This window comes from Suncus etruscus, chromosome 5 (genome assembly GCF_024139225.1).
Source record: "Suncus etruscus isolate mSunEtr1 chromosome 5, mSunEtr1.pri.cur, whole genome shotgun sequence".
Lineage (NCBI taxonomy): Eukaryota > Metazoa > Chordata > Mammalia > Eulipotyphla > Soricidae > Suncus > Suncus etruscus.
Genome location: NC_064852.1, coordinates 20,000,547 through 20,071,406, shown reverse-complemented (window position 1 = coordinate 20,071,406; position 70,860 = coordinate 20,000,547). Strand labels below are relative to the sequence as shown.

Genomic DNA, 70,860 nt, shown 5'->3' with positions numbered 1-70,860 from the left:
AATAGGAATGCTCTTGTGTGCCTGTGGGGGAAGACTATAAAAGAGAAAACTCTGAGGGTACCTGCAGGTGATGGTTCTGGAAGAAGAGAAAGCCTTAAAGGTGCCTGTGGTAAAGGTTCTGGAAGAAGAGAAAGCTCTGAGAGTTCCTGTCAGTGAAGGTTCTAAAGGAGAGAAAGCTCTGAGGATGCCTATGAGTGAAAGTTCTAAAAGGAAAGAAAGTTCTGAGGGTACCTAAGGTTGAAGATTCTGGAAGGAGAAAAAGATCTGAGGGTGACTCTGTGTGAAGTTTCTGGCAGAATTAAAGCTCTGAGCATTCTTGTAGGTGAAGGGTCTAGAAATGGAGAAATCTGAGAGAGCGACTTTGGGTGAAGGATCTGGAAAGTGAAAAAGCTCTGAGGGTAACTATGCATGATGGTTCTGAAGGAATTAAAGCTCTGAGGGTTTCTGGCATGAAGATTCAGAAAGAGAGAAAATTATCTGGGTGCCTGTAGGTAAAGTTTGGAAGGAGAGAAACCTTCGAGGGTACTGTAGGTTAAGGTACTGGAAGGAGAGAAATATCTAAGGTAGCATGTTGGTGAAAGTTCTGGAAAGTTCTGGAAACATCTGAAGGTGTTTGTGGGTGAAGATTTTGGAATAAAGAAAGCCCTGAAGGTGTCTGTGGGCTAAAGCTCTAGAAGGAGAGAAGCTCTAAGAGTGTTTGTGGGTGTAAGGTTTTGGAAGAACAGAAAGCTCCGAGGGTGTCTGTGGGTGAGGACTATAGGAGAGAGAACTCTGAGGGGGGGGCTGTGGATGAAGGTTCTGGAAGGAGAGAGCTCTGTGGGTGTCCAAGGGTGAAAGTTCTGGAAGTAGAGAAAGCGCTGAGGTTGTTTGTGGGTGAACGTTGTGAAGGAATGAAAACTGAGACTGCCTGTGGGTATGCCTCCTGGAAGGAGAGAGAGGGAGAGAGAGGGAGAGAGAGAGAGAGAGAGAGAGAGAGAGAGAGAGAGAGAGAGAGAGAGCACTCTAAAGGTATCTGTGAGTAAAGCATCTGGAAAGAGAGAAAGCTCTAAGGAGGCCTGTGGGTGAAGAAGGTTCTGGAAGGAGAGAAAGTTGTGAAGTGCTTGTGGGTGAATGTTTTGGAAGAATGAAAGTTCTTAGGGTACTTATTGGTGAAGGTTCTGGAAAGAAGAAAGCTCTGAGTGTGCCTGTGGGTGAAAGTTCCACAAGGACAGAAATCTCTGAGGTTGCCCATGGTGAAGACTTTAGAATGAGAGAAAGCAGTGAGGCTGTCTTCATGTGAAGGCTATAGAGAGAAAGCTCTGGGTGTGCCTGTGGGTGAAGACTATAGGAAAGAAACTGATTTCCTATGGGTGAAGGTTCTGGAAGGAGAAAAAGCTCTGAGTGTGCCACTGCATGAAGTCTACAGGAGAGAAAGCTCTGAGGGTGTCTGCAGGTGAAAGTTCTGGAAGGAGAGAAAGAGAGCCTGAGGATGCCAATGGGTAAAGGTTCTGGAAGGAGAACACACTCTGATGGTGCCTGTTGATGAAAGTTCTGAAGGAATTAAAGCTCTGATAGCACCTGTGAGTCAAGACTCTAGTGGAGAGAAAGCTCTCATGGTGCCTGCACTTGAAAGTTCTCAAAGGAATGAAAGCTTTGAGGGTGCCTGTGACTGCAAGTTCTATAAGGAGAGAGTGCTCTGCAGGTGCCTATGGGTGAAGCTTCTGGAAGAAGAAAAAGCTCTGAGGGTGCCTGTGGGTCCTGGTAGAAGAGAGGGTCTGAGGGTACCCATGGGTGGTATTCTGGAAGGAGAGTGATTTCTGAAGGTGCTTGTGGGTGAAGGTTCTGAAGGAATTGAAGCTCGGAGGGTGCCTGTGGTGAAACTTTACAATAAGAAAAAGTGCTGTGGGTGCCTTTGAGTGAAAGGAAGAGAATACCCTAATGGTGCCTGTGAGTGAAAGTTCTGGAAGCAGAGAAAGTTCTGAGGGAACCCGTAGTAAATGTTCTGGAAGCAAAAGCTCTGAGGGTGCTGGTGGGTGAAGGTTCTAGAAGAAAGCTCTAAGGTGCCTGTGGTGAAGGTTTTGAAGGAATGCAACCTTGAGGGTGTATGCATCTGGAATTAGAAAAAGTTCTGAAGAAACATGTGGGTGCAAGTTGTGGAAGGAGAAAAAAGCTTTGAAACTGCTGGTGGGTGGAGATTCTGAAATAATGAAAACTATGAAGCTCTAGGATAGAATGCTCTGAGGGTGTCTGTGCATGAAAGTTCTGGATGGAGAGAAAGCTTTGAAGGTACCTGGGGGTGAAAGTTGTGTAAGTAGTGATAGCTCTGAGGTGTCTATGGAGAAGGTTCTGGATTGAAAGCTCTAGACTGCATGTAGATTAAGGTTCTGGTAGGATATAAAACTCTGAAGGTGCTTGTGGGTGAAGTTTCAGAAGGATATAGTTCTGAGGGTGCCTGAGGTGAAGGTCCTAGGAGAAAAATCTCTGAAAATGCCTGTGGGTGAAGATTCTGAAGGAATGAAAACTCTAAGGGTGCCTGTGGTAAAGCTCTGGAAGGAGAGAAAACTCTAAGGGTCCGTGTGTAAAGGTTCTGGAGGGAGTGAAACCTCTGAGTGGCCAGTGCTTAAGTTCTAGAAGGAGAGAAAGTACAAACATCCAATGTGAGAATTCCGTAACTCCTCACGTGGGTATTTGGCCATATAAACTTCTCAATTGGGGTGCCCAGGGCACCAACACCATGCCTTTGTAGGTTGGAGCAAAGGATGAAGTCACTCGCCAGTGGTTCAGGGCCCTTTGAATCTTGTGAGGACTTGCGGGGGTTGTTTTCTCAAAGAGGAAGGAGCCAGCTAAGGATTCAGCACAGAGAGGATAGTCGCTACAGGCCAGACTCCCCCTCCCCCCAGTACATAGTTCCCCCAGGAGGATTTGGCCTCCTCTGGGACCCCCACCAAAATGAACCTGGTTTGGAAATTTTGGGGGAGTTTACAGCTAGTTCACACATCTGGGCTGTGCTGGGTCTGGGGTTCAGAGAAAGAACCTGTCAGAGATGGAGGCTCAGACTAGCACAGTGAGATCTGGGACAGAAGGGAAACACTGAAGGGCTGGGAGCTAGCATGGCAGGAAGCTCCCCTAGAACCCGAAACCCCCAAAATTCAGCCCACAGCAGGTGACTCCAGCCATGGACAGACTAGGGCCTGTCCAGGCATGGGCCTGGGTGAGTTCTAGCCCTCAAGAATCAATGCAGAGGACCCGAGAGAACCAGCATGGAGAGAAGGAAGGTTTTGGAAGGTTTATCATTTCCTCAGGGACACTTTGTTAGCTAATGTGTCATTTTGAAACTTCTGCAGGTTGTGCTTGATTGAAACACCATCGACTAAGACTTTTAATCAGCAGAAGGTTCTGGATGCTGTGCACAGGGAGGAAGAAGGCTCAGAGGAGGCCATCCCCACCTCACATTCAATTAGCCAAGCAGCCCCCCAACTTGGAGTGCCTGCAAGACAGGCTCATGATGAATTTTTCTATGGGGCTTTAGCTGTAAATGATTTTTCTATTTACTTATGTAACATCGTACATAAGAGATGACGGTTTTTAATCAAATACAGACCAACTGCAAATTATCTCTGGGTAAACAGAGTGAAAAATTCAATATGCTATTGACTCTACACAATACATATAATATTATTGATCACATTAAGAGCTGCTGTCTGGACTCTGGGAGCCCACCCAGTGGGAATCTATTCAAGTAGTGTTTTTAAAGTACCCACCCTGTGGTCAAGAACATTCTAAGATGCTTCCAGCAGGCAGATTCAAGGGCTTGAAAGAGATTTTTCTCCCTATCTTTTCCACCCTTGTGGATTTCTCTAAGCCCTTGCCCTCCCTCTCAGATACTGAGGGGTCAGCAATTGATTCTGGAGCCTTCTCTGCAGAGTTTCAGAGAACAGAGGGGCCTGACATAGGCATACATATCTGCTACCCTCATAGGGCCTGTGTGTGTGCCTCCACTTTGTACACTTCAGCAAACTTTTTTTTTGCAAGCATCCCAGTATCTCTGGAACAGACACCCTGATTTTGGTACAAGCTTGTTTGGGGCCAGCAGATGCTCCAAGATCAGCATGGAAACCCAGACCTCCAAAACCACCCCTCAAAGACCCCAACTAGGGTCCCAGAGGTTCTCACTTCTCTTCTAGCTCTGGTAAACTTCTTCCTACCCAGGTGTATTGGGCTCACATGGCATGGCCCAGGATTGGAGCTCCAAGAGGCCTAGAAGGCTGGGGGTGGATATTCCCAGGAATCTCTCAGGCCTCGGTGGGAACCAACTCAGGGCCTCACTCCCTGGTGGCTTTTAAGGGGAGGGCATGGGAAACCTGGTTGTCTGGAGTGATGGGGTTGCCAGATGCCAGACAGCATCTGAAAGGGTGTGGTGGCCCCTTGATTTTCTCTACCCAGAACCTAGATATGGTGCTATTTGAGTTCTAGTCAGCTCCGCTGTGAAGCAGGGATGGTGGGGCAGGAACTCTTGCTGCTTCTGTTGTCAACACCCCCACTTCATATTTGAGTTCCCAGGCAACTGGAAATCTTACTGGCTGAGAACCCCCAGTCCAGAACCCACACTGCTCCACATGCCCCCTCTCAAGCAGCCCTGAGCCCTTGTCCCAGCCCGGGCCTGAGTTGGTGTGAGCTGGGAGAAGTCAGGACAGACTTGAGGAGGGTGCTGTGGGGAGGCATTACGCAGCTCCCTACATTGTGGACACCCCATTCACTGCCTTAATGACTGTTACCCATGCACATGATGAGGGAGACTGTCTGCCAGGACATGCCTGTACTTCAGCAAAAGAAGCTCTGACACCTCACAAGGGGTGCTGGTCCCCTCTCCACACTCACGCTAATGTTCCCTGACTTACTTTGAAATAGCAAAAAGTCTGTCAAGTCCCCCAGATCAGTGGGTCCCACCATAGTCCTCATCACACACACCAACTAGGGGGTCTTTGAGGAGGAAGTCAAGTTCAAATCACAGGAGGAAAGACAAAACCCCAATAACACTAGTGCTGGGAGAGGACATGGGATGGCCAGTTGAGGTCCAGCCACTCCGGGAAGCCTAGCTTCCTGGTGGACAGTCAGTCTCTTCTCCCACCTGTCCACTTCTCGGAAAGTTTCCTGTTAGGGTGGGGTGGGAAGGGCATGGCCAGCTGTTGGGAACACTAGACAGGCAGCCACACACACACCCTGAAAGTGAGGTGACCAGTTTTAGACTGCCCTGTGCCTCTCCCCCCTCCATTCCCTGGCATTAGGAGTGCCTAGGAAATGCATGTTTAGAGAGACCAATAGTGTGTGGGGCCCCAGCAGAGGGAGCCCCTGTGAGTGGCTCTTCCTTCCCAGTGTCTCTTGCTCCCACTGCCAGTGCCTTATCTGTTCCCTGCACCCCAATTCCTCTCACTCTGGCATGGAGTTTCCTAGACTTCCCGGACAGGACAGGCAGGACATGGAGGGGCTGCCAGGCCAATGCAGTACAGACACTGCAGGAAGCTTCCTCACAGGTGGGCAGAGAAGGTTGCTGGGCCTAGGGGCTGGGCTGGTGGACTGCCTAATCTAATAGGCAGGGGGCTGTTTTGAGAAGCCCCAAGTTTCCAGACCCAAAACCAATCATATTAGGGGAACACTGTGGGACACACAGGGGCTGGTGAGGAGGAACTTCTTTCCCCACAGTAAAGTTCTGGAGACAGCCCCCTCAGGGGAGGCAATGACCTCCAAAGCCTGGCCCCCTTTGCCCCTTACTCAGAAAAGGACTTTGAAACTCACCTGCAGGCTATATCCATGTGTGACTGTATCAGCGTGTGTGTGTGTGTGTGTGTGTGTGTGTGAGAGAGAGAGAGAGAGAGAGAGAGAGAGAGAGAGAGAGAGAGAGAGAGAGAGAGAGAGAGAGTACTTGAGTGTGACTTTGTGTAAGTGTGAGAGTGTGTGAATGCAACTATAGGAGTGTGACTGAGTGGCTGGGACTCAGCTGGCCACCCCGTTTCTCTCCCAGTGCTGGGTGTTGGGATTTTGTCTCCTCTCCTGTGATTCGAACCTGACTTCCTTCTATATGAGTATGACTGAGTGTGTGTGTGACAGTGTGCGGGCATGTGATTGTGAGTTTGTGCCTTCGTGTGTGTGTGTGTGTGTGTGTATGAGAGTGTGTGTGTGACTATTTGTATGTATGAATGAGTGGGAATGGCTTGTGAATAAGAACGTGTGCATGAGTGTGTGTGACAATGTGTGATGGTGTGTGAGGAGCTATGGATGTATTGGTGACTGTATGAATGTAATTTTGTGAGTAGATGTGTATCTGTGAGAGTGTGTGAACATTTGTGAGTGTGTGTGATGATTGTGCGTGGGAGAGTGGCTTCGCATGACTATGTGTGGCGGTGTGAATGTGTGCATGTGATTGGGTTTGTGTTTGAGTATGGGTGTGACTTTGTGGGGGCGTGAATGTGGTTATTTTCGTGCAAGTGTGTGTGTGTGTGTGTATATGTGTGTGTGTACTTTTCTCTCTGACCCTACTTGTCTTTCCCTGCCTCAAATACATCTGAAGCTCTGTCCTCTGTTTCTTCTTTTCTCTGTCCAGAGAAGCTGCAGGGTCAGGGGACAGCAAGGGACAGCCTTGTGTCATAGCAGCTTGCCTAGCCTGGCAGTTCTCCTGCTGCTCTCTGTTGCGTGCATGGTTGCTGCGTGGTCACCGCCATCAGCACATTGTCAGGACTCAGTTGTGGTGTGTGTCCTGGGGCTTAAACAACCCATAGTTTAATAACTCCCCAGCTCAAGGAGTTAGAACTTGGTTGTGCCCAGGGTGGGCAGCCCTGGAGATGTGCAGGGGAGTCCCTAGGGCCGGGGCTGGGCTTGGGGCTTTCCTGGGCTTTTCCAGTTTTATGGTGGCCCCAGGGGGGGTCATACTGTGGTAGTGAAGTTGGGGACCTTGGGTGATCTCAGAGAGTTTTTTTTTTGTTTTGTTTTGTTTTTGGGTCACACTTGGCAGTGCTCAGGGATTACTCCTGGTTCTACACTCAGAAATCACTCCTGGAAGGCACCAGGGACCATATGGGAAGCCAGGATTCGAAATACCGTCCTTCTGCATACAATGCAAACTCCCTACCTCCATGCTATCTCTCCGCCCCGCAGAGAGACAATTTGCCCTGAGCAACTTCCTGCCAAACCCAGAATGTGGGCTCCCTCCCAATTCTGCCAGGGCACAATCTCCCCAGGACCCTGGGCTGGAGCTCAGAGAGGCATCTCTCCTCCTGGGTTAGGGGTGTCACTTTCATACGAGTGTCTTGAAGAATGAGTCTGAACCAGAGTCTGTGACACACCCCCCCTTGGGTTCTGATGGGCCCACAAATGGGCTGAGCAGAAACACAGAAATGTAGATCTCTAGGGTTATACATCCCCCGGGTCCATGATAATTTCACACCGGGCAAATGGATCCCTAGAATCCCCCCCTCCCTGAACTACTTCCAGCCTGTAGGAAAAGCCTTATGCAGGGTGGGGGCTCTCAGCTTTGGAGACTCAGGGAGATAGCAGATACCTAGGCACATGGCAGAGGCAGAATAAACTCCAACCTGCAAATCCTGGTCTCCCCAAAGAGCCCTGGGGTCAATCCACTGTTAGGACTGGGGGCCATGTTGGGGGCTTGTTTTAACTACTCTTTGAGGCAATGATCTTTGCAATCCTGTGGACAGCTTGGGACAATTCCTAACTCCATGCTCAGGTCACCCTGGGACCCCAGCAGACAACAGGCCTGGCCCAGCCATCCAGGGAGCTTGGCAGATGAGTCACACAGTCATGGGAGTACAAGGGGGAAATGCCCCGAGTGGAGTGACTCGGTGACATGACCATCTGGGGGCTTGAGCAAGCAAGTTGTCACCAGTGAGATGCTTTTCTGTGGGCCCCGCTGTCTCTAGCAGTGTTGCATATGCTCTCTGAGAGCCATGAACAAAGACAAATGTGGCAGGAAAGTTCCAAGAGGACAAACACCTCCTGTAAAATATCATCCAAGAAATTGAGCATCCGTGAAGGAGCAACAGATAAATACTGTCACCCAAATGGCCCAGTTCCTCCTGGCAGGGAGAACCTGAAGTTATATGGGAAGGGAGAACCTATCTTGAACAGGGGAGAGACTCGGGGCTCCTCAGCGACAGAAAGGGCGGCATCAGCAGCTGGACTGACAGACTCAGAGCATCTCCAGAGGGCTGACCCAAGTCCCAGGGTGAGGACTTCTTCTTGCTCTCACCCATGTGGACTCAGGTCACTTCGAGTTCCTACCTCAGCTGTGAAGAACAGCTGGTTCATCCCCGGGAGAGAAAACAGATGTTCCTATGGCTGCCTACTTAGCATGGGATGATGGGGGGACACTGTCAAGAGAAAGAACTGTAGCAAGGTAGCAATTGGCACACACGTGTAAGGTGGCACACATGTTCTACCTGAAGGAAGAGCATTTGCACATGTTTAGGCATACATCTGTGTACATGTGTGCAGTCATGAATTACAAATAGGTCCCGTGTGGGCAATCACTGTCTCTCTCATATGTACACGTATATCCACTTGCCCTCTGTGCAAGGAGGCATATATGCTCTCAGCTATGCCAAATATGAGTATGTTCATGTTTCACTCGTATGTTGTGTGTACAGGGATATACAGATATATGTGTGTCTGTGTGCTGTGGTTGTGCAGGTGTGCGCATGCTAGTGAAACCCAGGGACTCTAAAACAAGGATCTGGTGATACGCAGCTCTGGAAGCCAGACATTGACACAGGAGTCAGTCCACACGGTCAATCCACTCAAGCAAGGAATCCCACCACACAAGCTTTCTGTTCCTAAGAAGGGAATGCAGCCTAGTGGAGGGAGACCAAAGAACAAGCTCCTGCCTTCCTCATGACCCTGCTCTTAGTGACAAGAATCATGCCACATCCTAGAATGGGAGAGAAATACCAAGTAGGAATAATCTATTATTCCACCACCAGATCACACCCTAGGGGTGGAGCATGAATATTGATTAAGGTGGGACCAGAATCCAACATGTGCATATATATAGGTTTTGTGCATGCCAATATTCATTGTGCTACATGAGCACATGGCCTGTCGAATGTACATGAGTGCTTGTGTGTCTTCTTGTGAAACAAATTTATCAGCATTTGATGCATATGTTCAAATGCACATACATTGTGTATGTGTGTATCTATGCATCAGGGTTGGACAGAGCTTGCTCAAGGGGGGGGGCAGAGCTCATTCAAGGTAACAGATACTGATCAGAGGGCACAAGCCCATTCAGGGGGACAGAGCCCACTCATGGGCTCACATGAGGCCCATATGACTGACAGGTAACACAGGATAGACAGGTGACACACGACAGATGGATGACACATGACAGGTGAGTAACATGTGGCAATGGTGCCGAGTGCTAATGGAAACACATGCTGATGGGTAACACATGAGAAATGCACACAGGTACCATGTGACAGGTGTGTAACACATAGGGTTTTACATGGGTGAAACATAAGAAAAGTTGACCTTTGAGGGATGGGTGACCCATGGACTAAATGCATTTTCTGGCAGCTGAGAGTTAAGTCACCACCCAATGTCTGGGCACCCCTAAAACCACATGTGTCACTCAATAGCCCCTCTCTCTCTGGAAGGCCTCTGGGAACCAGGTGCTCCTACAAATAAATGAGACAGCATAGGCGGGGGGTGGGGGGTGGGCATAGCTCAGTCTGTGACTTGTGGAGACACACATGGTTGTAAATGGCGGTTATCAGAAACGATCAATAGGTCAAGGCTATGTGGGGAAAGAGTAAAGAGATTCTGAGTTAGTAGAAGGAGGAAAAGAACTAGGTAAGAAATCCAGAAAAGGTAAAATTAACTCAAACAGTGACTATTAACAGAAATGTTTCATGGGAGCAGTTAAAAACCCAAGGAGGGGGTATCCTACCTCAAGGAGAGGGGCCCAGATGTTCCAGAAGAAGAGGCCCAGATTACCTTCAGCAGATGGGCATGCTGTCCTCTGCCAGAGAAGAGACAGCAGCTGTCACAGCATCCATAAACAGAACCACATTAAAGTGAGGCAGGAAGGGCCAAGGAGGGACGCAGAGCCCGGAGTATGTATTGGGGCTGACAGTTGGTCCTTCCCTCCCCCCTGGGCCTCTGAGTACCACCAAGATACAGCCCTGGTGGTCTCAAAAGAAACAAAAAATAAGAAAACTGAAGAATACAAGAGCACATCATGGGGGGGGGCGTGATAGACAGCAGGGAGGGCATTTGCCTTGCATGTAGCCAACCTGGGTTCCATCCCTGGCATCCCATATGGTTCCCTGAGTCTGTCAGGAGTGATTATTGAGTGCTGAGCTAGGAGTAATCCCTGAATGCTTCCGCAGGATGTGATCAAAAACAAACAATAAACAAAAAGAATATAAAAGCACATCAGAGAAGCATTACACCAACAATGATAATCTTGATAAAGTAACTTTCTTGGATAAATATTCTTGGTTGGGGGTGTCCCAGTTGAAGCTAAACAAGTACTTGAACTTCAGATCTAGAGCCACAAAGGGGAACAAGGAGAGCAGGAATAGGAGGAAAGGGGGACTTGAGTGATACAGGCATTGTGGGGAAGGAGCTTCAGTATTTTGTGGTGGCAGAAGTACAATAACTCTGTACATCCCCAAAATTGACTATTAACACTAATGTTACCTGAATACAAAGTTTGTTTGTTTGACTTAGTTTGGCTTTGATTTTTGGGTCACATCTGGTGGTGCTCAGGTGTTACTCAAGGCTCTTTGCACAGAAATTACACTTGGCAGCTTTGGGGGACCATATGAGATGCTGGGGATTGTATCCGGGTCTGCCATGTGCAAGGCTAACACCCTCCCTGCTGTGCTATCACTCTGGCCCCCGCAATATGTTTCTTTTTAATAAAAAAGAGAAGGTAAAATGTTCCTAGGGGAGAAGAGCATTGGGACAGGAGGAAGGGCACTTGCCTTGCACACAGCTGACCTGGGTCCTTCCAAGAGTCCCTGAATCCCGCCAGAAATAATCACTGAGCTCAGAGCCAGGAGTCAACTATGACTAACCACCACCAATGGGCCCCCGCTCCCTAATAAAAAAAGAAGAGAAGGGAAAAATGTGTTATTTGCCAAAATTTACAAGAGAGGGAAGAAAAAATTTGAATATTACTGTCGTTAAACTGAAAAATAGGTTTTAAAAATAGAACCACATTTTCCTACGCCCAAGTCCCCTGTGACCCTTGTTGAAGTCTCACAAACAATGGAAGAAGCAGAGCAACTTTACAGCAACGCTTTGAGGTCACAGGCAGTGAGGAACATCGTGGAAGCAGGGCCACCACAAGTAGCCGAAGAAAAGCCCTGCTGGAGAGATAGTGCAGCAGGGAGGGCATTTGCCTTGCATGCAGCTGATCCAGGTTCGATCCCTGGCATTCCCTAATGTCCCCTGAGCCTGCCAGGAGTGCTCTGAGTACAGAGCTAGAAGTAAGCCATCAGGTGTGGCCCAAAACCCAAAATAAAATAAAAAGAAAGAAAAGAAAAAGATGGGTCCAGAGAGATAGCACAGTGGTAGGCTGCCTTGCACACAGCCAATCCAGGATGGACGGTGGTTTGAATCCCAGCATCCCATATGGTCTCTTATGCCTGCTAGGAGTGATTTCTGAGCACAGAGCCAGGAATAACCCCTGAGCGCTGCTGGGTGTGACCTAAAAACCGGAAAAAAAGAAAAAAAAAAGAAAAGAAAAGAAAAGAAAAGAAAAGGAAAGGAAAGCCTCGCTGTGACCCCAACTTCCTTCTCATCACCTCCCCTGCTGATAAACCTCCTAACAAGCAGGCAGTATGCAGGGAACCAGAACTCAAGGTCAATTTAGCTATTTTGGGAGGTTGGGCCACTCCAATGGTGCTGTTCTGTGTTCAGAGGTTGCTCCCAGCAGTGCTTGGTAGGGGTAAGGGGGGGTACGACCAGGCAATGCCAAGGCTGTGGAAGCAAGCAACTTAACCCATTTGCTATTTCTCTGCCTGCTCCCATTTGCACTTGGAAAAGCACCCACATCCCTCCCACGAGAAGACATGAAGGGGGTCACACCAGAGAGGAAGCAATGGATCCATGTGAGCATTACAGGCAGAATTCTCAGCAAACAGAAGGGCACGAACTAGAAGGGCACTACCCAAGGTGGCAGCCTGGCCCCCTGCCTGGCACCCAGGGTGGGCTCTCTAAGAGCAAAGGTCTGGGCACAGTCTCTATCTGGGGATCCTGCCTAAAGGGATATTCTTCCTCTGCAGGATGATGCATTGGGGGGGGGCGTGCAGTTGTGCTTTCACCCTGCCACAGTCACTGCACCTGGCCTGGCACCTTCCCTGTGGGGGACCCAAACAAAGGCTCCAGGACAGGTGCTCAGGCCATGGGCAGCGCTGCACTGAGCAGCCAGAGGGCTGGCAGATTCCTGGCTCTGTGGACTTGCAGACTCTCTTCAATTGGGGTTTTGAGGTGCAGCTGGCCAAACACTGGGGTGAGCAGCTGTGTGAGTAAATATCGGGCATCTCTGCTATTCTCTACAGCTGATCTTCTGCAAGTTTCTTTTCACTCCCCTATTGTGGGCCACTGGATGCCACCAGGAGAGTCTCCCAGCCTTCCTGGCCCAGAGCTTGGGAACCAAGGGGCCTGTTTGGAAGAGGGAGGAGCAGAAGGCAGGGATAGAGAGAGAAAGGGAGCTTTTAGGGCCTTAGTGTTGGGCCCTTGCAACCTCCACAGCACTCCTCCTGAAACTCAGGTACCTCTATTATTTATTGTTATTATTTTTTTGTTTTGGGGCCACACCTGGTGGTACTCAGTGGTCACTCCTGGCTCTGCACTTAGAGATCACTCCTGATGCTCCTCTGGGAACCATATGGGATGCCGAGGATCGAATCTGGGTCAGCCTCAGGCAAGGCAAATGCCCTCCTTGCTGTGCTCTTCCTCAGGCTGCCCCTCAGGTACCTCTTGAGTAAATGAGGCCTAAGCAGGAGAGGGGTGTAGGGGGCAGAACCTGACCCTGAGCTCCCTTTCCAGCCTTCAGTGCCCCAGGGAGCTGTGCCAGGGAGGGGTGCACGGAGAAGGGTTTCAGTGGGGGCAGAGGCCCCATCAGAGGTGAGTGGAACCCGAGCAAGACTATATAGGTCATGGAAACCAGGGCCCCTGGGCCACACAGAACTCGAGCGCTGCACCAAACCCTGTGCATGGCGCCCCACATTTCGGACATGATTTCCTCACCTTGAAAAAGGTGGAACCAAAGCACTTTATAAATAGAGATGCAGCGGGGGAGCCAAGTTCACATGCGCACTTGCTCGAAACCCCTCTGTAACGCCCCACCACCCCCACAAATCCAGATAGGGGCTGGAGCAGGACCACAAACCCAGCATATAGCCGCCAGGCCCTGGGTTTGACGATCCAGATGGGCAGGTGGGCAAGAGGCGGAAGGGACCGAAAGGGACTGGAACACACTGGGACCCACCCTCCATGGGCAGCACCCCTATTCCTCACAGATGCCAGGCTCCTCCCTGAGTATGAGGAGACTCCACAAAGGTGACTGTGACCTCCCAGAGTCCAGCACTGTCCTGCTGACTTGCCTAACCCCAACACTAGCACATGTACCCCACTTGCCTAAGGATCCTTCATGACACCCCACCTGTTAAAGGACCCCTCATGACACCTCACCTGTCCAGAATCCCCTCCATGATGCCCACCTGGCCCTGGATTTCCTCATTCTCCATGAAGAGCACAGGACCAGGATCCTTCCCTTCCTGAACCTCTGGGGTTGTCCATCACCAGGACAGAATCTCCTACCAGTGGCTGTGTTCCTTCTTTCCAAACCTCTCCCCACTCCTCTGGTCCTCCCTTCCTTGTTCTTCCATTCCCCCCAAAACAAACAAACAAACAAACAAACAAGTTTCTTTTGGAATAACCAGTCTTCACTCTATTCAGGATAATTCTTTCTGATGGTGCTTGTCACTCATTGGATGAAAGCACCTTTCGATTCAAGCATCTTTTGAATTAGTTCCTTACCCCTACCTGTTGTTCTGATTTTCCACTACAGAGCTATCTGCTTGTTGGTATTAGTACTAGGAGTGGAAGGCTCTCGTGCGGAAGTTCCTGAACCTGTTTTATCTCCTTAATCATGTGTGGATTATTTCTTGTGTTGGTGTTTGCTTCCAGACCAGCACCTCCTCAATCCCCTGGGATTGGGCCATGATGCTTCCACTTCAGCATGGCTCCACAGAGGACCCCGTCCCAGAATCTCTGGGGGCAACGCCACAGAAAGCCCTTACTTCAGCCAGTGCACTTTGGCTTCTCTTGGTCCTACTTAGGATCTGGATCTGTCTGAGGCACCCCCACATCAGCCCTCCGAAAGACTCCCCCATCCTAATCCAAGTTTCGGGGGTAGAGTCCCACAGAGGATGGGGTGATGAACCCACAGATGATGGGTGATGGGTCAGGGAATGGGATGGTGGGTCACGCAGACCTTGAGGAACAGACTAATGTAACCATTGCCAAGGAATATCATCACCCCAAGAAATAGGCTCCCAAATAGATGTGAGAGGATTCAGGTGAGCTGGGGTGGTGGTGGCAGCAAAATGTTGTGCACTGGTATTGACCGAGGGAACAACAGGCGGGAAAATGCCAGGGCTAGAAAGGGCTGGTCTGGCATGTGCCAGAAGTGGGGGACAGGGGCCAGAGCTGTGGTGTATTGGTAGGGCATTTGCATTGCCCAGGTTGACCTAGGACAGACCTTGGTTCGATCTCCCAGTGTTCCATATGGTCCCCCATGCCAGAAGCGACTTCTGAGTGCATAGCCAGGAGTAACCTCTGAGCATCACTGGGTGTGGCCCAAAATACAAACAACAACAACAAAAAAAAAACACAAGTGGGGGACAGTGCAGGTTTGTGAGGACACTTGAGACAAGAGCAAAACAGACATCAGTAGACATGTTGGGGGTGCTGTGTTTCTGGGAGTGTCATGAACAGGCAGGAACGAGGTGGGGGGACTGGTATCCAGCTGGGGGGGGGGCACCAGGCAGAGACTCATAGGAGCCTGGAGCTGAAGTGACCCACTTTTAGAAGGGAGCTCAAAGGGACTGGAGGAATATCCTTATTGTCTGCTCTCTTTATCAGGGACAGGAGGCAGTTTCAGACTAGGGGAGCTTGGTGAGAAGGGATGAGAGTAAGCAGAGAGGGGCTTGGTTACAAAGGCAACAGCTTCCAGGTGGTCCCCCAGGGGCAGAGCTGATCCCCTTCTGGGCTGGAGGAACCCCCCTTGGAGAAGCGGTGTCTTTTCATCATGGGCAACTCACCCCTCAGCCAGGGGCTGGGCTGTGGGACTAATCAGATCCTGGGATGAGTCTGTGATCATGCAATACCCCCCCCCCCGCAGCAGCAGCCCCCAACCCCTTCACAGAAGTCCCTGCCCAGCCCCCCACCCCCAGCCTGCCACAGGCTCTCTATCAACACACTGCCATTGATGAGACAATTTGGGGGGCCCTACCCCGGGGCAGGAGGATGTGTGGGGTTCTGGGCATAGTGCCTCAAGAAGGGGGTGCGAGCGGCTGGACACTTGCGTGGGTTCGGCTCCATTTGCTGGGAAATGTGCAGAGATAGGAGTTAGTGCCGTTGCCTTGGTGACCACAAGGCCCATACTAATGAGCTGGAGGAGGAGATCTGTCTTAAAGGAGCCAGGAACCCATCCACATGGCGCACACAGACTCAATCGGAGGGCAGGAGGAAAGAAGGGGGCCCTGCCAGGCTCACAGGGATCTGCTGTGACACAGGGTTTCACCTGCTCAGGGGCCCAGGGCTGGCTGCACCTCGCAGGCAGGCAAGACCCTCAGCCCAGTCCCCAAACTGAGAAGAAAGCCCAGTCTGAAGGGGCTAGCTAGACTGAGACCCGCATCACAGCACCAAAGGTCCTTTCCTTGCACCTGAACTTCAGCCTGTGCCAAAGCAGGCGAGAGTAGCAACCTCCAGGCCCCCAGAGTGACACAGGACAGACAGGCACACTCTGGCCTGTGGTTTCAGGAGTAAATGCAAATGGCACCAATGCTGAGCACTGCAAAGGGAGCAGGGAGAGGAAAGAAAAGGTCTTTACTAGGAGCAGGTATGTGGACGAGGTAAAGTTGGGGGCGTGTCCCACTTCAAACCATGAAGGGACTCAATGCTCCATTTCCAATGTGAGACTTCCAGAAGCACCTCCCTGTAGACAAACTGGCCTTTGCTCGGCACCTTCCGTTTTAATTGGCTTGCTGTGTGATTCAGTCTCAGGGGAGAGGTGCTGGGGACAGAGGGTGGGCAGAGGCCAGAGCCTCAGTCAACCACTCCTTACCAGTCTGCAGGACATCTACAAAGCACCAGTCAGCCACATGCACGCAATTCTGGGCCCTGTGCTTTACTCTCTTGATAGCTCATTTTCTTAAAGCAATACAATAATAGTGATAAATATATTTGTTTAAGAGAGCTTTATGAAGATAGAGCTCACATGGCACATAATTCAACCAAGGACAGGTAGGTGCAATTCGAAGCGTGTTGGCAAATATTATCACTCTCCAACTAGGTCAAGATTCTATGTATGTTATATATTACAATATTTGCCATCTTCAGTGTGCAGCTAATTGGCATTAATTACATTACATTCATCGCATTCAAACCAATGGCCACTATATTCTGAACCCCTGACTGCATCTAATGATCTATCTTTTTGTTGACTATTTCCAGAACTTTCTCAGGACTCCACATGTAAATTCACTCATCACCAAATTGTCAAACCTTCTCTCTCCCTCTTCCTTCTTCTGAGCCCCTAGGAACTACCTCCTTCTGTCTGCCTGACTCTCCTGGTTGGGGGGGGGTCCCTAAAAGCGGAGACGTGTTTGTCCTTCTATCTGGTCATTGAACTCACATCATATCCCCGAAAGCCATAACGTGGAAGCAACCGGGTCCAAATCTTTGCTTAGAAATTGAGTAACTTACAGTCTTGCAAGGAAGGAATGCTGTATAGAGACCACACCCACATCAAAGGAAGGACCCATGTCAAGGAAAGGCCATGCTCACACCATGAGAGACCATGTCCCCTTCCCATGTCCTTCAGGGACATGACCCTCCACTCTGGAATCTGGGTTGTGGGTGCCCAGCAGAGAGGAGCATTGTTATTTTGCATAAAACAACTACTTTTGTTTGTTTTTTGTTTTAGGGGCCACACCCAGCGATGCTCAGGAGTCATTCCTGGCTTTGCACTCAAGGATCATCCCTCCTGGCTGTGCATGGAGGACCCTGCTCCTCCCTCTCCTCTTCTGCATGGTCTAAATACATCAGCTTCCCATTCTACAAGAGTGGAAACTGAGGCCCAGGCTGCTCGCTGAAGAGTCAGGTCTGGTTCCAAGTGCTGGGGCCCGTTCTCCTTCACTGCTCCTCTCAGCCACAGAGACTCTGAGGTTTGCAAACCAATTCTGCTTCTTTCAGAAGGAAACACAAAAGCCGAGTGACACAGAAACCATAGCACTAGCTGTTTCACCATGGAACCGCCCCAGTGGACCTAAGCATCTCCAGGGCCTGCACATCAAGGGCCACTGAGCCCTGTGCCCCGCCCAACTGCATCCCTGCAGCCACTGGACCACCAGTCCTCCCCTTCCCTGCAGGGGGAGGTTTCTGAAACACCCAAGGAGCACAAGTTTCTCCTCCAGGGCACAGCAGGTGCAGAAACTTCTGGAAGCCCAAGGGCTGGCCTGTCTGTGGGCTCCTCTAGCAGGCTCCATTTTAAGCAGGCAAGCAGGCAGGGTATCCTGGGTGGGCAGAGCTGTACTCTGTACCCACCGTGCATCACCCAACCAACCTCCTTGGGGGCACCTACTAGGTAGGTGCCCAGTGGCTGGCAAGGACCTGCTTTGGGCTATTTCATATCCCTGCAAAAAATAATAATAATCCTTGCTGGAGGAGCCTCAAATGCCACTCAGCTTGGATGGATTTGTTTGTGCCCCTGGCAGGGTGTCTGTCGAGCACCTCCCTGCAGCCCCCAGATGTGCCCTCCTCACATCCCCACTGCACAGGGATGGACAGATAACGGAACCCACAATTGCAGTTCAATTTCCCCCGCCAGCCTGATGTCACATCCTGTGCCAACCCTCCTCGGTCGCAGGCCACCTCCCAGCACCCCCGCGAACTTCGGGAGCCCCCCACCGTCCCCCCCAGGCCCGCCTCCCCGGAGGAGGGGCCGCCCAGCCCCGCCCAGCCCCGCCGCCCAAGCCCTGCCCGCCTGGCAGCGCCCGATCGGCGGGACTCGGCTCGATCAATATGCAGAGCGGAGGCTCCACGCAGCAGACCCCGCACGCCGCCGCCTGCTCCGGGTGCTGAGGGCGCGGGGACTCGGCGTCCGCGTCCGTCCACGCAGCCGCCGGCCGGCAGCGCCCAGGGCTCGCTCCCCTGCACGCCTGGACCGACCGTCCGTCCGTCCGTCCGTCCGAGGTGGCCGCGAGACATGCCACCGGCCCGGAAGCTCCTGAGCCTCCTCTTTCTCATCCTGATGGGCACCGAACTCACCCAAGTACGTGCAGCCATTTTCGTCCTTGCGTGCCCAGGCGCCCGCCCCTTGGCTTTGCACCCCGCAAAGTCTCCATGGAGTGGCCCCCTCCAGCCCTGGTCTGGGGAAGGGGGACAGGGCCAGGGGCTGGCTGCACTCCTGTGCAGAGGGAGGAAGGGGAAAGAGGGGTGCAGGCCTTGGCCCCTTCCAAATCCTTAGCCTTTGAGGGCTCTGTTGAGTACCCCCCACTAGACACCCCAGCCCACCCCTCAATGCCTGCTGAGAAGTTCCTAGGCTGGCTGGAGCGGATCTTCCCACTGCCTTGGTCATGGGGGGCAAAGAGGGAGCAGATGTGAGGTCTCCCCAGCTTTTCCAGGGATCCCTACCCCACCCCCTCTCTGGTGCTTTCTGCACCCCAACCCCCCACTCTGGCTTCCAGGGCGGGCATTCTTGCAGGCTGGCAAGGGCAGGGGGCAGTGTGAGGGGGCTTGGCATGTTTGAGGGGGGTTCTGGTCACGTGCCTGGGGTGAAGTGTGAGTGGTACAGGGTTGTGTGTGCATGCGTGGGGGGCCACCAGGGCAGCTCAGCCCCGGTTCAGCACCAGGAACAGCAGAGACCACAGCCGGGGCTCCAGCTGAGTGGGTCCCCACTTTCCTGTGCATTAGGAGATGTCAGGTGGGGGAGGAGAAGGGCTCTGGATGGGGACCAGGCTGGGGTGCTGCTTCCATACCGGCTCCTTGAGAGTGACATTAAAATGCCCTTTCATGGGGTCCGGTGCCACCCTCCGGGCTCTGAGTCCTCCCTTGGAGCTGGGAGGGAGCAGGCAGCCAGCCCATGGCCCAAGCCCCTCCCTCCACCAGGCTTGTCCTCCCTCTCATAACCCGAGAGGAAACAAAAGGAAAAGGCACTCGAAGAGGTGGGGGGGGGGGAAGCTGGTAGGAGGGTAGGCTTGGGAATGAACCTGGTTTGCCTGCTTCTAAGGGGTCTGGTGGGGTCTGTCTTCCAACACCCCTATTCCAACGCACCATCCAGCCTTCACAGCCAGGTCCCGGAACTAGTCTGCATGGCGTCCCTGAGAGAAGTTTTCTGGGCAGCTCACAGAGCCTGGTTGAGGGGGTTGGGGGGAGGCAGTGAATTGTGGTGTAGACACAGATACACAGATACACTCAGACGCTGTCACATAGACACACATAGGCACACTCAGATAGTCACACAATCACAAAGACATTCATAGTCATGCAATCACAGAGAAACACTCATGGCTCACACCCTATCACATGGACACATATTCACACACAATGACATAGAACACACATATACGCATCCTCACACAAAGGCACACTCATACACACACACACACAATGACATACAAACACCCGTATAGGGACCCGGAGAGATAGCACAGCGGCGTTTGCCTTGCAAGCAGCTGACCCAGGACCAAAGGTGGTTGGTTCGAATCCCGGTGTCCCATATGGTCCCCCGTGCCTGCCTGCCAGGAGCTATTTCTGAGCAGACAGCCAGGAGTAACCTCTGAGCACTGCTGGGTGTGGCCCAAAAACAAAAACCAAAAAACAACAAAAAAAAAGAAACACATGTATACACAGTTACGTCCTGTCACACAGGCAACACTCAAACAGACACACTAGCACAAAGACACAAAAGTCACATAGAAGCACATATACAGACACACTAATCACACAAATACACATGTTTACACATATTGTCACATAGATATATACTCATATATATCGACACATTAACACATAGCTACAAAGACACATAGATGCGTATTCAGAGTCACAGTCACATAGACACACACAGGCACACAATCATGTAGATACACCAACACAATATATATATACATATATACACACAACATGCACAGTCACATAGAAACCCAGACACACGTTCACGAAGTTGCACATTCACACACTGAGGCTGTCACTTTGACAGACACATGATCACATCCACAGACACACAATTTACTCACTGAGTCACAGAGCTATCCACAGTTACTCACATAGACTCAAAGCACACGTTATTATGAGGTTCACAGACACACACAGACACACAGGATCACAGAGATAGATACTCCGAGACACACAGGTGCACAGTGACACACAATCATAGAAACATATCCCACGAAGACACAGATACAGTGACAGACACGCTCAGGAACACAGAGACACTCAGAGACGGTCACGCACGTGCACTCTCAGTGATCAGCACACGCAGAGGAGTCTTCGCACCTGCGTGCTTACATGCTCCCACAGACCCCTAGCAACAACCCAGAATGCAGACCCAATGAATCTCGGGCCAGTCGCTGTTGCGTGTCCACTCTGCCCGCATCTCCCCGGCTTGCCCTGGAACTTACAGACCTTGTCCTGGAAGAAACCTTGGTTCCTCTTGGTGGGAGCCTGCTTGTGTGTGTGGGGGGGGGCAGGGGACAGCCAGGCCAGAACATGCTTCCCACTGGCCACTTATAGCCCCTATTCACCAGGCAGAGCCCCAGCAGCTCCTGGGCCTGGCCCAGGAGGGCCATTTCTTGAGGGACCTTCCTCTTTCTGAAGCTAAGCCAGGGATCCCCAGAGGCACCTGTCCAGCCCCAGGGCCCTCCAGGATCAGCTTTCAGAGGTTCCTCTGAGCATCCGAGAACAACAGCTCTGGGCAGACCTTGTTCCCCATTTCCAGGTTCCAGGGACACACAGGCTCTCCATTTCCTGTGACCCAACTACCTGCTCCCATCCTGGGTCCCCATGGGTAGGCTGGTGCCCCTCTCCTGCAGTGGGGACCTCTGGTTAGCAGGGTAGGGGCAGGGCTGTGAGTCTCAGCTACTTGGGGCACCAGATTGCAGCCCTGCAGGCCCGTGGGGATGGGAGTGGCCAGAGCAGGACCACTGACCATCAACACCGACCAAGCTAGAAAAAAACCTGAACTTGAGCAGCTTGGGGACTGCTCTTGGGGACCCCAGCATGACCCTCCCCCTTAACCTCTGAGGGCCCAGCCCAGGTTTTTGGAGCCATACAGGTGTACATATATGAAAACACATACATATAAAGCATACATGCATAGGCTTGTGCATATGTGCCTGTATGAGATGCATTCATGTGCCTCTTGCTTTGTGCACCTGTGCCCACATGTACCCGTGTGTATGAAGATGTGTTATGTGTGCCTGTGTGTGCTGAGTGCCCATGTGCTACATCTGTGCATTTATCTTGTTGCATATATGACTTGTGTGTTTGTGTGTAGTGTGTCATGTATCTGTGTGTGTGCTGTGTATGCATATGTGCCTGTGGGCATGTGTGCTGTGTATGCTCATGTGAGTGTGTGACATAAAGGGGTCACTGTGTGCAGGCCTGAAGCTGTCCACCTGCACAGCCCACTCTAGCTTACGGGTGCCTATGCAGGGGAGGGCAGCACATGGCAGCCCATCTGTCCCCATGAGCCCTGACTGGGCCCCTCCATCTGATGCTAATGATGAGGGGCAGGCTGCGGGCTCTCTGTGCCAGGCTGGGGCATGGTGAACTCTGTCCCAGTGGGCACAAGGCTCCCTGTGGTTCCTGTCAGGTTTCTCCTTGAGTTGCTGTGAGCATTTCCAGCTTCTTGCTGGCAGACAGGCAGGGCAGTGGCAGTGACATGTACAGGGGCACCAAGCTGGGGCTGGGCTCTGCCTGCGAGGCCCCTTCCCTGCTGCCTTTTGCCCTGACCCCGCCATGCATCTGGGTAACCTGAAGAGGCCCCCAGGAGAGCCCAACCTGTGCCCCACCATGTGGGGACAGTGTGTGGGGGCTGCTCTGTGGGCCCATCCTTCCTACATGCCATCAACGCTTTCCTTTCTTCACTTCCCTGTGTCTGAGAGCTCAGACCCAGGCCTATATGAATACCTACAGACCCCATGGGGGTTGGTTCCACTCAAGGCATGGTGTGTGCTAGAGCTTGTTCATGTTGAGAAACTAGATCATGTTTGGGACTGGATTGTACAGGCGTTGGGTCATGTGTGTGGGCTGGATTTTGTGGGAGCTGGATTATTGGGGAGCTGGATTGTGTGAGGGTAATAGATTATGTTGTGGAGCTGTTTTCCATATAGAACTGAATTACATGGGGGGGGCTGGTTTATGTGAAACTGGATTGTTCGGGGAAGCCAGATTACATGCATGATCTGGATAATGTGGAGGTGCTAGATTCAGTGGGGAGCTGGTTTACATGTGGGGTCCTGTCTATGTTTCGAGGGATGCTGGGGCTCCATCTGGTCTGCAATAGGCTGGTGTTCAGATGGGAGTCTGGGAGCCATGTTTGTACCCAGCAGTGTTGAGGTGCAGGATGGTGGGGAGAGGAGGTGGGCAGTGGGCAGTCTCTGGGCTGGCTCCCTCAGCACCAGGGTGCAGTGTCCAGTGGGGAGAGGAACAAGGTTCCTGCAGCCTGAGCAGAGGCCTCCTTTGGTACATTCCTGCCTGGCTTGGCCTGGTACCCCAAGTCAGGCTGGTCTCTCTACCAGCTCCCACCCCCCACCTCTCTGCCAGCCCCTCCCCAGTTTTTCTACCAACCTGGTTCTCTGCCAGCTCCTTTCTCTGCCAACCTCCTTCCTGCCAGCCTCCTTCCTGCCAGCCCCCCTCTCTGCCAGCCCGTCTTTCTGCCTTGCTTCTCATCAGACCTAATGTCCTGTTTGGTGCTGAATAGAGGTGGGAGTGACCTCTGGGACCTTCTGTGGAGGGAAGCTGTGGTGGGGGGAATGGGAGCCCACCCAGACCCTTCCTTCCAGATTGTTCTCTCACCTCTGTTTTCCGCCCCACATGTTCCCTGAGCAGATTTCGAGGACAGAGGGCCCTCCTTGGGGCATGAGCCCACCCACAGCCTCACCCCTTCTTGGCCCCCCTCATTTCCTTCAGGGTCAGGGCTGAGGTTGTGTTTCTAGTCCTCTCCTAGATGATTCCCACAGGGCTGATTCTGGCTTTGGGCTGAGTGCCGTCAAATTTGGGGGTTGTGGGGGGTAACCTGGACTGCCCCTACTGCTGGTCGTGTCTCCTGGGGAAGGGCTGGGCTCCTCAGCCTTGGTGTGTGTTAATTTCTGAGCTCGTCAGTAATTTCCAACTCCAAGCGAAGCAACAGGATGCAGCAGAGCCAGGCATGGTGTGGCCAGGGGAAAAGAATCGATTCTCATCTGAGAAAGATGCTCTCCCTGATAATGTTGGTGGTGGTGGTGGGGGGTTAGGTCTCCTTATCTCACTGGGAGGATCAAGACTGGAGAAGGTACGGAGAGATAGCACAGCGGTGTTTGCCTTGCAAGCAGCCAATCCAGGACCAAAGGTGGTTGGTTCGAATCCCAGCATCCCATATGGTCCCCCGTGCCTGCCAGGAGCTATTTCTGAGCAGACAGACAGGAGTAACCCCTGAGCAACGCCGGGTGTGGCCCAAAAACCAAAAAAAAAAAAAAAAAAAAAAGGCTGGAGAAGGTTTTGGTTGTGTGACCCAGACCTTGCAGCTGTGGCTGGAATCATGCTGTTTTCATGTCCCCAGGTCTCCTGTATTGCCCACAGCCTGCTATTCATGACCTGGTACTCATAGCCCAGTGCTCACAACTTGATGCTCATGGCCTTGTGCTTATGGCCTAGTGCTCACAGCAGCCCCCACTGCTCAGTGGCTGTGGAACAGGGCAGCTATGGGGCTCAAGGTTTTTTGTGGGGGGTTACACCCGGAAGTGCTCAGGGGTTACTCCTGGCTCCATGCTCAGAAATCGCTCCTGGCAGGCTCAGGGGACCATATGGGATGCCGGGATTCGAACCACCGACCTTCTGCATGAAGGCAAACACCTTACCTCCATGCTATCTCTCCGGCCCCAAGTTTTTGAGGTTCCTGACTGATGGTCACTCAAGAAGTGACAGTCCCAGGGGCTGAAGTGATAGCACAGCAGTAGGATATTCACCTTGCATGTGGCCTGCCGATGTTTGATCCCTTACATCCCATATGGTCCCTTGAGCCTGCCAGGAGTAATTTCTGAGCGCAAAGCCAGGAGTAACCCCTAAGCTCCTCTGGGTATGGTCCAAAAAAAATGGTGCAGGGGCCCCCAACTTGGGGGCCTCTAATTGTGCTGCAGACGTACGCCCCAAGAAAACCTCTGATTGAGCCAAGACTGGGAACCTGTGAGTCCAAAAGGAAGGACCGAGTTTCCATCCCAGCTCTGCTAGATACTCCAACAGCCCAATACCCAGCATTTGTGGGAATAGCTCTGGGGAAGGGGCCACATTTGAACCTTCTCTATGCCCATTGCCCTTACCAAAGACTACATCCAGGCTGCCAGAATGTGGAGCAGCTTGGGGGCTGGAGGGTTGTCCCTCCTGAGGCAATGCGACAAGCCCTAAAGGATGCGGGGATTCTGGGTGGAACTGCCCTGGCCTCACTGCAGGGAAAATGGTTTTGCCCCTTCTCCCTTTCCTCCTTCCCCCTTCTACTTTCTCCCCTCCTTCCTCTCCCCTCTTCCCTCCCTCCCCTATCTCCCTTCTTTTCCTCCCCTCTTCTCCTTCCTCCCATCCTAGCCCCTTCTTCCCCTCCCTTTCCCTCTCACCTCCTCTCCTTTTCTCTCCCCTCGCCTCCCCATCACCTCCTCCTCTCCCCGCTTTCTCCCTCCCCTTCTCCCTGCCCACCTCCCATCCCTTTTCTCCCCAACCCTTTTCTGCTGACCCCTACCTCTGTCTTCCCCATCCCTCTTCTTCTTTCTCCTGCTTTCTCCCCCTCCTTTCTCTCCCTCTCCCTGCCCTCCTCCAGTCCTGGACAAGTGACACAAGCAAAATTTGTGTATTTCCAACAGCCAAAGGACACACGAACGAACCGTGTCATTAGTGAGTACAGAGATTAGGGCAGCCTTCAGCATCCAGGCTGGCAGGGAATGACGGCAGTGCAAGGGGTGGTCAACACTTTGCAAGGCATGTGGTGCCCCTGCCCTGTGTGCTGGCAGGAGACGGAGCATTGGTGCGGGGACAGGGTTCGGTTACATAACACCTGCTCGGCCGAATCCCTGAATGCCTCTTGGAGGCCCTGATCCAGGCTGGTTCAGGAGGGAAGGGACAGGTGACCCTGGCAGGCCTGAGTGCAGCCTGGAACTGGGGAACCGGGGGCCACTGAGTCTGTGCAAAGCTCGAAGTCTGTGCTGGACCTGTGTAGGTGTGGGTATGGGTGTCTGTGCCAACTGCCACCACCCCTGAACCCCTGAGGTTTAGAGTGATCCTGTGTGCCCTAAATTTATATGTAGAAACTCTTGGTCCTCAAAGATGAGGGTGTTAGAAATGCCGCCCTGTGTCATTCTGAAACGGGTCAGTGATTGTCAGCAGCTGCTGGGTCCCCCAGCAACTCCCATTAGGGGGCTTCCATGGCCACAGCCAGTCTTTGCCCCCTCAGTGGCTCACAGAGCAGTTGGGGGCTACAGTGGTATGGTATGCTAGGGCTAGGGGTACTGAGGACTTGAGGAACAGCGGGTTTCCACATGACCTTGGACCATGACCTTTGTGGAAACTTGATGTATCAGGGACTACAGGTGTTGATGTGCTATGTGGTGACCCCTCCCTACCATTTCCCATCCCTGTGTGCAGGGGGGCAGGAAGGTTTTCCTCCAGGAGCTGTGGGCTCTTGGGTCCCACATTCCATCCGCTGCCCTCAATTCAGCCTGCTACCCCCTCCCCACCCTCCATCCTGACCCCCATTCCTGTTTGTTTGTTTTTTTTTTTTTGGTTTTTGGGCCACACCCGGTAACGCTCAGGGATTACTCCTGGCTATATGCTCAGAAGTTGCTCCTAGCTTGGGGGACCATATGGGACGCCGGGGGATCGAACCTCGGTCCGTCCAAGGCTAGCGCAGGCAAGGCAGGCACCTTACCTCTAGCACCACCACCCGGCCCCCCCATTCCTGTTTTTTATCCTGACCCATCACCCTCGCCTTCCATTGTGACACCCTTTTTGCTGAGTTTTTTGCTGATCCTCTCAGAGAGAAAAATGAGGGTGCTTCATATGAGCTCAGACTGAGCCTGGGAGTTAATGAGTTGGATTTGATGGAACTGGCACCTCCCAGCCAGTAAGGTTCAGGGGCTCAGGGAAGGGGCACAGGGCAGAACCAAAGATGTGGGGCCCCCGCTGGGCATATGGGGGTGGAGAGGTCTGAGGATTGTATCTGCAGAGACAGAGAGAAGGGAAAGGGGGCTTGGCCTCTCCTGCCCTCACCTCAGATTCTCCTACCCCCATGGCTCAGTGCAAAAGATAGAGGAACCCCCAGGCGTAACAGACCAGCCTGGTGTGAAAGCCTTATTCTTAGTGAGGTAGTGGGGGCCCCAATCCGTCCTGGCATCCCTCAGCACTGCAAGTCCAGGGGAAAACTGGTTAAGGGCCTGTGAAGTCAAGTCAGAGGTGAAACAGCTGTTGGACAGCACTGGGCCACGACTCTTAGACAGAAATTTGGCTTGTGCTGTTTGCCCAGACCTGGAGGACCAACTGTGAACACTCCCAGCCCTCCAGGGCCTTTCACTCACACCTGCGTTGCCAACCAAAGGCATGCCCAGTACCTGGCACTGTCCATTCTCCTCATGGTGGTCACCACAGAAGCTACCTCAGCTTGAGGTCCCTGCATACCACGCCTTTGGCCACTCTCCTCTCACTCTGACAAATGCCTGCCCAGAGTGCTTTGTTGTGCCAAGCCAGGGATGGAGGGTGGGGGGGACCAGGTCTGTTCTGTGCTGCTTTGTCACATCCTTCTGGGATCCCAAACACCCACTTTACAGATGTGGAAACCAAGGCATATAAAGATTCATTCAGGGGCCGGAGCAATAGCACAGTAGGTAGGGTGTTTATCTTATGCCGCCCTGGGTTTGATGTCTGGCATCCCATATGATCCTGACAGGAGTGATTTTTGAGTGCAGCCAAAAGTGCAGTTTCCCCCTGCCCCCCCTCAAAAAACAAAACAAAACAAAACAAAAAGATTCTTCCAGGGTCTCCATGAGAAGTGGTCAGGCCTGGTTGAGACCCAGGCGACCTGCTCCACATCTAATGTGCATCCTGGAATGCCCTGGGCAGGGCCAAGACTTTGCCAAGTGACAGTTAGTGTTCAACTGGGCACAGCCCCGAGTGCCCGCTACTGTGTTCTTGACGTTAGTTTTGGCTTCCTGGAGCTTGTTTGCTGCATGCAAGGGGTCCCTGCATGGTTTTAAACTAGGGTGCGCAGTGCACTAGACCTCTCCATTCAGTAGCGTTGGCTTTCCTGTTGGCCTGAATGGGCCCGTGAGACCCGTCGCGAGACGGAGCGTGACTGCAAGAGGCTTGGGTCAACGTAGGCGGAGGCAGCCCTGTTTCTCTCCCCCACCTTCCCCCCAGCAAGCCTGTGAGCCCAGAGCTGCCAAGCTTGTGAGCACAAGGGACCGTGTGCCTCCCGCCCCGGCCCAGCCTGCAGTACCGGAGCTCACTAGGAGATGGCGCCCTTCCCCAACTGTTGAGTGGGGCGGTGTCTTGCCGCCCCCCCCCCCCATCACCCCTACCCTATCTACCCAAAAAACAACCCGAGGCTCCCGTGTAGTCTCCGCAGTTCGACTGTAGGAACTGGAAAGAGGCCCAAGACGGGGAGATCATGGGGAGGACAGGGAGACCAACCCCTGCAAACACCCCCCACCCACCCACCCAAAGAATCTACACCTGGACAGAACCCCTGCCCTGAGTGCCCCAGGGGCTTCCAGATGCGTTCTGGCAGGCAGGCTAGGAAGGATGTCGCCTCCAGTTGTTAGGGTCACCGCAGATTCAGGACACACGCGGTCCCCGCCCTGCATACCCCTAACAGGGCAAGCAGACACTCCATGGTCTGGGGAAGGGGGTTCCTGTTTGCACCCCGGGACAGGTCCACTAAGTACAGGGAAGGTGCGTGGACCCACACCCCACCCCACCCCATGCCACAACGCACCTCTCCTGGGTGTGGCCCCTTCAGTTCCTAACAAGGCTTATTTATCCCCCAGTCCCCGCATGGTGGTGCGCCCAGGGCGCAATGGGTGGGGAGGAGTGAGGCCACACTGCAGGGCCACCCCTTCGTGCCAAAGGCCATCGAGCACCCTGCCCCTCAATCTCCGGAGACTAGGAAAGCGCGGGGCGAGCCCTCTCCAGGGGATCCTAGTTCCTAGGGCTAAGCAGGTCCCCAAGCTGGGGACAGGAGAGTGGGTGGGTGTTCGGAGAGAAGGGGTGATCCAGGGAGACTTCCCCCCAGGGCTGCTGGTGGACTTTGCAGAACTGGGTGGGGGGGGGGGGTGGTGGGAGGCGGGCTTCCCGGATCCACCCCGCAGCAGCAGCAGCGCATCCCCGCATCCTTCCCCGCATCCTCCCCGTCTCCATCTGGGGCGCGCGTGGACCGTTGCTCACAGCCAGGGGGCGGCCGGGAGCCGGAGAGGAGAGGAAAAATCCACCCATCGCCTGGGCAGATTGCGTCGGCCGCCGCCCGGCCGTGTCCCCGCCTCCCTTCCCTTCCCTTCCCGGCCGCGGCCCCCGCGCGCAGCCCGCGCCGGGCACAGAGCCGGGTGGCCCTTCCCGGCGGCGGGCGCGGACAAGTAGCGGGACGCGAGGCGGGCACTTCGGCCATGGCCCGGGCGAGCTGGGCGGCGGCGATGGAGGCGGAGGGTGGGCGGCGGCGGGCAGACGGGGCGCGGGGACACGGCCGGGCGCCCCTGCCCGCCGCGGTGCCCGCCGCCTGAAGGCTGCCCAGGAGGGCGCGCGAAGCCCCGGGCGGGCGCCTGCTGGGCGCGGGGTGGCGCGATGTCGGTGCCGCTGCTCAAGATCGGGGTAGTGCTGAGCACCATGGCCATGATCACCAACTGGATGTCCCAGACGCTGCCCTCCCTGGTGGGCCTCAACACCACCAAGCTGTCGGCGGCCAGCGGCGGGACGCTGGACCGCAGCACCGGCGTAAGTGCGCGCGCCCTCCTCCACCACCCGACACCCGTGCGCCCGTCTGGGTCTGGCTCTGGCTCTGGCTCTGGCTCTGGCTCTGGGTCTCACCAGCCCCGGTCCCCACACCCCCAGGCGACGCTTGCTTGCTAGCTTCCATCCTTGGCCGGATCAGCTCCCTTTCGCGCGCGCAGGGCCTGGGTGCCAGGGAGGGGACCCGCGGCTTGGCCACCAACTCGTCGCCAAGTCCCCCCACTTGCTGAGATGGGGAAGGCAAGGCTGGGGTGGGAACTCGGGGAACTGTCCAAGGTCACTCCGCGAGTCAGGGGTGGAGGCCCCAGCACGTTGCCCCTACTGGGTCGCAGCCAGCCAGGAGCCAACCTGGAGAGAGAGAGGGACTGCTGGAGCTGTGTCGTCCCCGTCCCCCCCCCCCCCAGCCCCATCTCTGTTCTGCCCGCTGCAGAGCCCCTGCGCTCTCCCGCCTTTCCTCCTGATTCCCTACACCGAGAACCCTATCATGCTGCGGAGGGGGTAGGACGGGCGCGCCTCCCATCAGAGCCAGGCGGTTTGCCCCCTCCCCACCTCCCCAATCACCTTTGGGGGTTAGACTGACTTGTGTAGGGCGGAGGCAGAGACTAAGGGTCACACCAGCAGGGTTGAGTGGGACTCTAGGAACAGACAGGCTGGCCTTTTCTCTCCAGCCAAGAGGGGGTGAAGGACACCAGCCCCTCCCCTGCTTCTCTTTTGTAGCCAAGGACACAGAACCAGGGAGGGGGGGTCCCCAGTCAGAGACCCTCAGATGAGGGTCTTTGCAGCAGCTCCAGGTGTAGACTAAACTGAAAGAAAAGGAAATGGGCAGGCTAGACCCCCCACTCCAGTCTCCTGCTCCCCTTGGCTTCAAGGGGAGATGGCCTGGGTAAAGGGCTGCAGGGGTGGTGGGGCGGGTAGGTCTCATGGCCTAGCTGCCAGGTGGCTGGGTGGGTGCAGGGCGGCTCTGGCTTGTGGCACTGTGGTGGGGTGTGACCCAGCACGTGTCCCCAGCCCTCAGAGGACAGTGCTCCGTTCTTTGAGAGGGCGGCTTTGGCCAGGGCCCCCCACCTTGCACTCCCAGGTGGGAATCTGGTCCCTGGACCCTACATTCCAGGCATCAGCAGCCCCCACCTTCTCCCACCCAGCCTCACTCCCGGCCCAGCTGCGGTGCCCCTGGACCTCGCTGGGGTTCAGGGATTGCACCAGGGTCCCTGGAGGAGACTGCGGTGCGAGCCCCTTGCCTCGCCCATGTGCCTGGCCCTGGGGGCCCCTGACGGCCGCCCGTCTGTCCGTCTGCAGGTGCTGCCCACCAACCCCGAGGAGAGCTGGCAGGTGTACAGCTCGGCCCAGGACAGCGAGGGCCGCTGCATCTGTACTGTGGTGGCACCTCAGCAGACCATGTGCTCCCGGGACGCTCGCACCAAGCAGCTCCGGCAGCTCCTGGAGAAGGTGAGTGTGAGTCCCGCGGTGGGCAGGCATGTGACTGGGAGTGTGGGGGTCTGGGGACACGTGCATGTGTGACCGAGAGTGTGGGCGTGAGTGTGAGGTGCATGGCACATGTGAGCATCTTGTGAATGTGTGCGGCTGAGAGCGTGGGCCTGTGCATGCATGAACATGTGTGGGTGTGAGTGTGGGTGTGAGTCTGTGCATGTATGAGCATGGGTGAGTGCGTGTTGTTGGAAAATGTGTGGAATGTGTGTCTGTGAGTGGGAGTCTACCGGGCAATGTGTGCATGGCTCGAGCGTGCGAGAGAGAGAGAGAGAGAGAGAGAGAGAGAGAGAGAGAGAGAGAGAGAGAGAGAGAGAGAGAGAGAGAGAGAGAGAGAGAGAGAGAGAGAGACTGGGCTGGGCTGGGCTGGGCTGGGCTGGGCTGGGCTGGGCTGGGCTGGGCTGCAGGTCTGGCCACACTCAGATCACGTTTCCTGGCTTGTCCCCTCTCAGTATTTGTGAATGGTGGCTAGGCGGATGAAGGGGTGCCTGGTTGAGTGTGGGAGATGGTTAGGGGGTGCCTGGTTGGAAAGGGTGGCAGGTGGGGGATGATGACATGAGGGGATGGTAGGTGGGTGGAAGGGGAAACATTAGGTGGGTAGAAGGAAAAATGGATGTTTTGGGGTAGCAGATTAGAAACCCCGTGGCCGTGGAGGGGCCAAAAGGCTTCCTGGTCCCTACAGGCCCCTCCAGTGAACCTAACCCAAGGTCCAGAGCTGAGACAGAGCCTTTGTCTATGTTGCTTTTGGGGATCTCTGCCCTGTGTGGCCACTGCCCTTCCCCTGCCCACCGGCAGAGAGGATATCTGCTCTCCCCAGAGGGGGTTGGGGTGCCAGTCTCCCCTAGCCAGGTTTCTCCACCACCCTGACCCAAGAAAGGGGATATTTGATGTGGGGGGCTGCACACACAGACCCACCACAGACACACAATCACACGCAGGCACCACACATTACAGTTACACACAGATACACCACATAGAGACCATGTAGTTACAGACAGCACAGACACCACAGAGACCACACATTTATACAGACATCGCAAACACACTATTAAATACACACACCACGCAGACCACACAGACACCATAGATACAAACAATTGCTACAAATACCACAAAGACACAACACATTCGTTTAATACATAGACATATTACACAAAGACTGCACAGTTACATAGTCACACACAGACACCACAAATACCAAACAGAGATCACACAGTTACTCAGACACCACAGACAAACACAATTACACACGGAAATATCACAAGTACCACACAGAGACTGCACAGTACATGGATACCACAGACACACAGTTACACAATCATGTCACAAACACTCGGAGACCACAGACACCACAGTCACACATAGAGACGCATATGCAAATACACAAACTCCACAGAGACATATCATTACAGGCATCACAAATAACCTCACAAGATCATGCAGTGACACACAGGCAGACACATATTTCTCACACTGACATGTTACACCAGAGACACCAGAAAAATAATACAGAAGCCTCACAATTACACAGACACACGGTTGCGCACGTGGGCATCACAGATAACCCACAAAATCAACTCAGCTACACCTTCGGACATACTGTTCCACAGAGATCCCACAATAGAACATATTCCATGGTCGCACACAGAGTTACACACCCACAGACACTGCAGACAGACACACAGTTACATTCAACCCCATATAAACATGCACCATAACACATGAGTGATTACAGGCACAGCCATACACAGGTTCCACACGCAGACATCAGAACAAGTACAGTGCACTTGCCATTGTTACATGCACAGATATGTGGAACATATGTGTACACAGATACACACATACAAACACTCATATGCTGCTCCAGGCCACCCACAGTCACACATTGAAGACACAACACACACAACTACAGACACACACGAACACAGAACACATACTTGCCACAACAACACTGCACACACATGCCAGTACTGAGGCATACAAACCACACACCATCTGTGCACCCCCGCACAAGCCTTTTGGTGCGTGGAGGGAAGACTGTGGCCCTTTGTGGGGGCAGCCCATGCTGCAAGGAACCCCAAGGAGGGTCCTCAGCAATGTTCCACCTGCCCTGACCACCCACTGCTGATACCACCACCCCCAGTCTCATCAAAGCATCCCCTCCTTCCTGACCTGTTTCCCAAACCATCCAAGAAAGGGGTGAGCCTACCCTGGACCCAGCCTGTTCTGTTCCACCACCACCACCCCCATGCCACCCCAAAGAATCTAAGGGATCTGGCTTTGTTCTGCCACCTCCGGTTGCCTGTGAAATCGCTTGACAAGAATCAAGTCAAATGCATTCACCAATCACACAACATTTATTAGCACGAAATGAGGCGAAGCCTAATTGGAACTTTAATTATTCAGAATTGTGGAAAAGGAGGGGGGCTTGCAGCTTGCAGGGCTCTTGGTACAGGAGATCAGGACCCCTAGGCTCTAAGGACCAGCCATCTGAGTCCCATCAGAGTCCTAGCACCAGTTCTAGAAAGCTCTACAAACCCCTGGAGAATGTGCTAGAAGTGATGTTGGGGCCTGTTTGCAGGCTGCAGATCTCTGGCTGGTGACTTAGGGCTGGGGAGCAGCCTGCCCCAGTGGGGAAAATCACCCAGGGGGACAGACCTGTGACTTCAGGGTGGGCTGGAGGAACAGAAATCCCATAACCTGTTGTGATGCCCCGCCCAAAGGTGGCTGGGTGCTGTGTGGCTTTCGATAAGGGGCTTTACTTTTCGGAGCCTTTGTCTGTGCAAGGTGGGACAGTCATTGGAGCTGCCAGACACCTGCTGTCTTTTTGGGTCCTGTCCTACAGATGTGAACCAGAGGCACCCTCAGTGGGCCCCCAGTGATCTCAGAGGGTCTGAGATAGCCGCTTAGGCTGAGACTCCATCTACCATCTGCTTTTGGGTTGGCCAGAAAGAGAGGAATTTGGGGGTCAAGTGCTGCTGCTGTTGTTTAAGGCAGACAAATAGTTTCACTTCTTTGAATCGTGCTTTGTTTCAAAACTTCACATTATTTTTTGTTTTTGTTTTTGGGTCACACCCGGCAGTGCTCAGTGGTTACTCCTGGCTCTCTGCTCAGAAATCGCTCCTGGCAGGCTCAGGGGACCATATGGGATGCCGGGATTCGAACTACCGTTCTTCTGCAAGCAAGGCAAACGCCTTACCTCTATGCTATCTCTCCGGCCCAAAAACTTCACATTTTGATCTTTAAAACTATTTCACTTGGAACTAGAGCAATAGTACAGTGAGGAGGGTGCTGGCCTTGCATGCAGCCGACCCGGATTCCATTCTGGCATCCCCATAGAATCCCCTGAGCCCCATCAGGAGTGGCAGAGCCAGGAATCAGCCCTGTGCATTATAGGGAGTGGCCCCCCAATCAAAATCAACAAATCCAAAATCTTCCTTTGGTAAAAAAAAAAAAAAAAAAAAAAAAAAAAAAAAAAAGGCTCCTCTGCCGGCCCTGGTCCCTCCTCACATTCCCAGCTGAAACAAACCTGGGAGTTACTGTGAGGCAGATTTTAGGCTACCACTTCCACCAAATCCAGCACTGCATAATCCCTGAGCACCAAGCCACCCCCCAAAATAACAAAAGGTGCTGTATTAGTCTCCATCCAAATGGCAGGATAAACCCAGAGGGTATGGGGTGTCGCCAGGCAGTAGAGGGAAAGGAAATTCCCTCCAAAGACCTGGGGAGCCCTGGTGTCCCCTAACTGGGCTTGACAGACTTGAGTATTGGGGGGGGGGTGTTTGCTGTATTTTTTTAGCTTTTGGCCCACACCTGGCAACACTCAAAGGTAACTTCTGGCAGACTTGGGGGACCCTATGGGATGCCAGTGATCAAACCCAAATCGGCTACATGCAAGGCAAAGGTCCTCCCCTCTGTGCTATCACTCCAGCCCTCAAATTTGTTTTGTGTATGTGTGTGCATTTGTGTATGAGAGATGAAACCCAGCTACTTTCCTCGTGCTCCCCCTTTTACTGGCTGGTGGTGTCTGTGGGGGGCTGGATGGCTTTCGGCATAAGGACCCCTTCGTCCCTCTTTTCCTGACCTGGCAGAGCTTCACACCCAGCTGATTCCATTCCTGGGCGGGAGGCAGCGTCTATTTTCGAGTTCAGCAAAAATGCAGAGAGAGCGTGGCTGCGAGATGGAGGTTTCTCCCCTGGGCTGGTAATTGGATTCTGTGCTGAGCAAATGACCCAATGCTGGGGCTGCTAAGCCACCTCCCCCGTCCGCCTGCCTGCCCCCCAAACCCCAGCCAACTCCTCGCAGCGTGCCCAGCCTCTTCCCAGAAAACTCAGATGCCCTAGCAGGTGGCTGCCGTAAAACTGGTTTTCTTTCAAGCTCCCTGGAACCCTGTTGAATATTAAAGTTCCGTCTCTCGGCAAACCTCGGTTCAGCGCGCCTTGTAAAGATGTGCAATACAATTCCTCAATTTGTTGTGATTGATCTCATGTTTTCCTGGTTCTGAATGGGCGGGTTTGCGGGGTGCTGGCGCAGGGGAGGGACAGTGGGTAATATAGAGGGTGATTCCCCCAGCTCCTGCCCTCTGCAGGAACCCCCATACCTTCCTCGGCCTTGCACCCTGCCAGGTCTGGCTGGAGCAGAGCCTCTCCCTGGACTGGCAACTGTCCAACTACACTCCTTACTCCCCCAGTTCTTCCCTCCAAGCATCACTGTTGGCATCTAAGCCGCCTAACCGACTTCATTCTGCCAGAGACCAGAAACCATCCGCCCTCTCCTCAGGAAAGAGCAAAGAATATTGCTCCAGCCAGCCACACAGCGAGAGCTGTGGCCAGTAGGGGAGGGGAGGGCTGTCCCCACCACACCCCAGCTCTGGCAGACAGCAGAGACTGTTTACTAAACCCATTTGTCGCGTTTGGGGAATTCTTGGCGCTCACAGCCCTGGAGCTGGTGATTAACTAGTAAATAATGCATGGTCGGAGCCTGGCTCCCCAGGGCTGCAGCCTATAGGGGAAAAGGGCAGTGTGGCCATTAGGAAGCAAATGAACCCCCGGGTCTCTCCCCAGCACCCCATCCTCAGCTTGAGCCCGATGTCGCCCTTTTGACAGGTGCAAAACATGTCACAGTCCATTGAGGTGCTGGATAGGCGGACCCAGAGGGACCTTCAGTATGTGGAGAAGATGGAGAACCAGATGAAGGGCCTGGAATCCAAGTTCAAGCAGGTGGAAGAGAGCCACAAACAGCACCTGGCCAGGCAGTTCAAGGTAGGCCCACCCCTCCCATTTACTCCCCCAACCTCCCAGCCCACAGGGGCCCCTGTTCCCAAGGCACCTGTGTCCCTGCTGCCCTTGGGAAGCATCAGCTAAGACAGCTGGAGGGTGGCGGGCAGAGCATCTGGAGCAGCTGTAGGAGCACTGAGAAATGTCTGCCAGAGCACAGCTCAGACATAAGGGGCAGGGGAGATCCTTGTGGCTTCCCCCAGACTGCAGGTGAAGGACAATTGCTAAGAGTGAGCTGATCTCTAAGTGTGGGGGCGGGCATCCAGGGCCATTGCTCACCTGTGCCCCTGGCTTAGCTGGGGAGGAGGCACCTCAGGCCAGCAGGCAGAGAGACACCAACCTTTGCCACTTGGGGTAAGTGTGGCTTTAACGGCAGCCACTGGCCGTTAAAGCCCATGCCTGGGACAGCCGGTGATAGATATATATGCATGCGGCCTCGTATACATATATGCACCCGGAGGGTCCTCAGTGCATCCCTGACAAAATTGAGCCATTCTATGCACCTTCATTAAGGTCTACATGCGTGTTCCTGAGAATTCGAGCCCAGAAGTGAATGAACAGTTAAGCTGCACAACTGGGCTTGATGGGAAAGCCCTGATGCTGCTCAGACCCCTTTGATGTTGAGGCTTCTCTCTTTGATGTGCTCAGGGCAAGGGGGGCCCTGAGCTGGGAGAAACCGGAGTTACATACACGTAAAATACACGCATTGACAAGCTAATGAAGTTACAAATCTTTGTCATCAATAAAAGACGAGAGCTGAGTTGCTCCTCTTGAGAGAAATGATCCCTCTGCTTGGAGGCAGGTGTGGAGATTGAGGGGTCCCTTACTCGGCCCCCACCCCCCTCTTCTCTTGCTTTCTCTTGGAAAGAGCTTTTAGCTACCTCCCCACATCATCACCACCGCCACCAAAAAAAAAGTGTTTGTGTCTCTCCTGGAATGTGGGGTTCTGCTTTCTGGGTACACTCAGATCTTTCCGGAGCTCTGCAAGTAAAAGTTCACCCCTGTTGGCACCTTACCCAGTTCCAGAGGTGCTATGGGGCTGGGGGAGGCGCCCATAATCCTTGCCTTTGACCATGCTTCATTGCATCTGGCCATTCATTCTGGAGTCTGAGGGGAGATTAGCCATGCAGAACAGGGGAATCGATACTCATTCTCACTGTAAAGGGTGCCTGTTTTATTTTTGTTTTGTTTTGTTTTGTTTTTTTGAAGGGACCATGAGGTTGATTTGTCTGTGAATGGCTGTTTAAGGCAGGCTAGTGAGCTAGCTCTTCAATGGTCTTTCGTTTTCTTACTTGCAGGGCTAACTTAAGAGTTTTTCAGTGTCGCAGTGATGAAGAAGCAGTGCACTCCCATGTAGCCCTGACAGAGGGGCCCGAGACCTTTTGGCCGCAGTCATTTTCATTCTTATTTTCCAACCCTTAGCACCATGTCCCTAAGGAACCTTGGCTACCACCAGGACCCTCTTTTGCATGTGACTGTAGACGCATCTCATGGATAGTTTGCACCCTTGTCAATGCATTTTTTGAAAAGGAAAACAAACAAACAAACAAACAAAAACAAAGAAAGAACTTCGTGTATGTGACTTTCAAGCATGTAACCTTAAGATGTTGCATTCTAAACTGACAATAAAGACCTTTCCCAAAGATGTTGTTGTTCTGAAGACTGTTTAATATTTTTTTCCTGACTCATGGGACCAGAAATAAATAAATCGGTGATGGAGGAGGCGGGAAATACAACTAGCCCCCTACCCCACCCCCACTTCCTAGGAGCAGCCTGGCCCAGGCGGGGGTAACGAGTTTTTGCACGCATCGCTCTGAACCCAGCTTATTTTGACCTTGCAGGCGATAAAAGCGAAAATGGATGAACTTAGGCCTTTGATTCCTGTGTTGGAAGAATACAAGGCCGATGCCAAATTGGTATTGCAGTTTAAAGAGGAGGCCCAGAATCTGACGACTGTGCTTAACGAGCTGCAAGAGGAGATTGGCGCCTATGACTACGATGAACTGCAGAGCAGAGTGGCCAATCTTGAAGAGAGGCTCCGTGCGTGCATGCAAAAACTAGGTAGGCCTGGCACCTCACGGGGAGCCCTGATCACGGCCGCCTCCGTGCACACACAGGCTATGGGGATGCTGAAGTGGACAGCGCCCACCTTGCCCCGGCTTAGGGGATCAGGGCTGCGGGGTGCTGAAGTGGACAGTACCCACTGGCCTTAGGGAAACAGGACTACTGTAGGGCCCCTCCCCCCAAGCAGGAGAGTGGAGGGCACAGCAGCGCCTCAGGTCTTGTTCATTCCCCTGCATGGCCAGGCCAAGGCCCAGGCCTCCCTACCTGACACATTGAGAGCAGAGCAGAACAGGACAAAACAACACTCCCAGCTGGTCTTTCCCATCCCACAAGTGTGTGTGTGTGTGTGTGTGTGTGTGTGTGTGTGTGTGTGTGTGCGCAAGTGTGTGTGTCTATGTGCAGGTGTGGGTATATGTAGGAGTGTGATTGTGTACATGAGCACATATGGCGGTGTTTGTATGAGTGTGCAATTGTATGAATGTTTATGTGTGAATTGCAAATGTGGGTATGTATGTATTGCAGGCAGATTGCTTCTGTGCATGTGTGTTCATATATGTGGAGGTGTAAGTGTATTTGTAGGCATGTGTTTGCAGGTGTGTATGCGCATGTCACTGGACATGAGTGCATGTATGTTGGGCTGTGTGCATGTTTGCACAAGCATATATGTACACTTTGTGTGTGTTGTGTACATATATGTTCAGGTGTGTTTTCATGAGTGTGCTTGCGTGAAGATGTGCATGTATGTGGATGTTTAAGTGTATAGGCATGTTGTGGGTATGTGGTTTGTGTACAGGCATGTGTGAGTGTTTACACATGTATATGAAGGCATGCATGTGCATGCACAAACTTGTGTGTGAACATGTGGAGGGCAGAGTTATGTTATCTTTTTTTGGTTTTTGGGCCACACCCGGCAGTGCTCAGGGGTTACTCCTGGCTGTCTGCTCAGAAATAGCTCCTGGGAGGCATGGGGGACCATATGGGACACGGGGATTCGAACCAACCACCTTAGGTCCTGGATCAGCTGCTTGCAAGGCATATGCCACTGTGCTATCTCTCCGGGCCCAGAGTTCTTTTTTTTTTTTTCTTTTTTCTTTTTAAAGGACTGGAAAGCACCCATGGGATTCGAACCACCAGAGGTGATGCAAAGCTTTGTGGAGGGCAGAGTTCTTGGCATACGTTTAACAGGGCAGAATCCTCTGCCTTGGGCTTCAGACAGGGGAGAGTCAGTGTTAAGAAGGGTTTTCAAGGGACAGATTCACCTGCTGTCTAATCAAAAGGGAAGGCAGGAAAGCCAGTATGTGGGGGAGGAGCTGGCCTCACACTGAATAGGGCCCCCTGCTCATTGCCAGGTGTGAAGGTGTGACTACTGAGAACAGAGCCAGGAGGAAGCCCTGAGCATTGTCAGCTGTGTCTCTCAACCCCTCCACCCCACATTAGAAAAGGATAAAGGTCAGGCACGTAGCTGTGGATCAGCCATTCAGAGAATGAGGAGCACATCTTGGCATCAGGTGGGGAGGGCCTGATTCTCCCAGCGGGATTTGGTGTCAGGACCAGGGGGCCCTTAGATTCCCTCTCATGCTCAAAACCCACTTGGGGGTGAGAGTGCTTCAGATGCCTTCATGTCACTGCTTGTGATACTGTAGAGGTAGGCCTTGAAGCTGCACTCCTGAACCCTGGCTCCATCTTTACACTTTTGCTCATCACCCCAGGGTGCGTCATCTTCCTGCTGGACATTTGAGAGGAACGAGGGAGATGTAATGGAGGAGGGAGTCCTTCAGTTGGACCAGAAGTGCCCTGCAATTCCTTTTGTGTTCCAGCCTGCTAATCACACTGCAGACCCCCCAAGACCCCCAGAAAGCAAACACTTGAAGTCAGTTTTCCTTGCAGGTGTATGGAACCTCTGGTTCCCCTCTGGAACCCCACAGAAACTCAGAGTCCTGCTGCCACTTGAGGACTGTCTATGGATGTGGCTTTCAGGGGTCCTGGCATGGCAGGGCTGGGGCCACAGCAAGTGTTAGGGCTCTGGGCATGGAGGTTTGGAGGTTTGGAAAGGGAGTGATTATAGGGCCATAGGGCCACTTTCAAAAGCACTGCTGTGGCTCTCTGTCCTTCCTACAGGCACACCTCCAAGGGGGCCCATGTGGCCTTTCTGAATCTGGGAGAATCCAAGAGAAAACACAGCCACATTTTCCATGCCAGGGCATATGACTGCAAAGTGGAAAATCAGAGCAGGAAGTTCCCAAGGTGCCACTCAGGGGAGCCTCGCCCTGGGAGACCCAATCCTCCCCTCTGTGTTGCTATGTTTAGAAACTGGCTTTATGCCGTTACCCTTAGGGGAAGTGATAGTTGTGGGGGAGTAGGAAGAGGAGGACCAGTGAGGAGTAGGGAGATGCACAGAGCCTCTAGGGAGAGGCTGTGCCTGGGCTGCTGCAGGTTCACTATTTTGTCCAGTTTTTCCTTGAAATATGGGGACATCATGTTCCTACACAGACCCCAGACCAGACAGGGATCCCCACTGGCCCTCAGGCATAAAGAACCACTAGGGTGGACCTATTCTGCTGCAGTTCTCTATAGCGTTATCTGCACTCCCAGTCTCTGTTGTGGCTGAGTGAGGGTTGGCCTGTGCTCACATCATCACTCCAGTAGGATCTGGGAAGGAGAGATGGATGGATGGATGGATGGATGGATGGATGGATGGATGGATGGATGGGTGGATGAATGGTGGATGGATGGATGAATGGATGGATTGATGGGTGGATGGATAGATGGATGAGTGGGTGGGTGGATGGTGGATGGATGGTGGATGGATGATGGATGCCCATGTGGGTGGGTGGGTAGAAGGATGGATGAATGATGGGTGAATAGAAGGTAGATGGTAGATGATAATAGATTATGGATGGTGGATGGATGGATGAATCAATGAGTAGATGAATAAATGGATGTGTGGATGTTGAGTAGGTAGTTGGGTAGATGGTTGGTGGATGAATGATAGGTGGATAGATGAATGTGTGACTAGATTGATAGGTGGATGTATAGATGTATGGGTGAATGGATAGATAGACTGGTCAGTGGATGCATGAAAGCATGGATGAATGGTGGATGAATGGGTGGTAATGGTGGATGGATGGTGGGTAGATGAATGGATGAGTAGGTGAATATGAATGGGTGAATGGATGAATTGGTGAGTGGATGTTAGATGAATATGTAGGCATTGAGTGGGCAGTTGGGTATCTTGTTGATGGATGAGTGGGTGGGTGGATAGATGAATGTGTGATTGGATGGATAGGTGGATGTGTAGATGTATGGATGGGCTTGTGGGTGGATGGATGAATGAATGGGTGCATGGGTGAATGGGTGCATGGATGTATTGATATATAGATGGGTGGATGGGTATAGGTAGGTGGATGATGGATGTGTGGATGGATGGAGGGTTAGTTGTAAGGGTGGGTGAATGGGTGAATGGATGAATGAATGGATGGGTGGATGAATGGGTGCATGGATGGATGGACATATGGATGGGTGGATGGATGGGTGGGTGAGTGGGTGTGCAGGTGGATGGATGGGTGGAGGATGGAGGGTTGGTTGGATGGGTTAGGGGGTGAATGGGTAGAGGGATGGATGAATAGGAGATGTTGAGTGGGTGGATGTATAGATGGATTAGTGAATAATGAATGGGTGAATGGGTGGATGTATGAATGGATGAATGGGTGGCCAAGTGATGGATGGATGGATGGATAGATGAATGGGTGAATGGATGAGTAAGTGGATGGATAAATAGATAGGTGGGTACATGTATAGATAAGTGAGTGGGTGATAGGCAGCTAGATAGATGGGTGAATGAGTAAGGGATGATGAGTGTATGGATGAAAGTTTGAGCAGGTGGATGAATGGATGGGAAAGCAGGTGTGTGAATAAATAGAACTTGTCTAGTGGGTGTGGGCGGATGGATAGGCAGATAATGGAAAGATGACTGGGTAAATAACTGGTGGAAGGGAAGGATCAGTAGGCAGGAAAGAGACAAATGGCAAATAACCAATGGCAGACCTGAGCATTGGTAGATCGCTAGGGAGGCTGGTCTCGATGCGCTGAGCAGGGAGGCAGATGGCAGGGTTCTCATCTGGCTGCCTGGGTTCTATATGGAGCCAATATGCATCCTTGACCTGGTGATGGGGTGCTGGACTCTTTCTGGCATCACAACAGAGAAGGTCTTTGGGGGTGTTCTTCAGATTCTCTTCAAGCCCACATGGCTAATGGTTCCTGAGAACAACAAACAGATCCCACAACCCCTGCCAGCAGCTTCCATTCTAACACCCCTGCTCCAGGGCCTTGCCTAGGATCCCACACACCTGCTACTGCCAACCAGCCTTTCTGCTGGAGCCCCACGTCTGGAACACTGTCTTGGAGGGGCTGGGCAGAGCTCCATTCCCTTTCCCTCCAGGAAGACTTGCAGGGACCCAAGTCCTGCCCACTGAGACCCCCCTGCCCAGGAACCCCTGTGGTCTCCCTTCTCTGTCTCCCAAATGGGGCAGCAGCCTTGGACCACATTGGAGTAGGACATGTCCACTTAAGGAGGCCCCTCAGGGGTCCACCCTCTGTGCCTCTGCGGCTCCCTTCAGAGTTCAGAGTTCACACCTTCATGCCATGGGTCTTCTGTTAGGGACCAAGGGGGTGTCTCGAGGAGTGGGGAGAGGGGGGAGGGGCAGGGAGGACACCCAGGGAGGATGGGATCAAGGGGGGTCCAGCCTGACTGAAGGTGCTACAAAGCACTTAGCCCTGAAGCAGACCCACCCTGGTGTTTGGGGTTTCCCATTGATGTCTCCCCAGAGACCTCCTTCTCCCTTCCCCCTCTTCCCACCTCTTTCCTCCCTGGTCTCCTTCCTTACCTCTCTCCCTCTTCCCTTTCCCTCCCTTCCCCTTTCCCCTCCCCTCTTTTAGCACCCTCTCCAGGGTTTCTCCAGGTCCCAAACTGGAGAACTTTCCGAGCTGAGAACACTGAGGCAATGCCCTGGGCTTTTTTAGCTCCTGTCAGTTCAGTCCTCAGGTCTTGGCAGCACCGTCTGGACCAAGAACCAAAAATAGCTCCTGACTCAAGCAGGGCAGGCGCCCAGCTAGAGCAGCCCTGCGACCTACTCTGCCTCGGCCCAGTGACAGTGACAGTGACCTCCCTCCCTAGGCCCATGCCCGTCCTGCCTTCCCTGAGCTGCAAATCTGAAGGGCAGCCTGGTGGAGAAGGCACCGGCCCCGGAGAGTTTGGCCCAGGCTGTGTGGCTCCTGCAGGCTTCTCAGCACCAGCCCTGGTGTTGGCTCCACCCTTGCTGCATCTGGCACTGCTGGGATAACTGGACACTAGGATAGGGTCCAGCAGAGTCTGAGGGCTCTACTGTCTGAGCACAAACTATTCACTCGTTCACTCCTGGACAGTACAGGAACCTCAGTTTCCTGGAGCCATTTCTGTGTCCTGGAAGTATGTGACCCCAGGGCATCAGGGACGAGAGATGGGGCACAAGACAGAAGGTGGGACACTGAGGTGGGTAAGGAGGGACAGTCTCTAGGGCAGCTTCTGGAAGACAAAAGCCAGAGGAGGTGCTGGGCCTGTCTGGGAGAGGAGCTCTGTCTGGTCCTTGGGGAGGTGGCCTGCAGGGGGCTTTGCCCAGCCTTTGGCTGAGCCCACAGATTGCACCCAGGTGCTCTGCTGTGACACCTTGGGCTGTGTTCTGGACTTTTTTAGGACCTGCCTCAAGATCCCCTTTGGTGAGGCAGGACCCTGGAAGATCACAGGACCCAGGTTGTACCCCTTACCACCGACCTCAGGTGCCCCAGTTCACAGGAAGCAGCTGAACCTCCCCCCATGCCCACCCTAGTTAAGGACGATCCCCACCTTGCTGTCATTATTGGTCCTGTTTCTCTTGGCCAGGCCCTCACCAAGTCCACCCACACCCGTGAGGCATAGTGTAGAGAGCAGGAGGGCCTTTATATTAGAGCCTCATCTCCTTCCACATAGGAGAGACTGTAGGTACAATAAGGCTTCTTTCTCTCTCTCTCTCTCTCTCTCTCTCTCTCTCTCTCTCTCTCTCTCTCTCACACACACACACACACACACACACACACACACACACACACACACACACGCACGCACGCACACGCACACTGTTCTGTAGCAGCTGGGGAGCAGGCCCAGGTAGCCTGCAGAGCTGTGACTGCAGAGAAAGCACCTGTGCCCCCGGGAAGGCCCCAGGGCCCAGAGTTGGGCAGGTGTGGGTGAGGACAGACAGGAGCAAGGACATGTGTGGAGACACGTTGAGGACAGACAGGTGCAGCCGTCTGAACCATGGTGGAACACAGGCCAGAGGCAGCCATGGGCATATTTTATGGGATATAGTGGGGAGAGGAGGTCCTGGCTGGACACTTCCTGTTTCCTACTCTGCTCTGCTATCAGGTGGTCCCTGGACCTTCTTAATACCTTAGAATCTCCCATCTGGGGGAGGGAGCTGTGCTGGGGCATCTTCCTTGTGGGAGCTAATAGCAGACTCAACCCAGTTCCAATTTGGAGAGGGGGCACCCTAGTTCATGGGGTCGGAGGGACTGGGCCCTATCCCTACACTTTAATTGAGGGCACCTGTCTTATACCACGACCCTTTAGTCCCTGCCAGTTTCAGTCTGGCCTGGACAGGAAGGACGGGCAGTCCTGAAGGCTCAAAGCCAGGGGTTTCTGTCCACCCTCTGGTATCCCTTCAGATGGGAATGTATGTCTATGAGGTGTCGAGAGCTGTAATGGAACGAGGTATGGTGGGTGCAGCACAAAGGGAGACAGTACCTCTGGCCATGTGTCTGAGTCACTCAGGATCTCCACACCTTGTCATGTTGTGTGTATTGAGGCCACCCCAGCATTCCACATACACAACATCCCATCCCTCGACCATCTTCAGAATGCCACTCTGTACAGCTGGGTCAACACCAGGCCCCCACAGGAGGTAGATCCCAAACCCCTGGGCTCAGCTCCCAGCCCCCATTGGACCACATCCTGTCCGGTCTGAGCACGAGGGGACGCAAGACTATCGGTGGAGACCCCTGCCCTGTGGAGGGGTCAAAATCGCCTCATGCTCCATGCCCTGGACTCAGGCCTGCTCACATGTGCCCCGGACATTCTCTTCCAGCCTGTGGCAAGCTGACAGGCATAAGCGACCCTGTGACCATCAAGACGTCAGGATCGAGGTTCGGGTCCTGGATGACGGACCCTCTGGCTCCAGAAGGCGATAATAGGGTGAGTGTCTCAACGTTTGGGACTGGGCCTGGCTTCTGAGCACGGGAGGAACATAGTGGCCACTTTCTTGCAGTACACAGCTATCTGTAGTTGGGAGGATTGGGGTGCTAATGCTGGGGCGGGGGACCCTGTTGTGCCCCGTGGGGCATGCGTGGTGGCCCCTGCTTCAGGGAGAGAGAAGCTGACTTGCCCTTTCTTTGCTTCTTCCTGGCTAATGAAACCCTCAATCCGTTGGTTTAGGCAAGAGCCTGACTACAAGGAGATTGCCAGGGAGAGAGCATTAAAGGGGTGAGGAGAGCGGAGGTGGGGGGAACAAAGGAAAGCTGAGGTCTGGCTGTGCCTGGGAGGCACACCTGTCTTATGTGCAGATGAGCAGCATGGCACCTGCTTATGAAGCAGGAAGGGCATGTGCCTTTTACCTCTTGATGACAGAGCTTTCTAGATGCTTTTCTGGATCTCAGGACTTCAGGTTTTTGCCATCCTAAGCTATAGAACAGGCTTTCTTAGCCCTTCCTCCCAGAGTAGATGAGGGGCATAGAAGAGACCCCTGGAAACCAAGGAGGTGGGGGTCTGGGGGTGTGACCTGGGTGGACGGGTCACCTTGAGACAGGTCATAGGTGTGGTCTCCAGGGGTGGACCTTTGGTGGGCGTGGTCATCATAAAATTATGTTGTGGGTGTGGCATTGGGGCGGGGCCTGGTGGGCAGGGCTCAGCGGGCCTAATGGAATTTGTCTGACCCATTCTGTTGGCTGGCATTTCGGGTGTTTGGGCTTTCTGTCCTGTGTGGTGACAGCAAATTTCTTGACAACCAGTCAGTCACTCTCCGTGTTGTCCTCCAGAACGCCCTCCTCAGTTCCCAGTTTGGGTTGTCTCGTGCTCCCCACAGATGTTGTGCCAACATTGCAGAAATCAAACCTGGCAGCGAAGTCCCAGGCAGAGCCGGCTCAGGCCCTGAGGGACGGTGGACATCCTGGGCACTCCCATTCACTTTCATAGCATCAGGGGATTGATGAAAGGGTCCCTGTTTTATTAAGCAACGTCTGCAGGCCCCACAGGGTAGCCCCCCAAGAATGGCCCCCACAAAAGGCTATTCCCCCTCCTACCAGCAGTGCTTGCCCACTGAGCACTCTGCTAAACCTAGGCAGCGTCTGGGGGTGCCTTGGGGCTACAGAGGCAATCCGCAGACCTGATTGTGGCCCAGAGCTCCCATGAGCTGGTCTTTGCTCCTTTTCCTGATTCCTCGTGTGATACTGGGGCTCCCACCAGCCCCAGCTGCTCACTCCCACGGGCGGCGGGCGCGGTGAGGGTGTTGGCAAAGCTGTCCGGGTGGTGATGGATGCTTCTCCTAATTAGATAGCTATTTTCTGCCTGATGACTCCATCACCTTCCAGGAGAGGAGGCTCTGCTGATGGACAGAGCCTGAGGGAAAAGCAGGAGGATATAGGGGGCGGGGAGAGTCAGAAGAGGGCAGCTGGTGGGGCCTCCCCAGCATGGCCGCCTCAGCTTCCAGCCAGGAAGTGAACCGTTTGAATCCTGCCCTTGATCCAAAGGAGAAGTATTTGATTTTCTTTCTCCGCACCTCCTTTCAGCCTGGTCGTACAGGCAGGAGAAAAGTAACACTCACCCCAACAAAGCCCTGATCGATGCCAGCTTGCTGCACAGAGCAGAGGGTGGGGCGGGGAGGTGGGGGGGGTTGGGGGACAGTCCTCAGAGAGAGCGGCAGCTCTCGGTTCCCATGGGCCCAGCAGCCTTCTCCCTGCCCGCTTGGTCCAGGAGTGCTTGAGGGCTGGGTGCCAGACCTTGTTCAACTCCAAGGTTTTTACTCAGAAATTCTGGTCAGCAGCCACGTGGGCTGTGGGCATCAGGCACCTGAACCCCTGTCCATGCCAGATTCATGTGCCCCTGTCAGGCTATGCCTCCACAGGAGGCTCACCCCCATCTGATTGTGCGCCCACCATTGGTCTACATCCCTGGGGAAGTCACAGTCCCACTAGAAGAGAGAACAGGTACCCTGGCAACAAAGAGGAGCCCTGATGCTTTCTCACGCTGCCCACAACATGGGATGGGAATCCACTTATCAGAGGTGGAGCTGGGACTCTGCCCTTGGCAGAAAGTGCCCCTCCCGACACTAGAGGCTGGCATTTCTCCTCATCCCCACCCCCACTTGAGTCCCAGGAGCTCACTTCACTAGATATGGGCCTGGACCAGTTCAGACAGAAATTCCCATGCTGAGTCTACTCAGGGGATGTTAGGGAAAATGTGGGGGACAGAGGTGTTGACTGGACCCTGGTGGGATCCCCTCACGGTGACTCTCTGGCCCCACACACATGCCTTAAAGTTAAATCGAAGTTAAAGTTGGCGACATAGTAAGAAATCAGATTATTGGGGCTGGAGAGATAGCATGGAGGTAAGGCGTTTGCCTTTCATGCAGAAGGTCATCAGTTCGAATCCTGGCTTCCCATATGGTCCCCCGTGACTGCCAGGAGCAATTTCTGAGCATGGAGCCAGGAGTATCCCCTGAGCACTGCCGGGTGTGACCCAAAAACCACACACACACAAAAATCAGATTATTATGTTTTATTTAGTTTTGGGCCACATGGCACTCAGGCTTTACACCTGGCTGTGTGCTCAGAAATTACTCCTGACAGGCTCGGGGAACCATATGGGATGCCTGGGATCAAACCCAGATCAGCTGTGTGCAAAGCAAATGTCCTCCCGCTGTGCTACTGCTCCGGCCCCCAGAAAGCAGACTATTTTTTATTTTTTATTTACTTATTTATTTATTTTTGGTATTTGGGCCACACCTGGTGGCGTTCAGAGGTTACTCCTGGCTCTGCGCTCAGAAATCCCCCCTGGCTTGGGGGACCACTTGGGATGCTGGGGATCAAACCTGCATCCATCCTGGGTCAGCTGCAAGGCAAACACCCTACAAATGTGCTACCACTCCGGCCCCAGAAAGCAGATTATTTTTAAAGTTTGGTTCCAAGACCACTATTCAAAGTAGTTGAATGAGAACTGTAGAGACAGAGCTCAGATAAAGGGTTGTTCAGTCTCCTGGGAACAGAGGAAAAAGTGAATGAGGCAGCTGAACCATACCCACACATCCCACACTCCCATAGTGAGCAGCTGGTACCCTTAGCCACAGCCTCCCCTACACCCAGAACCACTAGGCTGCTTTATTTAATCTGGTTACTCTCCGAGAGCCCTGGTTCTGACCCAGAAATTCCTGGCCCCACCCCATCTCTGATTCCACCTCCAGAGAACACTGGCTCCTCCCACAGTGAGCAGTGGCTCCACCCCCAAAAAGCCCTGGTCCCACCCAGAGAGCCTTGGCCCCACCCCTAGACTCCTGGCCACACCCCCAAAAAGCCCTGACCCCACCCTACAGAGCATTATTTCAGGCCATAGAGAATATTCGCTCTGCCCCCATCCCGGAGAGCCCTGCCCCTGCCCCCAGAGTGTGCTGGCCTAGTGTGAAGCTTCAGAGTCTGCAGGTTCGGGGTTCTGGGGTGCTGCTCAGGAATATGATCTGCTGGGATCTGGCAGTAGGGAGAGGAGGAGGCAAGCAGCACCATCTCCAGGAGTGGGACATGGGACCCGGTGGACAAGAGGCCTTTCCTGGCCCCAACTGTGGGCCTCTAGCTGAGTCTCCTGGGTCGCTGTAGGGATCAGGACCTCTGGAAGCTGCGCAGCCCGCACAGCCCCCACACCCTGTGCCTCGTAGTCCCACACCGTTTCCACTGCTCCCATTAGCAGAATGGGATGCTTCCAGAACCCTCCTTGGCCTGAGTTCCCCACTGTGCCCCCGGAAAGATGCCAGCATGGGACCCACATCATCTACACCTGCCCACAGCGCGCAATTCTTGGAGAAAGGGGAACTCTAAAATCAGTGCTCATGGGACTGGATCTCACATGAAGCTGTGAACCCACCAGGGTGCAGGAAACCGGCTGTGGAGTGAGGTGGGGAAGGTTTGGGTGGTGGGACCACTCTCCTGGCCTGATCCTCCCCCTCCTCAACTCACATCTCCCAGAATAGTGACAAAAGTGACAAAACCTCTAGTGAAACCCTTTGGGAGGGATTGGGGGGGGGGGAATCTCATTATACACAGGTGCAGTGACATCTGAGCAGCTGAGGATTGTGTAGAACCAGCCGGGGCTTCTCTGAACAGCTCGGTCATTCACAGCTCGGAGAGCCTGGAAGGGACCAGCACAGTGTGCCCTGGGTTGCAGCCAGTGCCCTTGCTGCTGCCCCACCCTCTGCTATATTCCCATGTTGCAGGGGAGGAAGAAGCGTGTGCCACCAAGAAATCAAACTCCCCTCTCCTCTCCCACTGCACCTCCAAACTCGGAACGGGAAGCTCCTTCCTTGAAACCTTCTTCAGCAGTGCCACCCCTCCATGGGGTGACGAGTGATGACGCACGAAATATCCCAAATGCCAAATTACTGCCCGTCTGGCTGCCAGCCGGTGGTGATTCAGTGCGGCCGTGCAGACGCCCACTCACCCGCTGGCCGTGACCTTGGCAGGATTTGGCACCACGAACCTGGGGCAGGGACAGAGGTTGCCCACCTGGGACCCCTGTCAGGCCTTCTGGCTGGCTGGCCTACCTGGGGAACCCTTCCTTGCCCAGACATTAGGAAGAGGTATCAGAGGCCCACACAGGAAAGAACAGGGAATCAGCCACGAGATCAGTCCTACCCACAACCTGGAGTCATTCCCCAAAAGTCCTATTTGGGGGTTTGTTGGACCCCAATGAGGGGCCATACCAAGGGGCTATAGCTCAGAAGGGCAGGTGAGGGCACCCAGCTATTCACCCACCCTCCCTGCTCATGTATTCTTCTTCTCTCTCTGTCTCTCTCTGCTTCTCTCTGTCTCTCTTTCTGTCTCTCTCTCGGTCTCTCTCTTTGTCTCTCTCTGTCTCTGTCTCTGTCTCTGTCTCTGTCTCTCTCTGTCTCTCTGTCTCTCTCTCTCTCTCTCTCTCTCTCTCTCTCTCTCTCTCTCTCTCTTACCCCAAACCCTTTGGACAAAGACCCTGTGGGCTGGGAGGCAGACCAGGGCCTTGCTGAGGCCTCCTGTTCATTCTACCCACACCCTGTTCATGGGGTGTCTGCACCCCCACTGTGGAGCCTCTGACGCTTCAATCTCCCCCGCAGGTGTGGTACATGGACGGCTACCACAACAACCGCTTCGTGCGCGAATACAAGTCCATGGCGGACTTCATGGCCACGGACAACTTCACGTCCCACCGGCTGCCACACCCCTGGTCGGGCACGGGCCAGGTGGTCTACAACGGCTCCATCTACTTCAACAAGTTCCAGAGCCACATCGTCATCCGCTTCGACCTCAAGACTGAGAGCATCCTGAAGACGCGCAGCCTGGACTACGCCGGCTACAACAACATGTACCACTACGCGTGGGGAGGCCACTCAGACATCGACCTCATGGTGGACGAGAGCGGGCTGTGGGCCGTGTACGCCACCAACCAGAACGCCGGCAACATTGTCATCAGCAAGTTGGACCCCGTGTCCCTGCAGGTACTGCAGACCTGGAATACCAGCTACCCTAAGCGCAGTGCAGGCGAGGCCTTCATCATCTGCGGGACCCTCTACGTCACCAACGGCTACTCGGGCGGCACCAAGGTGCACTACGCTTACCAGACCAACGCGTCCACCTACGAGTACATCGACATCCCCTTCCAGAACAAGTACTCACACATCTCCATGCTGGACTATAACCCCAAGGACCGGGCCCTGTATGCCTGGAACAACGGCCACCAGATCCTCTACAACGTCACCCTCTTCCATGTCATTCGCTCCGATGAGTTGTAGCGGCCCCTGCTACCAAGTGGGGATGTGGAAGTGGAGTGTGGGGAGGTGGGGTGGAAGGGGCACCCCTCCGCCCGCCCGAGGACCATCCTGCTACCCCAGGCACCAGGCAGCAGTGTGGACCCCACATGGGTCTCCCGCCTTGCCCTTCCCCCTTCCCACCCCCGGGTCTCTGGTCAAGACTGGAGGTGATCGTTAGGGAATGAAACCCCATTTTTTTTGCAGCTGGAACTGCAGTCCAGGGCTCCTGCCCCATCCCCGGTGCGCCCCCTCCCAGCCCCTTTCTGATAAAATATCGTCCTAAGAAGCAAGGCACTGACTGTTGATTCCTCCCCACCAACTCCCCCCAAAATTAAAAAAAATCAACCCTGCTGTTAGCATCGCATGGAGACCCCTTGATTCCGGCCTGCGCCGCCGGAGGTGACTGTGGTGTGCAGTGGGGCCCCTGGGCCGCCTAGATAGTGTCCCTCGAACCCCAGTACGTGTTGTGTCTTAGATGAACTGTGCTGAGTCCCCCACGATCCCCTTCTCCCAAACCCACCCCAGTAGTCCACGGAGCTGCGTCCAGCGCCGCCCCAGCAGTGGGCAGAGTGTGGCATGGACGGTGTCTGGCGCCCCGTGGTTTGAGCTCCTGTTCCCCTCTAGATAGATCGTGCAGTGTCTGTCTGTTGTCCCCAGGTGGTGACCCCCGTACAGTGAGTGCCACATGCGTGGTGAAAGTAGGTGCCCTAGTTCTGGTTCGTCAGTTCCGGGTCTTTGTCTCACAAATAAAGGAAAAAAAAAAAAAAAAAAAAAAAAGAAGGGATAGACCCATGTTGAGCCCCTTAGAGTGAACCCCAGCCCCCTCATAGGATCCCGGGAATGATTCTCTTCTTGTTCAACTTTTCAAAACGCATCTGGCAAACAGGAAGGGCTTATCTGGGAAATGGAACGTTCCTGAAGCAACTGCCTGTACAGAGGACTTGTTTGTTGGTTTTTTGCTGTTTTTTTTGTTTTGTTTTGTTGTTTTATTGTTGTTGGTTTTTTTTTTTTTTAAGTACAAAAGAAGGAATCTGTACTTTCCAGTTACCTAAGGAACAATAAAAATACCAGGAGACATTTCTGCCTCACTCCTTACTTCTCGGGGATTTTATTTTATTTTATTAATTTTTTAAAACTTTATTGATTGATTGATTGATTGGTTTTTGGGCATACCCATGGGCACTCAGGGGTTACTCCTGGCTCTGCATTTAGAAATCAGGGAAACATGGGTGGAGACCAATACCCAGGATGGGGGGGGGGTTTACTGCACTCTTTTGTCCCCTGGGTCTTTGGCGTCGCCAATCAGAGCCCTGAGACAGCAGAGGTCACCTACCTGAAGGTGAACCTTGGACACCCTCGAACTCCTTCCCCACTGTGCCCCTTCAGGCTCTCCAAGGGGTCTGGGTCAGATACCCATTGCCACTTACAATGTGTCTGGGTGCATGCAGGGACCCAGTGTGCAGACAGGCAAGTGGGCAGGGAAGCTCGTGGCCACCTCACATGATGCAGAGGGACTGGGACCCTGCCCAAGTTGGAATGCTGCCCCTAGCACTAGGACAGAGGAGCCCTATGAGCCTGAGACCTCTCAGGATGGACAAATTCAGGAGTCTGTGTAGGCCAGGGAAGGTTCTGTCCATGTCCCATCCTAATAAGACTGACCTGTGCCACTGTTCCAGGGCATCATTCCCAGGTAGGCAGGTGGAAAGCAGGGCAGAGCTCAAAGCTAGCTAGCTGGTGGGGCATAGAAGTGTCCTATGGAGGGGCCGGGCGGTGGCGCTAAAGGTAAGGTGCCTGCCTTGCCTGCGCTAGCCTTGGACGGACCGCGGTTTGATCCCCCGGTGTCCCATATGCTCCCCCAAGCCAGGAGCAACTTCTGAGTGCATAGCCAGGAGTAACCCCTGAGCGTTACCGGGTGTGACCCAAAAACCAAAAAAAAAAAAAAAAGTGTCCTATGGAGACCCTGATCGGGCAGTTAGTACTTCTAGGGGCAGCCAAGTGCCAATGACGCAGTTCAGTCAGGCCAGGTGGGGGTGGGCAGCCTAGTGTCCACTCTTGGTGCCCACAAGGAAAATGAGTAGTGGCTTTGAGCAGTTTGGAGAGGGATTGATGTCGGGGGATGATGAGAGTATCTAGGGGGTACTGATGTGTGGGGCAGAATTGGGGGTGCATCACTTTTAGGGGCAGCTGAGAAAGACTCAAAACATTGTCCCATTCCACAGGGGTCCCAGATCCTGGGTCTGAACCTTGACCTGAGCACACAAAGTCAATCCCTGCCTCCCACCTCCTTGTGGGCCAGAAACAAGAAGCCCCCTGGCCCCTCTCAGAGGGGCCAGTAATGCTCCAGTGGGCATTACTGACACCCGAGCCATAGGGCAGACCCTGGCACCCTCCCTGATTCTCACTCCGCCTGGCATTGCCTACCTGGCCACCTTGGTCTACCTGTCTGCCCTTGCCCATGGATCATTACCACCTCTCCAACATACAGACTTAGGGGACCCTCCCCACCACCATCCTCTGCACTCTCATTTCCTAGAGCCCCCCATGTTTTCCTGCTGTCTCCACCTCTGTGCTTTTCACACCCCTCATGTTCTTTCTGATCTGGGGGTTGTGTTGTTCGCCAAGCTCAAAATACCCCAAAAAACACCCCTTCGCAGAACATCACGTTTCCTGGTTCCTGCCAACACCTGCTTCCTGCCGGCACAGAACTTAGGGATGCCGAACCAAACCAAGGTGCCAGGTCCCTGGAAAGGGGGTTTTTCCTAAATTAGAGCCTCGTTAGCTGGGAGTGAGATAGCCTGAACCCCACAGACACCCCGACACCCTCCACTGGCAGAGCAGGAGGGGCCTGGCAGGCCTGACAGACTTGACGCTCCTGCCCGTAAACATGACATTAGCTGTTCATGTGACAGCCAGACTCCAGCCATCCTGACCAGCTCTCAGGCCCTGCTATAAAGCCGCCATCACCTCAGCTATTGTGGCAGAACGCAAACACTTATTCTGAGACCCTGCGGTGCTCAGGGTGGACTCCTGGCTCTGCGTTCAGGAATCACTCCTGTTGGCATACAGGGGATTCATGCTGGATGCCGGAGATCAAATCCAGGCCAGCCATGTGCCATGCAAGCACCCTCCCCAATATCCTATCACTCTAGCACCAAAAGCAGCTTCTGATGAAGCGAGTCCTGAGCACTGTGCACTCCTGAATGAGCCTTGGGGGGTCCCACCCCCACCCCCATTGAACTCTGACTCCCAGTGACAAGGAGGCTGGATCCCACCTGGACCCTCCGTGGCTCTGGCATGGACAGCGCATCCTGGATGTGAATCATAGCACTGATTCACGGCTCAGCAGGAGCAGAAGGGCCTACCGTGTGCCTAGCGAGGACCCGGGCTTGTCATGCAGCCTCTGTGCCGTGACTCAGAGCAGCGGGCACTGCGTGGGGCAGTGACTGGGGCACCATGCCAGGCCCAGTGTCCAGTTCTGATGTCCTAGAGGCTCAGGGAAGAGCGGGCCTGGCCTCGGTCTCCACCTTGCTGACTCAGGCATGCTCACCACAGCAACATGAGCATGCATACGCACACACACACACACTCACACACACAATCCTGAACATGTGTATATTGCCTATTCCACATATTCTGAACATGTGTCTGCATATGAGATAGGCAGAGTTACACAGGCACCTGTCTCCTCGCACATATGGAAGTCGCATGTATTTATATGTACCGTCTACATACCGGGACATGTGTGTACGTGTCCACTGACGTGTATGTACACACTGGCAGCTGTAGTACTGCATGGGCACAGAATCCCTGCAGGCCCTGATGTGTCTGTGAACATACTTTGCGGCTACTCCTCAGCCCCATCTATTCTCAGGGAGCCTCCTCCTTCCAAGTTCCGATGAGCCCTGCTGGCCTGTGACAGAAGCTCCTGGAGGAGGTCAGGGACAGTCAGCCTGACCCTAGAACTTTGAGCGACGCAGTGGAGCTGTGGGGGGACCTCTTGGCCAGCTGAAGCCCCAGACATCATGCTTACTGACTTTGTGGGTCCCAGGGTACCCCAGGTGGGCCTGCTCCTCTGCCTGGATCTTGCAGCTATGGGAGTCACCTCAGGACATGACTGTGCCTACACAGGTGCCTGCTGTCCTCGTTGGCACCACCCGCCCTGGCCAAAACCCCACTGTGTCAGATCCAGGCCTGGATTCCTGCTGATTCCTGGGTGCCTCTCATACAAATGCCTCTAATAGGCCATTTCCAGGAAGTGGGGGAGGCCTCCACCTGCCCCCCCCCTCCCCGGGAGGGCTGAGCCAGGCCTGTCCCTGTAACCTCTCCAGAAAGAGACAGTCCTTTCAGTATTGATCGTTTCCCTGCACAGGCTGGAAATGAGGTCACAGGAGGAGGTGCCTCCTTTGCTGCTGGTTTCAACTTGGCCTCCCAGATTCCTGCATCCTGCCCTGGTGAATGGTGGAGTTCCTCATTCCAACTGAGGATCCTGGAAGTTCATCAAAGGCCAAATTGCAGATCCTGAGCTGAAGAATAGCACAGCAGGGAGGGCGTTTGCCTTGCACACACCTGACACAGGTTTTGGATCTCTGGCATCCCATATGGTCTTCCAAGCCTGCCATGGGTAATTTCTGAGCACAGAGCCAAGAGGAAGCCCTGAGCACTGCTGGGAGGGCCTTCTCCCCTCCCCCAAATAAAACAAACAAAAAGACTCACTAATCGGGCCAGAGTAATAGCACAGCAGAAAGAGATCTTGCCTTGCATGCTGCTGACCCTGGTTCAGTCCCCCAGAATCCCATATGGGCTTCAGGAGTGATACCTGAGTGCAGAGCCAGGGGTAACCGCTGAGCATTGCCAGGTGGGATGTCTCCTTCCCCCAAAAAAGACTTACTGGGGCCAGAGAGATAGCACAGCGGTAAGGCGTTTGACTTGCATGCAGAAGGACGTTGGTTCAAATCCTGGCATCCCATATGGTCCCCTGAGCCTGCCGGGGACAATTTCTGAGCGTAGAGCCAGGAGTAAACCCTAAGTGCTGCCGGGTGTGACCCCCCTAAAAAAAAAGACTTAATACATAGCACTTTTGGGCTCACATGCAAAGCCCTGCCCAGTGCTTTTTCCAGGACTCATGCAAAGTCTCAAGCAGTGGGGCCAATGTGAATTCAGCAGTGCTGAGAAGCTTCCATAGCTTCCTCATGACCCTGTTCCTGAGGTCGCACATCTGCCGCAATGTCCAACCTCACCAGAGGGAAGGACCATTACCACCCCAACCCCTCATGTCTGGGCTGCCACCTTGTCCAGAGGTGCTGCTGTAGTCCCCATGAGGTTGGGGATGACAAAGCCAAGAGAGAAGAAAATCCTCATCAGAGGCCACAGCCGTGTCTCCAGCCCCAATTCACCTTCCACACTTGCTCGGTGGCCTGGCACTGATGCCATCACTCTAGGCTCAGTGCTGCACGCATCTGCATGCCAACTTTAAGCTGAACCCACCACCATCCTTGACCTGGTAAGAGACAGAGACAATCAATGCCAGAAGTTGCTCTGGAGGTTCCAGGTCACGGGCAGAGATCAACACTTGCTTCCATCCAGAACAAAAACATCGAGAGCAGGAGCACAGTGGGGAGGACATTTGCCTTACACAGATCCAACTAGGGTTCAATTTCTGGCATCCTATAGCGTCTCCCAAGCTCACCTGGAGTGATTTCTGAGTGCAGAGCCAAGTGTAAGCCCTGAGCACTGCTAGGAGTGGCCCCAAAACAAAACAAACAAACAAACAAAAATCTATCGAGGGCTGGAGGGATAGGACAGTGGGGAGGGTACCTGCCACCAGTGATATGACCAGAGATAATATTGTCTATGTGGGAGACTGGATTTTAGTCCCAGAGTCCCATAGGATCCCCTTGAGCTTACTAGGAGTTATTCCTGAGTGAGTATGGCTCGGTGTGACCCAAAAACAAAAATAAAAGCAAAATCAAACCAAAAAAAAAATCATAAAAAAGAATCTGGCAGCTTCCAACTGAGCCTTCAACAATGCCCCCAACAATGTACCTGGCAGGGGACACACATTCCTGAGCACAACAGGAGGCTTTTCTTGTCCACGATCCCTGAGCAGTGCAAGGTGCTGTGGTGAGTGAAGGAGAGAAGGTCAATTCCACCAGGTAAGTGGTGCTTGGTTGCCTGGGGTGGAGATTGGGGAGGTGGGGGGGGGGGGAATGGTGGCAGGAGGGTGGAGACAGGAGGTAGCGGGGCAGGACATCAGGGTGAGGTGGCCACAGGGTGTCAAGGGCAGGGGCTGTCCTGGTGGGTGCAGGGTGCTGGCGTAACCCCATCCAGTAACTTTGGTGAGGGCGAGCTCCCGGGTTGTTCCTCATCCTGGGGGGAGGAAAGAAGATCAGAGTGGGGGGGGTGTTGTGTTAAATATTAATTATAGAGTCCTAGGTGGTGCATGGAGTCGGCCTGGCATGCACCATTTATCCATCCACTCCTTCCATTATCAAGGACTTTATAATTAATACTTAATATGACAGGGGAGCCCAGTGACATGCAGGGTCCTAGGGGTGGTGGGGGGTGAAGGCTGGTCCCACCTCATGTTAGAAGTAGCCTGTGTGCTGAAAGGAAACCTCACAGGGCCCAAACCTTGAACCTCATGGCTGCCTCCAGCATCTCATCCTGGGGATGAAGTGGGACAGTCCATGTCCATGCTCAGGAGAGGACCAGCTCAGCCCTTGACACAGGGTTGATCTCCTGGTATGGGGAATGTGGGGTACACTCCTCACACTCCCAAAGCACCAATGACCCTCCCAGAACCAATGTGGGTGTTGCCCAGGAGCAGCTATTCCCCAGCACCCTCACCCTGGTCCTGATACCACCGTTCATGTGGACACCATGCTGGGTCTGAGGTCCTGCCCTCCTGCTGAGAGCCACATCCATAGAGAGGACCCCCCAGAAGCCTGAGGTCCTCAGGGAGGGACCATGGGGGCTGCTTTCCCCGCTTTCTTTTCTTTTGCTTCTGCAGCTGGGGAGATGGGGAGACACAGCAGACACCTCCGTCTCTCCACCCCCGCAGCTAGAGGAGATGGAAGCAATTTGGCGTGTGTGAATTATTCAGAAGCACGGGAATAAAATGAAGAATGGAAACGGGGCGCCCAGATACAGACGCTCGGAAAAGAGATCCCAACAGGGCTGGAAAACAAATTAACAGCAAGACCTGGGTGTGATCTGATTAGAAGCAACTAGTGTCGCAGGAACAACATTCAGCTCGCTTTTCTGCTGGCACATTTCCCTTACCCTTTTATGGGCATCTGTGGTGGCCCCCACTTTTTATCTTTGCCCTTCTGGAGGGCAAAGATTCATTCAAGCGAGGATCCTAGGAATTCTAGTTTCTGGCTGACCAGAGATTCAGTTCACTTTGCAGCTCACCCTTTTTGTTTGTTTGTTTGTTTGTTTTTTGTTTTGGGGTCACACCCTGCTTTATGCTCAGAAATCACTCCTGCCAGGCTCAGGGGACCATATGGGATGCTGGGATTCCAACCAATGACCTTCTGCATGAAAGGCAAAGCCTTACCTCCATGCTATCTCTCCGGCCCCTCAGCTCACCCTTAATATAATCCTAGAACCCCACAAAGCCTGAGCTGTGACCTCCATCAGCCTGACTGAGCCTGGACTCACCAGGATGCCACAGTAGCGTGCCAAGAATGTACCAGTGTACCAAGGAACTCCCCTCTGTGCCTGGGACTGACCAGTTTCCCACAAAAATCATCACTGTGCCCTGTGGCCCAGCAGTGTGTAAGGGAGTCAACCAGCATCTCACGGGGCCTGGCCAGGTGCTCCCAGGAGTGGAGATGCCTTTTGTGGGTTACATACAGTCTCTGTCCCTGTGACATTAGTGGGGTGGTGGCTGTTGGCTTGGCCTTTTACACATAGAGCTGACTCAAGCCAGGACCTGCAGCCTCACCTTTGACCCCCAGAGCTTATGATTCAGCGGCCACATAGTATTGCATTGGCCTGTTGGGCTGGGTGGGACCCAACTCAGCCCTATCCCTTTGGGGAGCTGCAGTCACTAAGGCCAGGCAAGGTCCTTCATTCTAGGGTGCTGAGCCTCCACTCTGTGACTTGTGGCAAGGGCCAAACACTAGGTAGTTGACGTAGATCCCACCCTACAATCTGTTTTGCGAGAACCTACATTGCAGAAGCCACAGTGGGATGGGATGAGACATCAGATACACACACACACTTACAAATCCATGCACAAACAAACACACGTGCATATACACGCATACAAAACACACAAGTGTACACATATACACAAATATATACTCACATACAAACACACTCACACACATAGTCACATGCACACAAATCGTAGAATAAATCCCCACACTGCGAAATCATCCCAAGTGCTGTCTTTCCGACCCTATGTGAACGGGTCTGAAGAAGAGTAGCAGAGAAGAATTAATAAACCAAGCCAGTCAGGAGAGTCATGGAGCCAGCGGCTTCTCACCTCGAGGTCTCTCTATGTGCCAAGCCAGACTGACCTTTCTTTTATTAAACCAGCCCCAATTCACCCAGGTGGGGGGAGAGTTGAGTGAGATCTAGACAGGCTTTTACATATCAAAGGGATAGGTTTAAAAGGAAAGAAGATGGGGGAACGCCTTTGTTTTGGGTTAATAGCTGGGTGTCATCATACACAAATACATGCATACACATAAACACATCACACTTTCACATATATGCTCTCACATAATCACAAATGCAGGCACACAAATATACACACACTTATGTATACAAATACATACATGCAAACACAGACATACATATACTCAAAGCACACGAACAATCATATTCACACTCACACACATACACAAATATGAACACACACATAGAAATACTAGCACACTCATACATATGCACACAAGCTCATACAAACACATACACACTAATAAATGCACACACACACACACACACACACACACACACACACACACACACACACACTGTCCAGCTCCCTGTTCCCCTTACTTCCACCCCAAAGTGGCTGGAGAGCCAATCCTGCTCCATGTACTATATCTTGAGAGAACATACATACTCAGCTGTCTTTCTCGTCTTTCTTTCTTTCTTCTTTCTTCCTCAAAGCCCCCCCACTATTTGTTCCAAACCTGCCTTCTGTCTTAAGAAATGAACCAGGCAGAAGAGTCCTTGTGCAGCCTATCTGAGGAGACTCTGCAGCTCAGGGAAGCACAGAGTGGAGGCGGGAGTGCTCTGAGCTGGGATCAAGCCTTCCTCCTGCTTCTTGATCCTCTTTAGGTAAAATCTTTCCCTCCGGAATAACATAGGGTGTGAGTCCGGTTTGCCTGGGCACCAGGCAGAGTCATCTGCTTTCATGTTGGCTTCAGAAACACTCCAAGCTCACCTCAGTAGCACGACCTATGAACCCTATATCCTCACAGAGAGGGAGAAGGGCCCCTTCCTAGACTGCCTGTAAGTGGTCTAGTGGGTCATGAGTCTGCTGAGAAGCCAGGAAAACCCATCATCAGTCTGTTCACCAGCCACATGACCAGGATCCCCTGAGCACTTTCAGATACCAGGTTCTGACTCAGGAGTTGGAACCTTGATGAGAAGGATTCAGGGACCCTCCTCAGAGTGTGGGAACTAAAGGACAGAAGTCGGGGTGCCCCAACAGGCCATGAGCATAAGCGGTGGACAGTGGGACTGGAAGATGAGGGGCAGTGTTTAGGGGAAACAGCCTCTCCTGTCTGATTCTTTCAGTGAGTGAGAGCAAGGTCAGACCAGGAAGAGGAGGGAACTAGGCTGGGCAGGGCTTTGAGGGGAAGGAGGGGCCACAACATCCCCTTAAATAAGGCCTAGGAGCCCTCTCTATAGTGGTGTGCCTGGGAGAATTCAGGGGGCCCATGTGGACCCACCACCACTTAGGTGTGTAGGAGTCAGTGATGGGGGGGACGACCAGAAAAAAGTGGATGCTGGGGGGAGGCCTGGGACCCAAGGTGCCATCTGAACAGGGCTGGAGCTGGGGTTTAGAACCAGGACCAGAGATACAAGCTCAAGGTCATGCTCCAGGAGATCCCTTTGGGGAGCATCCATGCCTTCACCCAGCCCTCCTAGAGGTATTGAGCTGTGAGTTGTACACAGGAAGAGGCTGCGTTTTTGCAGGCAAGGATGCTTGTCCACACATAAGTTGGTTCCACCTTGGGGCAACTGGAAGGGCCAGCAGGATTAAGAAACAGTGGAGCAAGCTCCTGAGACAGACCCTTAGCTCAGAGCTCACATGGGTTAGGGGAAGCACAGAAGAAAGAGAAACACCACTCTGCCTGGTTGCAGGGCTCTCACAAAAGGCATAGGGACACTCACAAAAAAAACAGGTGTGTCCCCTATTCAGGGAGGCCAGGCTAGTACTGACAAGACAGGAATGTGGGGCTGAACCATGTGTCATTTTTCTTATTTTCAGAAGAAGCATCCTTCAACTTCTAGGGTGGGATACGTGGAGGGACTGGGCTGGACGAAAAGAAAATTTCCCCTGTCCAGCCCTGGTATTCGAGGGCATCAGAGATATGTCTGCTGCTAGAGGGAGGGGCTGCACCCAGGGCCCACCCTCCTTGCAGTCCTTGAGAAGGCAAACCAACTCCTAAATCTCCATCCCAGACCACCTCCAGTTGCTGCCGCACTGTAGACATTGGCTGGGCCATGCTTTACCCCTAGGAATCCCACACCGCCTTGGCCCTGCCCGGGGCCAGACACTGTGCACTGTGCCCCATTGTGTGTCTGAGCATCAGTCAGCTGTAAAATGTCTATGGCTAGAGATGCCCAGCCCAAGGCCCCGCCCAACTGTCCCCTGCTCACCCCCCAGATGACATTTCTGCGCCCGCCACTGCCCCCACCCTGCCAACACAAGATGATTTTATTGATCCAAGTCTCCGGGCCTGTCGATTTCCTGGGTGGGGAAGGCGCTGGCATCCTCAGGGCCTTTCTTAAACAAGTCGTAAAATGGATCGTGGATGTAAAAAGAGATCATAAAACACGCCGCTGGGCAGAGCGGAGTGGCGCCGACTTTATAAATCAGGGGGATGAGATTCAGATGAGCGGGGACCCTGCTCTGGATGGAAAACACTAAGTCCTCTACGTTGGCCATGAGGTTGCTACAACTGAGCCCACCGAAGCATCAGGGCCTGGCCCAGCCCCAGTTTCACTCGGTTTCAGTTTCAGCCCCCGACCCACATCCAGGCAAGTATGGAGGAAACCCCTCCAAAGCTAAATCTGAGGGGGGAGGTGACACAGAATCCCAGAGTCCTCCTGGGGACCCTCCTCCACTGTCCTTTTCACTGTCCCCAAACCCTTGCTCAGACCCGAGCCCCCAGCTGCTTGCTCAGGGCTAGGATTCAGCAGCAGGAGGTGGCTCTGGGCAGAGGAAAGAGAAGATCCTATAGCTCAGAAAGCACCTTGGCTGAGCCCTGAAGGAAGGGGGAACGGGGTGTGCTGGCAGAACTGAGAAAGGGCAAGCAGGGTCAACCTCCTACATGCCTCTGCACCCTGCAGACCCAACCCAGCCTAGGTGCCCTACTGCCCATTCAGCACTGCTAGACAGGCTGGACTCCCGCTGAGGCCAGAGGAGGGTGAAACCAGGGACCCCCTCCCCTTCACCACCAGAATGTCCCCAGTCCCAGCCCAAGGCCAGCATAGAGGAAGAAAGAGGGAGGGAGGGTTAGTGATCCTAACCTCTGATTCCAGGCTGTTCCTCCTTCTCTAGAGGACCCTAGGGAAGACTGACAATGTCCTTGACCTTGACCCCATCTAGCACCTACAGAGCTGCCCTTGCCTGACCTTGATCCTATCCAGTGCTTGCAGCATAGTATTGATCTTGATTCCACGTAGGGCCCATAGAGCTGCCCTTGACCTTGACCCACAGTGTTGGACTTGGCCTTGATCCTGCTGAGTGCTCCTAGAATAACCTTGACATTGAATCAGGCCGGAAGAAGACATAACGGGACTTGGAATTTGCTTTTCACTCTAGCACCTTGGGGAACCCACAGCTCAGAACCGACTTGGAAGGTGGGCCTTCAGGCCCTGTGAAGCCCTCTCCCCTGGAGTGCTGAATTCCAGACAGCTAGTGTGCTGGTCGGCGCCCCCTCCTGGCACCCAGGAAAGGCAGGAACCCAGCACAACCCGGATCTCATTTCCCTGAGGATCAACCCAAGACACCTGGGGCTCAGGGACGGATTTAGGAGGTGCTGAGTCATGCTGCCTGTTTAGAAAACAGAGATAATTGAGTTACTGGCGGCAGGGGCTGGGCTGGAAAAAAACCGTGTGGGAACAGCTGGTGAGGAGGGAGGATCCAATTTGTGCTGGGGGCCCTGAACCAGCCCCCTCCCCAGTCTGGTAGGGCCTCCCAGCAGGGCAGGGTCCTCTGGGCATCCTTAGGTAACCGACAGAATCCCAAGGAACTCTCTGAGATGCACTTCTGTTCTGGATTCCCTCCTGCACAGTTTTCAGAATCTTCACTTTCCCCCAAATCCCCTGCTCCCTGCTCAGCTTCCTCCCTGTGTCCCCACCCCCACCCCTTGCATCTGAGAGCAGGTGTGAGGGATGGTGTTGGCTGCATGCTGGGTTAAGACCACAGGGTGGAGTGACACAGGACCATGGTGTGGGGTGACAGGGTGAAAACTGTTGGTGATCCAGACCCAGAAAAGAGGAAAATTCTAGGGAGACAGGAGGAAGAGGAGCCCTGATCTTAGCAGAGGGCACTTGACCTTGCAGATCCCACTCTGGGGACTGGGCATAGGATGGACCCAGTTCTGTCTAGGGAACTTGTGTCCCTCAGAGGAGTGTTTTCCTGTCTCCTCTCCAGTTGAACAGCTAGGGGTCCCCAGAAGTTCTCAGGCATGTGGAGGTGAGGAGCATGACCCCATTCATGGCTACTCCTCCCAGCAGGACCCTCATCTTTCATCTCTCAGTGCCCATCTGTAGGCTGTTAGGTCCGTACTAACAACCCAGGGATTGGACAAAGAGCCCACTAGGCAATGCAAGTCACAAAGCAGGGTTTACTAAGCCAGCATGCTGGGGTCCAACCACTCCTGACCAGCAGGATGTAGATTAGGCCCTGAACTTGGGGTCTGTAGAGTTTTTTATAGTCACTGACACCATGCACATTGTTCAGTTAGACTCAGGAAACAGATAGCAAAGGGTACACATTTCGCATAACACAAGTAACATATAATTCAAATGGATCAAGGTCGCCCTAGACAAGGCATATCCACCAGGCCTGGATGTGGGAGAGCGGACATAGATAAGTGCTTACTTATCTATAGATGCACTATAGGCATCTATCAGTTTCAGTTCCTGTGCCTCCCCGGTGCCTCTTTTCTTCTGAGAAGGTTGGTAGGCTCTATTTCCCCATGTCAGCCTGACCTCCGAAAATGCATATAAGCATTAAGGCATAGTTAAAGCATAGCCTAGGGCCTAACCGGCCAGGCATCTCAATCAGTGTCTGTGAATGTGAGGTTGGCATGTGCCCAACTGTCCTTACATAGACAAGCAACCAGTGTCCCAGTGGTAACTATTGCATCATGGAAGCAGGTGTGTCTCCAGGACACCACCCCAACATTCTTTCCCTTGTAATGATTTAATTGTGTAGGATCAGTCCTCTCGTACCCCATGCCTCAACACACACACACACACACACACACACACACACACATGCTCCAACTAGTGCCAGAGAACAGGACAACTGTGTCTTGCACTGATATGTTCCCACCATCTTCCAAGTACTTACAAAAGTTGTCTGGTCAGTGGGTATGTGGATGAATACATGATAGATGAGTGAATGGCTAGATGGATTCATGGGTGGATAGATGGATGAATGGATAGCTGGAAGGATGAGTGGATGAATAGTTGGGTGGGTGGGTAGGTGGATGGATAAATAGATAGATGGGTGTGTAAATGAATGAGTGGATAGATGGACAGGTGAATGGATAGAAGATAGAGGAATTATGATCAATAAATGTATGGGTAGACAGAGGAATAGATGGATAGATAAATGAAGCATAAGTGACAGATGATGGGTCAGTGAATGGATAAGAGGATAGATGAATTTGAGTAGATCAACAAATAGATGGGTGAGTAGATGAATGGCAAGTGGATGGGTAAGTAAGTGGACGGCTGGTGAGAGGGTGGATGAATGGATGGGCCAGTGGTTTGGTGATGGTAGATGGAATCATGAGTGAATGGGTAGAGGGATGGATGAGTGGATAGATGGTGGATGGGTGAGTAGATGGCAGATTTATTTATAGATATATAGATGGATGGGAAAATGGATGGGTGAGCAGTGGTATCATCTTTGTCTTACACCCCAATTTTTTAGTGGAGACTCTGTACCCTATCTTATCCCTGATGGCTTCTCTGTGGCAGTTCTACCTCCCACCCAAGCCCACCGCTGCTTTCCTATGACTTGTCAAAAATCCAGCTCCCTTGTCTTGCGCTGCGACCTTTTTTCTGTTTCTTGTTGTTACATCTTCACTATGTTCCAAGTTTCCACAATCCTTAGAGCAAAGCAGCTTTTTTCTGCCTTTGCCCTTCCATGTCCTTTGCCCTTGCAACCTACTCTGAGTACATGTTTGGCTCTGACCCAGGGACCTCTAATGGATGCCCAAGTTCCAGATGCCACCTCCCACAGTGGACAGGCCCTGCAATGTTTATGATCAAGGAGCCAATCCCATCCACCCACCCCTGGTTTTGAAGAATTGTAAGAACCAATCCACATCCCAATGATACCCTCCTAAGCCTAGAAGGCCTCACCCACAACACTGCCCCTCCAAAGGCTCTGATTCCTGCTGGGGATTAAGAAGGGCATCAAGAGGGGGCTGGAGTTAGAGTATATTTGCTTTGGACATGGCCTATATGAGTTTGATCCTCAGCATCCCATATGGTCTCCTGAGCACCACCAGGAGTGATTCCAGAACACTGAGCCAGCAATAAGCCCAGAATGCTGACAGATGTAACTCAAAAGCAAAAGGGCACCAGAACACAGTCCAAGGCAGGAGGAGTCAATGCTCTCAAGAGGACACAGGTGTGCTGTCCAGTCCTGGTAACAGGGAAGCTCCCCCATTGTGTCTGTCCCTCGGGGTCCCCACCAGCCCTGCCCCAAACCAGTAGGTGGGGACTTCTGGTGTTTCTCTGGAAAAAGAACTGTTCATGCCCTTACAGCCTTACCTCCCTCTGGGACCCCAAGGTCAAGCTCAGGTAGTCTGACCTTGGCTGTACCCGAGGACTGGAGAGCAAGGTTGGGGGCTCCCTGATTCCCCCTTCAGGAAACAGTGAGTAGGGCCCCAGGACAGAAGAGCAGGTAACGAGCCACCCGGGACCTGACGCAAGTCCCCAATCTCAGGGGAAGCAACGTTGCCAGGGCAGATTCTGCATCTGAGTAGGACTCAGAAGGCTAGAGGGTCTTTGGGCCTCTGTGGGGACCCATGGGCCTGCCCCCCATGTGGTCTGTGAGTCCTCTCATGGCAGCCACCACTCTATTCTCTCAAATGTGGGACCCCAGTGTAGCCCCCGTTCTCTGCAGCCTCTGAGAATAGCAGGTCCCCAGAGTCCTTTCCGGTTGCTTCCAGGCTGCTCCCTGTGAACCTCCAGGATCAGACACAGGTGTCCAAGACAGGAGTCATGGAGACTCCCGCCCCTGTCCAGTGGGTTCATCCATATTCCCATTGCTGTCCAGGTGGGCACCCCTAGTGGGACTGGTACTTGGTACATACGGAAGTAGGTCATCCCCACCTACTCTGCCAGCTGCTAGAAACTCAGAGGGTGATGCCTATTGTCACCCTCCCTGTGCCCCAGCTAACTCTGAGAGGTGTTGACTCAGCTCCCACAAGTCATTTCAAACCCCTCCACCCCTGCATCACCTTCTGAATCTGGGCAAACCACCTCTGCCACATCCGCCATCTCTGCCAGATCTCATTGTGGTGGAGTACCGCTCCCAACAGCCTGGGGGCCCTATGGCAGACCCCTGCCACTTGGCAACTGAAGTCCCCACCCACCATACTGCAGCCCGGCCCACATTTTCTGACCATGCCCCACAGAAGTCACGCCCATCACTATCTGGCCACACCCTCCACCTTCAGGCTCTCATTATACTCTGGCTCTGCTTATCACACCTCACAGATTTTTCCTCAGCAGGAAGGGGTGGTACCTTTCCTGAGAACCCCCAGATCTCAGAAGGGCTCTTGTCATGGACCTCAGCCTCATTGTGCGTCCCTGAGCCCCTTTTGTTCCACTCCCAGCTGCACATAGTCCACCCTCTTCCTTCTCTACAACCATCTTTCCTGTTTCTGTTTGTGGGAGTCTCGGTTTCATTCCTCTTTGGATGATAAGCTTTAGGAGAGAGGACTGGGGTGTCTAGCTCACAGCTAGACTTAGTCCTGTATAGACATGCACAAGCATGAGTGTCCCGGGCCTCCAAAAAGACACCTGGTGGCCTAATCCTAGTAGACATCAATGGCCTCTTTGCTCCAGTTCTGGACCAGGACGCTGAAGTCCAGGTCCCCCAGGGCCAGATTTTTTCGAGGTTCCTGTCTCTGACATCAACATGGGGGCCTTCTCCTCTCTCCCAGAACCTAGCCTCTCCTGCACCAAGTACTCATACTTTGGGATGGAATCTAGTCCTCCCTCGAGGGCTCAGCTCCTGATGCGAGAGAGATTCGGTCCACAAAGACCCTTCTGCAGGAACTCACCCTTGGACACAACCACAGCACCATCCATTGATATATAGTTGACTGGCTACCTTCACTTCTGCAGAAGACTGCCCACTCACTTACCCAGGAGGGCAATGCCCAGCCCGCATGGTCATCTACCCTACCCCAGGCAGATGGTCCCTCCATAATGCCCCATAATCCAGAGCAAACAAACTTGAGTGCTGAAATGCTGGTGGGCAGAATCATACCCCATCACCCCATCCCTACATTGGCCATAGGCTCCTCCTCCCTGCCTGGCTGTCTATCCATTTGCCTGTCAGCCAGTCCCATAAGGCCCCTGGAGGGAAACAAGAAGGTAAGATCCCTGAGGGTGTCCATATTGGGTGTGGTGACACCTGCCTGAGCCACAAAGATAAGTGGGCACCCAGCGGCAGCTCTGGGTGGTTGAGGAAGTGAGGGGGAGCTGAGAGAGCTGGCGCGTGACTTCACAGCAGGGCAGATTTAGGAGGAGGCAGTGCCTGACCCACTTCTGCTGGCGGCCAGGGGGGGTGCGGCAGGAACCATGGCAACAAGAGCCTCCTTGGAAGGCCCAGGATATCTTGGGGAGCAGCTCCTTTACCCCTTACACTCAGGGAGTTCAGCTGTTCAGACATGTGGCCCGCTGTGCAGAGGGTGACACTCGGGGCTGTGCCCCCCAGTCAGTTCCCCAGGGACCCCGTGAGATGCCCACATGGACTCATGTTCACTGGCCCTTGGAGCCCTGCCATGTCCCCCACCTCTGTGAATAGGAGCTCACAGAGGCAGAACAGGAGTCAGCACTTTCTAGGCTCCCAGACCAAGGGGGGCAGCAGCAGTGAGACCCCAGCAGGAGAGTGGAAGGAGTGGGGCAGAGGGATAAGGGCCAGTGAGGGGGTGAAGCTCTGTCCCTGCCTGTGTGAGAAAGGGCTGGCCCAGGACAGTGAACAGAGAGCACAGGGCCTGCTGTTGTGTGTATGTGCACTATCTGATGTGTGCTGTATGTGACTGTGAGATGTGTTATAAATATGTGGCATGTGGTATGTATTGTGATGGACTATATGTGAAATGTGTGCTGTGTGATATGTATGAAATGAGTGTATGTGTGTGTGTGTGTGTGGCTTAACCTGGCTTCCTGTCATGTTAAGAGTTGGTTGTTGATGATGATTGATTACTGGATGGTGGTTATTGGTTGCGAGTGGTTTTGACAACTAATGATTGGTTACATCTAATGGTGGTGGCTAGGCTGTTCATGTGGGTTAGTGGTTGACTGTGACTGGTTGCTGGTGACTCAGTTGTTGCTAGTTGATTGTTAGTGGTTGGTTGGTGATGGTAAACAGGCTGTTAGTGTTGGCTAGTGGTGATTGTGGTTGTTGGTTACTGGTGGCTGATTGGTTCTTTGTGGTTGTTGGTGGTAGATATACCATTAATATTGACTGGTGGCAATTGTGGTCATTGCTTATTGGCACCTGGTGGCTATCAGTGCTCTGCCTGTGGCCCTTGATTCTGTCAGTGACTATTTGGCTGTGACTGGCTGTTAAGCAAAGTGTCTGCTTTTGGTCAGTCATCACAGATGACCGCATGGAGATAGAGAGAATGAGACCCCCCCAAAGACAGCAGAAGCCTCCTGCAGGCTGTACCCTCTGGTATATGCATCCCTGCACTTGCCCCCAGACTACAGCCTCCTCAGACTTGCCTTGAGCACCGACTCAAAGTTCTGAAAGGTTCTCCGCAGACATGAGAACCTCTGCTGCTTTGGGTTCTTGGAATGCGGTGTCTGCAATCTGCTCTCCATCTGGGTTTCAGGGGGCAGCCCGGGTGTGATCACACCCCCCAGAGACACTGGCACGGTTCTGATGACACCTTCACTAGTACCAGCAAGTTCCCCAAGGGGAAGAGCCATGTGATCTCTTCCCTAGTCTCATCGGGGGTCATCGCTTTCCAAGCCCTGCCTACTGCCTGCCCCCACACTACTGGGGCACAATCTAGGGGTATTGTTAGCACAGTGCTCTCTGGGGGAGAACTCCCTGGGGTGGCAGGGGATTCGAAGCTAAGCTTCCTGAGCTCCATAAAGCCCTGCCCCCCCCCATCTGCCAAGAGTTAAAGAGATATCATGGGCTCTGCTGCAACCCAGGAGTCACGTCTCTCCGCAGGGTTGCAAGTGCATGCCTGGACCAGCCTCCTAGAGCCTCCTGCACCCCAAAAACCTTGAGTCCCACCTGCCTTCCCCACCTTGTTGCTGCTGGCCCCCAGAAGTCTGGGAGTGGAGGGGTCATCCCTGCCAAGGGTCACTGTGGGCTCTGGGTAGGGGATCTGCTGATTCGGGGTGCCATCTCCTGGTATGCAGTTGCCTTTCTAGACGCCCAATCCAATCCTCGATGGAGGCTTTCTATCCCACACTCAGGCATCTGTTTTGGAGGTGGCCGCCTGCGCTTCGCCGGTATTTATGGTCGTAACGCATCTCCACTGGAGGGGGTACTCCTGTCCCCATAAATCCCAGAATGGGGAGCTGGCTCCGCTCACCTAGATGGAGACAGATCCTCATGTCTGTGTACAGCCGGCCCCTGGCGGGGAGACAGATCTCCTGCGTGCTGCCCAGAGGCAGCTCATTTGTCTGGGGGTGCAGGAGGCGGGGTGGAGGGGCCCGAGCGCCCATTTGTCTGACGGCGCCTTGGCGCTTTCTAGAGAGTTTCTGGGCCTGGAACTAGGTACCGTGGGCTGGGTGCCTGGACCAGAAGGTCCCAGACAGCAACCAGTCCTTGG

At 53.5% G+C, this 70,860-nt stretch overlaps 1 protein-coding gene across 2 annotated transcripts; it reads left to right on the top strand.

Moving 5' to 3' along the window:
- The first annotated feature begins 18,478 nt into the window (after positions 1-18,478).
- OLFM1 (olfactomedin 1) lies at positions 18,479-52,466 on the top strand. Of its 2 annotated transcripts, none has more exons than XM_049774045.1 (6): positions 18,479-18,556; positions 30,757-30,906; positions 36,051-36,206; positions 38,063-38,282; positions 45,440-45,546; positions 50,699-52,466. In XM_049774045.1, exons 1-6 carry the CDS (start codon positions 18,491-18,493, stop codon positions 51,371-51,373), a joined length of 1,374 nt encoding a protein of 457 aa, XP_049630002.1. In that variant the 5' UTR covers positions 18,479-18,490; the 3' UTR covers positions 51,374-52,466. The 2 variants fall into 2 exon arrangements, with proteins under 2 accessions (XP_049630002.1, XP_049630001.1); XM_049774044.1 differs by lacking the exon at positions 18,479-18,556 and adding an exon at positions 29,168-29,445.
- Positions 52,467-70,860: the final 18,394 nt, after the last annotated feature.

Excerpts from the sequence above, each read along its gene's own strand:
- OLFM1 (XM_049774044.1), top strand. The coding sequence starts at position 29,296 with ATGTCGGTGCCGCTGCTCAAGATCGGGGTAGTGCTGAGCACCATGGCC. Across the intron at positions 29,446-30,756 it reads CGCTGGACCGCAGCACCGGC|GTGCTGCCCACCAACCCCGA; the intron begins GTAAGTGCGCGC and ends GTCCGTCTGCAG. Across the intron at positions 30,907-36,050 it reads TCCGGCAGCTCCTGGAGAAG|GTGCAAAACATGTCACAGTC; the intron begins GTGAGTGTGAGT and ends CCCTTTTGACAG.